General features: G+C 40.5%; 1 protein-coding gene and 2 pseudogenes across 3 annotated transcripts; all 3 read left to right on the forward strand.

Annotated features, from left to right (window-relative positions):
- The first annotated feature begins 6,340 nt into the window (after nt 1-6,340).
- On the forward strand, nt 6,341-6,926 carry LOC308414945 (annotated as a pseudogene). Its single transcript has one exon. The product of its transcript is annotated as an uncharacterized misc_RNA (transcript).
- A 442-nt stretch (nt 6,927-7,368) lies between these two features.
- LOC308414946 (prothymosin alpha-like) lies at nt 7,369-36,560 on the forward strand (the record flags this gene model as incomplete). Its single annotated transcript, XM_080910105.1, has 2 exons — nt 7,369-7,583; nt 36,203-36,560. 2 exons carry the CDS (start codon nt 7,369-7,371, stop codon nt 36,558-36,560), a joined length of 573 nt encoding a protein of 190 aa, XP_080766231.1.
- A 7,440-nt stretch (nt 36,561-44,000) lies between these two features.
- On the forward strand, nt 44,001-44,389 carry LOC308414947 (small ribosomal subunit protein uS8-like; annotated as a pseudogene). Its single transcript has one exon. The product of its transcript is annotated as a small ribosomal subunit protein uS8-like (transcript).
- The last annotated feature ends 27,700 nt before the right edge of the window (nt 44,390-72,089 follow it).

A 72,089-nucleotide genomic window follows, 5' to 3' on the forward strand; every position in this document is an offset into this window, starting at 1 on the left:
GGCTTGCACTCCCCCAGAAACAACTCACAGACTGTATGAAGTCCAAGAAATAAAGAAAACAAAAACAAAAAAAATATTTACAAAACAAGAAAACTTTAACTATTTCCATGTTACATTTTGTTTTACATGTACTTTAGCTCATTGTAACTATTAAGTTTTCAAGGCATAAAATCAAACCTTGAAAAAAATCAAGTACTGACTAAAAAATATGTTCATATAGTTTTATGTAAAAATTATGTTAAAATCTGAAAAAAAGTACTGACAAAAAATGTATAATTTTAAGCAAAAAAATGTTTAAAATCTGTACATTTATCTTTGTTTTGTAAAATAAAGTTGTTTTAAAAAAATAAAGAAAAAGAAAAATGCTAAAAAAAAAAAAAAGAAGATATTAGTTGAAAGATAATTAGCCGAGTTCTGTGAATACAATTAAGCTAGCATGACAAAGTGAATTTGAAAGCATTTCCCATTTTGTATTGTGTGAGTTTCTAAATTATTGGTATTTTTTATGCCTCAAATATGTGTGAGAATTCAATCAGAGATGCTGCCTGAGCAGGAAGTTTTCTCTGTGGGAAAGATTTTTAGAAATTACGTCAACTCTGTTAGATAATGTGCTACTCTGCACACACACACACACACACACACACACACACACACACCCTTCTTGCACTGCCAAGTCTTTACTCCTGCATTTCTAGACAATGAAAGGATCCATTTGCCTCCCTCATCTGCTTAACCCTCCTGCCTATTCAACTAGTGTCTGCTAGGCAGTGAACAACTTTTGAGTGGGTTCCCTTTTTGGAGTCTGTCTCTTAAGGCCAAAATACACAAACTTTCTTCCTTGCTCTCCAGAGACCAGGACCAGTATCATGCTAGTAGGCAAATCACAGTGCTAACCCTGTCACTGTTTTAGATAAGATCCAGGTTCCTGGTGGAAACTTCAGTATGCCAGTTTGACAATTGCGTTCTTTTCAGTCTGTTATCTATTGCCACCCACCTTCTGTTGTAAAGATAGTAGAGACTCTCCAGGGAAAATTGGACCCAGGGGGAGAAACTGGGTCATGAGAGGGGAAAAAAGAAACTTTTACTTTTGCAGGTGTCAACATCCAAAAGCATAGATTCATAGGAACACTAGCATGAGAAAGCCAAACCTTATAACAGGCCACAAGACTTGCAAGAAAGAAAACTTAGGATTTCTCAGGGTGTCCCCAAAACCTCTCCAACTACCTCAAACTTTTCTTTCACATAACTTCCCAGTACAAACACTAATTCATCTTCAATTCCAAACTAAGGGCCTCAAACTGCAGAGATTTCTACTCTTCATTGCCACAGCATAGGAGCCTGCACCTTCCAGGGCTGCTGGTGTGATTTCCTAGTAACAACAACCAGTGAGCCAGATAAAGCAGTTTCAAGTTTTAGTGCAAGCATTTTGGGGGGCTCAGTCTCAATTGCCATAGGTCAGCTGAGGTTTTACAAGGGCCTTGGAGACCCCCAAGGACGAAGTCCCACACACCTCTGCTGCCCTGGCCCTGCTGAGAGGCTCACAGGAAGGATGAAGCACCCAAACAAAGCCAGTAAGCTCTTACCTGCCTCCTCTGTAAATTAGAGACTACAGCTCCTGGCTTGACATGTGAAAAGGGATTAGGAAGATGGGAGGGAGAATGAGAAGATGAAAGCAAATGTGAAGGAAGACAGCTCAACACCACAAAGTGGCAAGGGAAATGCCTGATAACAGGGAAACCAGACATGGTTTAGAAGGCTTCCCATGCCTCCCTCTAGGTTTTCATCATCCTTTTGAGATCTCCTCTACTGTGCAGAAAGAACCACTACAAAAGGAAAAATGAATCTGCCTGTCAGCCTAGGTCAAACTTCTCCCACCCAGCTTCAAAGGGTGAGCAATGCAGCCTTTTGGAGGGCACATGCATTCTTCTCTCTCTCTCTCTCTCTCTCTCTCTCTCTCTCTCTCTCTCTCTCTCTCTCTCTCTCTCTGTCGCATGCATGCACACACACACATTCACACACTCCCAACTCTCCATCTATCTATCCATGCTTGGAACCAACTTCCCTTCTAGTTGTAGGGAGCATATGGTATTTAAGAACAAAGTTTAAAAAGGCCCAGGATTTGCCAGATGGCTCAGATTCCAGATCCGGACCTGCAGGTTTCTGGGTGAGATAAACTTACAGATAACCAAGGCAGTCCTGCTCCACCTTCCTCTACAACACCTGACAGTACCACCTACAAATTCATTCACAGAAGCTGACATGAGAATTCAGATATCAAGAGTTTGGTAACATCTTATATTATAATATATCTATATTTTAAACATATTTAACTTGTGTGTCCAATATGGCCTGAGGCAAGGTCTATATTGTCTCCTTTTGTAAAAATAAGTGATCAGGGCTGCGATTTTTTACGTACATGTAAATATCTTGTTTGTATAAAATCATCGAATGCTACTTTTTAGCATATATTTATACCACATTTTAAATTACTATCTTATTTGTGGGTATATGAGTGTTTGTGTGTGTGCAAGTCTGTACACACATACACACACACACACACACACACACACACACACACACAGGCCTGCATGCCTCTCAAAGGCCAGAAGAGGGCATGTAATCCCTCATGGAGCTAGAGTTGTAGGCAGCAGTGAGCTGCCTGATGTGGGTGCTAGATACCAAACTCTAGCCTGTGCAAGAACAGCAGGCACTGTTCACTACCAAGCTGTCTCTGCTGCTTTCTATTCATAAGTCTTACCCAAACAATCATTGCTACAATGGTCCAAGTTAATGATTTTTCTCATCCTTATTGCACTTGCTAAGACCAACACCGTGTGACTTGTAATACAATGCACTGTGGACATAGCATCACTGTCATGGTACTTTATCAATATTGTATAACTACATTCTACTCATGAGGAACTGTCAGACAAACTCAAATTGAGAAGCATTTGACAGAGTAATTGATACAAATTCTTCAAAAGTGACAGTATATGACAGACAAGGAGAAAATAAGTAGCTATTTTAAATTAACAGAAGACTGGAGGAGAAATGAGCAATCCTGCATTAGAAGGAGAAATTAATATAAAGGCTATTGTGACAGTTTAAATCTACAATGCCCTCCAGCACTCATCAGTGAAATGTTTCCCTTTGCTCATGGTGCTATTTTGAAGAAACTATGGAGCCTTTGGAATGTAGGGGCCCTGCTGGTAGAAGTTTGTAGTCTGGCCCTGGTGTATGTGAGGAGCCTCTGCAACATACAATTAAACAGAGTGGAGAGCCCAGAAGCAAACTCACAAGAATACTATCACTGATTTTTCAACAAGGATCAAAGAAACAAAGAGTCTCTTTGCTCTGCCAGATCATGACAAATACAGAGGCAGAAGCTCGCAGCCAACAATTAAACTGAGAATGGAGAATGGAGTCCTCAATGGAGGAGTTAAGAGAAAGAATTGAAGGAGGTGAAGAGGTTTGCAACCCTCTAAGAACAACAAAACGAACCAACTAGAGCTTCCAAGGACTAAAACACTATTTAAAGAGTACACATGGATGGACCCATGGCTCCAGCTGCATGTGTAGCAGAGGATGGCCTTGCTGGGCATCAGTGGGAAGAGAAGCCCTTGGTCCTGCCAAAGGCTCAATGACCCAGTGTAGGGGAATATCAGAGTGGAGAGGCAGGAGGGGGAGGGAGGTTGGGTGAACATCCTCATAGAAGCAGGGGGAGGGGGATGGGATAGGGGGGTATGGAAGGGAAACTGGGAAAGGGGATAACATTTTAAATGTAAATAAAAAATATCCAATGGAAAAAAAATGTTAAAGTCTCTTCAATAAGAGATGCAAGAAAAACTGGAGAAGTGCAGACAAAAGAATAAAAATGTATCATTTATTTTAACTGTAAATAATATTTTAACTTAAAATGATTCAAAAATATAAACAAACGCTACATATGATATAGTCTGTCTGCAGATCTAGTGTTCAGGAGGCTGAGGCAAGAAGATAGGGAATTTAAGGACTGACCAGGTTAAGCTATGAAAATTTGTCAAGTGGAGGGGAAGGGCAGAGGTAGCACATGACTTTAATCCCAGCACTCAGGAGACTGAGGCAGGAGAATCTCTGTGAGTTTGAGGCCAATCTGGTCTACAGAGCTAGCTCCAGGACAGCCAAAGCTACACAGAGAAACCCTGTCTCATAACAATACAAAACAAAACTAAAACTAAACTTAAGATGTAAAATAATTTTTAAAAGCCCTAGGGAAGAACATGTGGGGCCCTTCATACTTAACTTGGGGAGGACATACCAAAAGCTTAGACAGCAAAGGGGGAAAAGATGAGATTATATCAAACTGAAAAGTGTCTACACAGACAAGAGAGCAATCACCAAAATGAAACTTTAAACAACAGAATGGGAGGAAATATTTAAAACTATATATCTACTAAGGAACTAATTCAAAGTAGATAAGGAATTCATGACTCAATTGCAAAGTAAAAATGAGTAATCAAATTCAAAAGTGGCAAGGACCCTGAATAAATGTTTCCCCCAAGAAGACAAAACTAGCTAGCAAACGCATGAGAAAGTATTCAATGTCATCAAAGACAGGCAAACCAAAAACTCCAGGAGACATGTCCTTACATGGTAAGATGGCAGTTATCAAAAAGACAAGAAGTAGAAACTGTTGGTGAGAATGCCAAGAGAAAGATAGAATTTTGTTTTATTATTCTCTGTGTTTGTGCATGATATGTATGTGTGTACACATGTGCCATTGTGTGTGTATGTATGTATATATGTATGCGTGTGTAAACCAGAGGGCAACTATGTAGAATAGTCTCTCTCCTTTCACCTTTATATAGGTTCCAGGAATTGAATTAAAGTCCCTGGGCTTATGTACAAGTGCATTTACCCTCATGAGTCATTTTCAGGATTCAGAAAAAGAGACTCTTGTTATGCTCTCAAATTTCATTTATATATTTTCCTAGTAACAAAAAACATAAAATCTTAATGATGTTTGTCAGTGTAGCAAGATTATAGATTTAAACCTTCAGCTGAAGTCAATCTGATGTGTTTTAAAAGAGGTGGGGGGGTCGGTAAGCCAGGGATATGTTTGGTGGTGGCCCAGTATGGTGTGGGTGCAGGGGGAGCTGTTGTGGGTCATGCTGAGGCATCCCTTCCCCCTGAGGTACCAGCCACAGGATAGTATAGTATAGGATAAAGTGAGGTGAGGAGGGAAGCTGAGGTAGAAGAGACAAAGAAAGGGAGGAGGAGAGAGGGGGAGGGAGGAGTAGAGGATAGCCATGAGCACACAGAGTGGGGGAGGGGAATGGAGAGGGGGGAAGAGGATAAGGGAACAAGAGGAGAGGAGAAGAGAGCAGGAGAGTGAGGAGGGGGCAAGCAGTCCCTTTTATAATGAGTCAGGCATACCTGACTGTTGCCAGGTAACTGTAGGACAGAGCCCAGAAGGAATGCCAATACGGTTTATTGGTTTATTCGTGAAGGACCCATAAGCACGGCATGATAACATATCATTTTGGTAATGCTGAAAAGGAATTTTATACAATTACAAATCCAGTACTTATAACTGAGTTGTTAAATTAGTAAGTCTAGCCAGCTAATCAGTGTAATTCAATGACATTTTGATGTTGATATTTGGCTTCTTTAAGAATCTGTACATTGGGATAATATATCTATTTTTACCTCAAAACAATTTTATTCTAAGGTAGTATTCATATGTTGGAGATTTTAGAAGTTCTTAACATATGCCCTCATGAGTATCAAAAACCTACTAAATTAAAGAAGCCACACAATGCAATCTGTTATTTGGTCTTATTTCACAACACAAGCCACAGTCAGTATGTCAGGGCTTCTAATGATGCTATAATTTAAACAAGAACTTATAAAGTCTATACTCAATTAGCATTTCTAGAAACATGTAAGTGCTATAAACCCAAAATTGTTCTAACAAATAAACCCCCCTTTCTAAGGATGAATCATTGAAAATGTTTAACATTATAGTGTTAATATGTCATTTATTTAAATATCCACGTAAAGTAGATTGCTGGTCCACATTCTGCCGGCAGCTTTCAGATGAAGATATAGAACTATCAACTTGGACTGCACCATGCTTGCCTGGATACTGCCGTGCTCCTGCCTTGATGAACCTCTGAGCTGTATCAAAGGACAGACCGAGTGCTGAGGACTACTAGTTACTTCCAGAAATTGAAAAGTAGTTGTTTCACCTGAAAAAAAAAAAGGACTCAGAAAAACAATTTGGAAATGTAGGCAAACTGTCCAATTTGCCTGGACTTTCACTCTGATCCTGTTTTTCTCTCCTGTGCAGTAAAAAAAATGGATGGCAAAGAAAGAAGACTTAATAATGACCTGTCCCATTCTCTTGTGTGAGAAGAACACAAGAGACCTATCAAGTACGACAGAGTAATGAGAGAGCTGGGCGGGCATAAGCAACTCCAGGATTGGTCTCAGAGGACATGGCTCTGGCAGCCAAGACTGGTGACTCCTCCCTGGAACCCTCTTAATGATTTAAAGCATGTCTGCTGTGAGAAGCCTGGTTATAATTCAGTGGAAGATCTGAGAAGATTCACTCCCTCAGCCTGTGTCAAGTACAGCTCCCAATTCTTTTCAGTTTGCCACTGGGAAGTTAATGTGGAGAAAGGGAAGAAATGGGCTCCATGTATTTGTAAGGAGCCAGTCAGGAATGAGGAACATTTATTTACTCCATGAAAGAGAGGAATCAGAGTTGATTTTATCTCAGGAAGACACCATGGAAGTGAGGGAGGGATTTGCCTAGCCCTGACTATGGAAGAAACTATCTTGTGATGGGAAAAGCAAGGGCTTCACCAATGAGCACCTTTCCCTCTGCTTCTTGGAGCACATTCCAAGTTGCCAGTGGAAGAAAAAAGTCGTACCCCATTTGAACATCAGCCTTTGGGTAATTCATCAATTACTAGTTTTTAGAAGGCCTAGTTACCAGAGGAAGATTGGAGGACCAAGGTAAAGACATTGCACTAAGATTTGGTAGACTTCTGATGAACTCTATAAACTCTTGAGATCACTCTGGGAATAGCTATGTGGTGGGCAAATAGCTGTGTACTGTACATTTTTTACAATAAACATATTGTCAATGTTAATGGAAAAAAATAAAGTAGATTGCCAGGCATGGTGGCACACATCCAGCATTCAAATGTTGGAAACAGGAGAATCGTTATGTTCCAGACCAGCCCGAGCTACTCAACAAGACTGTATTAGTTACTTTTCTGATGCTGCGATAAAATGCCATGACCAAGACAATGGAAAGATGGAAGAGTTTACTTTGGTTTGCAGTTCCAGTGGAATAAGAGGCTATTATGACAGGGAAGCATGGCAGCAAGCTGTGGACATAAGGGCATGAGCAGGAATCCGAGAACTCACATCCTTACTGTAAGCACAAAGCAGAAAGAGCAAACTGGAAGTACACAAGGATTTGCAATAGCGAAGCCTGCTGCCCTCAGTGGCATCCTTCCTCCAGCTGGGATACACCACCTAACTGTTCCCAACCACTACACCCAACTGGAGACCGAGTATTCAAATACCTGGTACTGTGGTGAATGTTTCTTATTCAAACAGCTATAAAGGCCAAGTCTAATAATAATAATAATAATAATAATAATAATAATAATAATAATAATAATAATAATAATAATAATAATAATAACAATAATAATAATAATAATGGCAGATGTACCATATACTGCACTTAATCTTAGCCAAGAAGGGATAGAATGGCCACATGACTCAGTAATCCTTGGTGTTCTACTTTGCATTTCTGTTGCTATGATAAACACTTTAAGGTAACTTAAGGTAAAAGAGGGATTATGTGGCTTTCACTAGTAAATCACAGTCCATCACTGAGGAAAGCCAGTGCAGGAGTAAAGCAAGAACTAAATGAGAAACCATAGAGTGTTGCCTGGCCTGTCTCCTATTCAGCTTTGTTGTCTCCTGTTACAGCAGTTATAGCCATGGGGTATCTCTCTAGCTTTCCAATTGTACTGTCTTAGTAGCTGATATAGTGTAGCTCTTGAATGTCTCCTAAAGACCAATGTGTTAGAAGCTTGATCCCCAGATTGGCACTATTTGAAGGTGGAGCATGTCTTTGGGGTGCGGATATGTTGACCTCAGTCCCTTCTTTTCTTTTGCTTTCCAGACATGAAATCAGTGGTCCACTATGTGCTACTGTTGTAAGCCTAAAGAAGTGAGTCAAACATTCAGAATCTAAGAAGTAGGCCAAGCAATCAGGGGCAGGAGTATCTAAAATGAGAAGCCAAAGTCAGCTTTTTTTTTTAATAGAGTCATCACCTTGGGTATCTGTTATTGTAATAGGAAGCTGACAAAAACAATAGCAGAAAATAATGTTGGATATAATCGTGGGGGAGTCACACATCTGTTCTGCCACAGGGCCTCTGGGGAGGCAGGATGCAGGAAGGTGGATTGTGCTTTCCCTGCGCCATGGCCAGGGTATTGGGCTATAGGAAGCCTCAGGACACCACTCCAGGGGTGGAGAAGCACAGTCTGAGGGGCAGGACAGGCAGCTGGAACTAGCTCAGGGGGCATTTATTGTCCTGGCAGAAAGTGGATGAGTAAAACCATACCCCAACTTCTCAAGGTGGGCTTGAGAGTCAATATCTTTTGCAGGGAGGAGTGTCTGGGAAGAAAGGCTAATTGGCTAAGCCTCCAGGCCTTTAGCTTTCTCATTCTAATGGAGATCTCTAATGGAACCTACCTAACCATCACTTCCTCACCCGTGGAGGAGGGGCTTGGGGCGTTGCCCTACGTGACTAATGGCCAAAAATCTATGGAGGGTTGTGGCTAGTGATGGCAGCCTGGTTATTCAGGAATTTTAGGGAAGTGCCTACCATCCCTCAGGGTCACTGGGGCTTAACCTCTCTCGACCAGGACCAGGGTGCCTTTCATAGCCCACAGCCTCACAAAACAGCAGACTATAGCAGTTGCCAACAGAAAGGACAAAAGCACACAGCTCAATTTCTCTATTCACTTTGCTTCCATTTCCGGCAGGTAGAATGCCCTGGGTCATAGGTATAAAAACTCAAGAAAATAAGAACTAGTTTTCAAAAACAGCTTTGTTCATTTTACAGGCCAGGAATGCAAAACCACTGTGAGCTGCCCAAGTGGGTGCTAGAAACTGAACCCAGGTATTTTTATAAGGGTAGTAAGTGCTACTGGTAAAGCTATTTCTTTCTTATCATATGTGTTCTATTTCACTTTATACATCTGTGATAGTTTATATTACATGTCAACTTGACAGGACCTGAAACCACTTTAAAGGTAAGTATCTGAATATATTTGTGAGAAATAGTTGGACTGGATTAAGTGAGGTAGTAAAACCTACTGTAAATGTAGATGGCCCCATTTCCTGGGCTGGGATCCTGAACTGTACAGAGAGAGAGAGAGAGAGAGAGAGAGAGAGAGAGAGAGAGAGAGAGAGAGAGAGAGAGAGAGAGAGAGAGAGAAGTAAGCTGAGTACCTGTGGTGGTTTGAATATGCTAGTGCCCAGGGAGTGGCACTAGTAGAAAGAGTGGCCTTGTTGGAATAGGTGTATCACTGTGGCCATGGGCTTTAAGACCTTCATCCTAGCTTTCTGGAAGTCAGTCTTTTCCTAGAAGCCTTCAGATGAAGTAGAACTCTCAGCTCCTCCAGTTCCATGTCTCCCTGGACACTGCCATGCTCCCACCTTGATAATAACAGACTGAATCTCTGAACCTCTAAACCAGCCCCTTACAGGAGTTACGTTTTAGTCATGGTTTCTGTTAGAGCAGTAAAACCCTAACTAAGACCACACTGGAACTCGTTTCTGTGCTTCTTAACTGTAGTACATGTGCTCAGCCACCACCTGCCCCTGCCACCTGCCTTCCCACCAAGATGTTCTGTGTCCCATCAAACTGTAAATCAGAATAAATATTCCCTCCCTCCCTTCCTTCCTTCCTTCTTAAGTTGCTTTTTGCCAGGAATTGTTTCAAAGCATCAAGAGAAATAACTAAGACAACATTCAACTCATTATTCACAAAATCTATTATAATTATGGCTTATATAATACCACTGCTTTTTTGATTATTGAATGTTATAACAATATGCTTTTATCTTTATGGTCTTAGACTATTTTTATAAGCACTATATTCTATGTAGTGCCTGGTCCATGAAGTATTTGTGTTATCTAGCTTGTATTAAACTAGACTTTTCACAAAACTATCAAATATTCAGAGCCAAGAAAACAAATCTGTATCACTCATCTCTATGAGTACCTAGCAGTGGCTCTTCATGGCTCTTTTAAAATAATATATTTATTGTTTAAGAATTTCATACACGCATACAATGCATTTATATCATATCAATTTACTGTTCACTCACACAAAACTTTTCCTATACTCCACTCACTAAGTCCCCTTCTAAACTTCACATTCTCTCCTTTTGCTGACCCCCCACTGACTCCACTTAATGTTACCAATATATACATAGTAAATGCATGTCAAGCTTCTACTGAAGTATGTGTAACCTACCAGTGGCCACACCTCCAAGGAAGAAAGATTCTTCCTCCCCCACTAACCATGAACTGTCAATATCTCATCTGGGAGTGGAGCCTCATGCGTCCTGCCCCTCATGCTGGAATATTAACTGGCTTGATCTCTTGTGAGTCTTGTGCTGGTAACCATAGCTGCTGTGAGTACATGAGTATGGTGGCCATGTCATGTCCAGAAGACAACACTTCATGGAATTCTCCCCATTTTCCAACTCTTACATTCTTTCCCCTTCCTCTTGTGATGCTTTCGGAGAGAATCTGGGAGGTGAGAGGAATATAAATAACCCATTTAAGTCTGAGAACTCAGAGTCACTTATTCTAAACGTTTTGGCAAGTAATGAGTCACTGCATTAACTGCTGACCAAGGTTAAGAGTAACACAGATCTACATATATAAACAATCATTTAGAAGGTAGCTTGAGAACAGTACATTTAGCAATATACCAATTACAGGTTATTGATTAGGATCTATACTATTCTGGGATATAAAGTTTTTCTCAGGTTTACAGTACTAGGCATGGGTTCCTTCCTATGGAGCAAGCCTCAAATCCAAACAGAAAATGGTTGTGATCCTCATAACAATCATACCCCTATTGAAAAATAGACAGATCTCCCCTGGAAGATTAGTATTGTAGCATGCAGAGTCCAATGCTGAGTAAGACTACTGGTGACTCTTTTCCCCCAATGGCTTGTATTAGCACTTTCCAGAACCATGAAGGGTACCCAGCAAAGAGAAATTTTCTTTGTCAGATTGAGATTGATTCCTCTATGTACCACAACCAAAGTGCATAGCATCTGTACCAATAGGATCTTACAATCTTGTTGTTGTGGGGAACAAAGAGCCACAACACTAGCCTGTGTTGTTGCCAGGAGAAGTGAAGGTGGGCAGAATCTTTCCTGACCAATAAGTCAAGTCATAGGGAGGTATCTATGCCTAGTACTGATACTGTTGTTTAATAAAACATGTCTTCTGAGAGGAGCATTGCCCACTGATGTAATATATGTCCTTTAAAGCTTCTTTTTAAAAACTGTACTTTGTAATTAACTTACACATTACTGGGTTCCCATAGGCCTTTTTTATATATCTTTAATTTTTATTAACTTACCCTCTACTCCCTTCTACCTCCCTTACCCCATCAACACTTAAACCTTTAATCTCCAGTGTCTGCTCACTTCTTTCATGTCACATGTGTTCTATGCCCCCCAATTCAGTTCTTAATTGGGTTGCAATATGGTTCTTATGGCTATTTCACATCTTTCATTTTGGTTAACCAAACCCATCCTTGCTTGACATTACTGCCTCCATTATTCCCCTCACAAGACACAGGAATTCCTTTGTGATCTGATCTCATATATTTCTCTAGCCTCATCCCTCACTGCTTCTATTCTTATCTTCCTCATATTCCATTCTACAGGACACCAATCTAATCTGCTGTCTAAGATGCCATGCCTTCAATGCTTTCATGGCTTGTGATGCTTCAACTGTTTAAGACAGAGTCTCATCCTAAGAAATCTATATTTTATTAGAAATGCACAAACACCTTTATTTTGTGGGAAAAACCAAAAATACAAACATCTATCTTTTAATCACTGAAATGTATGTGTAAACATTTATATTAAGGAAAAACAAATTTAAAGGCAGTCTATCCAGTTAGGGCAGCATTAGCTGGAATACAGTTCTCCAAATGCATCTCTGGCTTCTCACTTTCATTCATAAGAAACCTGAAAGACACACTTATGACCCATGAGGGAACTCTTCATTTTTGTATGCAGTGGAAGCCTTTAGTGGCTCCATCTGAGCCCCACTTGACAAACCATCATGTAACCCTGTATTTACCCAACAGGAAAAGGGAAAACAGAACAAGAAGAGTCATGCTTTCTACTACAGTACAGGGTGGTCATGTTGACACACTCAGCACAACATGGTTGTCACAGGATGATGGAATTACAACTGACCTTTGTGTTTTTCCACACTGCTTTAATTTTTCAACAATGAACATGCATTATTAATATAGTCTGAAGATATAAAGTTGTTGTTATCTTTGGGGGGAATATTACCTTTAGGAAAAGGAGTTATAAAAACTAAGTTCACAGCTGGACATGTTGGTACTCTGTAAACTTAGCATTTGGAGAGTTAGGGAATACGGAGACTCTTCTCAGAACACCAATAAATAAGAAAACAACAAAAAATTAGAGTCTCATAGGTCCTGCCACCCACCAACATGTCGCTGGGTACTCAGAAAAGCTACAGGAGGGCTCTCCATCCTAAGTGGAAGGGTGAGTCAACTTCTGCCCACTGTCTACCTCAGGAGAGGTCACCCAGAACTCTCACTGCACAGGGAGTAGTACTGCCTAGGAGCACACACTTCTGCCCCAAGGCCAGAACCAGCACAGGTACATCAGGACTGGATTCTACCAATGGAACTCACAGCCTACCTAGACAAATGAATACCCAGGAAGAATCTCCCTCTGGAGACCATGGTCCTGCAAACCCACAATGGAGAGAAGCTCCAGCAAAAGACAACAATATCACCTATAACAACAGGGCAAGAGGCAAGCACAGGACTCTTAAACAAAAACCAAGACAACCTGGCAACATCAGAAAAAACAAGATTTATAATTAAAATCATAATTCATTATTATGATGGAGATCTTTGAGATGTGCATAAATAACACACTTAAAGAAGTACAGGAAAGCCAGGGGGACACATGCAAACAAGTTGAAGCCCTTAAAGAGAAAACACAAAAATCCTTTAAAGAGCTACAAGAAAGCACTAACAACCAGGTGAAGGAACTGAAAAAAGAAATAGAAATAATGCAGAAATCAGAAAAGAAGACAATGCTGAAGTTGAAAAACCTAGAAAAGACATCAGGAGCATCACCAACAGAATACAAGAGATGGAGAACAGAATCTCAGGAGCAGAAGATACCATAGAAATCATTGAAACAACAGTTAGAGAAAATGCAAAATTCAAAAAGATTCTAACCAAAAACACACAGGATATACAGGACACAATGAGAAGACCGAGCCTAAGGATAAAATGTATAAAAGAGAGCAAAGACTCTACTGAAAAGCCCGGTAAATATCTTCAACCAAATTATAGAGGAGAACTTCCCTAACCTAAAAAAAGAGATAACCATGAATATACAAGAAGCCTACAGAAACCCAAATAGACTGGAACAGAAGAGAAATTCTTCCTGACACCTAACAGTCAAAATCACAAATGCTCAAAACAAAGAACACTAAAAGCAGTAAGAGAAAAAGGACAGCTAACATATTAAGGCAGACTGATCAGAATTACACCAGACTTTCCAACAGAGACTATGAAAGCTGCAAGGTCCTGGATTAACATCATACAGACCCTAAGGGAACACAAGTTGCAGCCCAGGTTACTATATTCAGCAAAACTCTCAGTTACTATAGATGAAGAAACCAAGATATTCTAGGACAAAAACAAATTTATACAATATCTGTCTACAATCCCAGCCCTACAAAAATAGTAGATGAAAAACTCCACCAAAAAGAGAGAAATTTTACCCTAGGAAAATCTTGCAACAAACACCAAAGAAGAAAAGCACAAAAACAACTCTAACAACAAAAATAGCAGGGAACAACAACCACTATGCTTTCATATCCCTTAACATCAGTGGGCTCAATTCTCCAATAAAAAGACAAAGACTAGCAGACTTTATAAATAAACAGAATCCAGCTCATTGCTACATTCAGGAAACTCATCTCAGCAACAAAGACAGGCACTATCTCAGAGTCAAAGGTTAGGAAAAAACTTTCCAAGCAAATGGTCTCAAGAAACAAGCTAGACTAGCCATCCTAATATCAAAATAGACTTTCAACAAAAGTCATCAAAAACGACAAGAAGGACACTGTTTTACTGGTCAAAAAACAATCTATCAAGATGAACTCTCAATCTTGAACATCTATGCTCCAAATACAAGAGCACCCACATTCATAAAAGAAACTCTACTAAAGCTCAAAGAATATATTATACTACAAACAATAATAGTGGGAGACTTCAACAACCCACTTGCATCAATGGACAGATCATAGATGCAGAAACTGAACAGAGACACAGTGAAACTAACAGAAGTTATGAACCAAATAAATTTAAGAAATCTACATAATATTTTATCCTAAAACAAAAGAATATACATTCTTCTCATCACCACAAGGCACCTTCTCCAAAATTGACCATATAGTCAGACACAAAACAGGCCCCAACAGATACAAGAATATTGAAATAATCCCATGCATTCTATCAGATCACCATGGACTAAGGCTGGTCTTTAATAACAAAGACAACAAAAAGCCTACATACACCTGGGAGTAAAACAATGCTTTACTCAGTGGTAGCTTGGTCAAAGAAGAAATAAAGAAATCAAAGACTTTAGAATGTAACAAAAATGAAAGCACAACATATCCAAACTTATGGGATATAATAAAAACAATGATAAGAGGAAAACTCATAGCTCTGAGCACCTCCAAAAAGAAACTGGAGAGAGCATATACTGACAGCTTGACAACACACCTGAAAGCTTTAGAACAAAAAGAAGCAGATACACCCAAGAGAGAATAGATATCAGGAAGTAAGCAAACCCAGAGCTGAAATCAATCAAATAGAAAAAAAAGAACTATACAAAGAATCAACAAAACCAAGAGCTTGTCCTTTGAGAAAATCAACAAGATTGATAAACCCTTAGCCAGACTAACTAGAGGGCACAGAGAGAGTATCCAAATTGAAAAAAAATCAGAAATGAAAGGGGAGACATAACATAAATGATGAAATTCGGGAAATCATCATATCCTACTACAAAAGCCTATACTCAACAAAACTGGAAAATCTAGAGGAAATAGACAATTTTCTAGAGAGACATTAGGTACCAAAGTTAAATCAGTATCAGATAAACCACCTAAACAGCCCTATAACCCCTAAAAAAATAGAATCAGTCATCAAAGGCCTTCCAACAAAAAAAGCCAAGGACTAGATGGGTTTAGTACAGAATTCTATCAGACCTTCATAAAAGAACTAATACCAATACTCTCAAAATACTCCACAAAATAGAAAAAAGGGAATACTACCCAACTCATTCTTTGAAACCACAATTACGCTAATTCCTAAACACAAAGACCTTACAAAGAAAGAACTTTAGAACAATTTTCATCATGAACATTGATGCAAAAATACTCAATAAAATTCTTGCAACCTGAATCCAAGAACACATCAAAATGATCATTCACCATTCATCCCTGGGATGCAGAGATGGTTTAATATATAGAAATTCATCAATGTCATCCACTATATAAACAAACTCAAAGAAAAAAATCACATGATTGTCTCTCTAGATACTGAGAAAGCATTTGACAAAATTCAACACCCCTTCATGTTAAAAGTCTTGGAAAGATCAGGAATTCAAGGCTAATACTTAAACATAGTAAAAGCAATATACAGCAAACCAGTAGCCAACATCAAACTAAATGGTGAGAAACTTGAAGCAATACCAATAAAATCAGGGACTAGAAAAGACTGCCCATTCTCTCCCTCCCTATTCAATATAGTACTGGAAGTACTGAACAGAACAATTAGGGGAAAAAAAGGAATCAAAGGAATACAAGTCAGAAGAAGTCAAAGTATCACTATTTGCTGATGATATGATAGTATACTTAAGTGACCCCAAAAATTTCACCAGGGAACTTTTACAGCTGATAAACACCTTCAGCAAAGTGGCTGGATATAAATTTAACTCAATCAGTAGCCTTCGTCTACTCAAAGGACAAACAGGCCAAGAAAGAAATTAGAGAATCGACACCATTCACAATAGTCACAAAGAATATAAAATACCTTGGTGTGACCCTAACCAAACAAGTGAAGAATCTTTGACAAGAAATTCAACTCTCTGAAAAAAGAAATTGAAGAAGACCTCAGAAGATGAAAAGATCTACCATGCTCATGAATCAGAAGGATCAACATGGCCATCTTGCCCAAGGCAAATCTACAAATTCAATGCAATTCCCATCAAAATTCCAACTCAATTCTTCATATAGTTAGAGAAACCTGGTACACTGAAACTAATAGGACAGGAAGTTGGGAAGAGCTTAGAACACATAGGCACAGGGGAAATTTTCATGAACAGAATACTAATGGCTTATGCTCTAAGATCAAGAATTGACAAATGGCACCTTATAAAACTGCAAAGCTTCTGTAAGGCCAAGAACACTGTCAATAGGACAAAATGGCAACCAACATATTGGAAAAATATCTTTACCAATCCTACATCTAATATAGGGCTAGTATCCAATATATACAAGGAACTCAAGAAGTTAGACTCTAGAGAATCAAATGAACCTATTAAAAATGGGGTGGAGAGCTAAACAAAGAATTCTCAACTGAGGAATGTTGAATGGCTGAGAATCACCTAAAGAAATATTGAACATCCCTAGTAACCAGTGAAATGGAAATCAAAACAACCCTAAGATTCCACCTCACACCAGTCAGAATGTCTAAGACCAAAAACTCAGGTGACAGCAGATGCTGGCAAGGATGTCAAGAAATAGGAACACTCCTCCATTGTTGGTAGAGTTGTAAACTGGTACAACCACTCTGAAATCAGTCTTGTGGTTCTTCAGAAAATTGGACATAGTACTACCTGAGGACCCAGCTATACCACTCGTGGGCATATACCCAAAAGATGTCCCAACATATATATAACAAGGACACATGCTCCACCATGTTCATAGCAGCCTTGTTTGTAATAGCCAGAAGCTCGTAAGAACCCAGATGTCCTTCAACAGCAAACAGCAGAATGGATATAGAAAATTCCATATGGAATACTACTCAGCTATTAAAAACAATGAGTTCATGGAATTCTTAGGCAAATGGATGAGACTAGAAGCTATTATCCTGAGTGAGGTAACCCAGTCACAAAAGAATACTCATGGTATGTACTCAGTTATAAGCAGATACTAGCCCCCAAAGCTTGGAACACCCAAGAAAACATCCAAAACTTACTGAAGCTCAAAAAGAAGGAAGACCAGAATATGGATGCCTCAGTGCTTAGAAGGGAGAACAAAACACTCATGGGAGGAAATACAAGGTCAAATAGAGGAGCAGGGATTGAAGAAATGATCTACAGAGACTCCCTCACCTGGAGAACCACACCATATGCAGTCACCAAATCCAAGCACTATTGCTGATGCCAACAAGCGCTTACTGGCAGGTACCAGGTATGGATGTCTCCTCAGAGGCTTTGCCAGAGTCACATAGATACAGATGAGGATGCTTGCAGCTAAACATCAGACTGAATTGGGGACCCCAATAAAAGAGCGAGAGAAAGAACTGAAGGAGCTGAAAGGTTTGCAACCCCATTGGAAGAACATCATCATCAACCAGGCAAGACATTGAGGTGCAGAGGGTTATTGGGAGAGGGAGCACCTTCATGGATGCAAGTTTAGGGGGAGAAGGAAAGGGAGTGGGGAGAAAGAATATAACATTTGAAATGTAAATACAGAGACTGTCCAATAAAATTGAAAAAAATAGATGCTCATTAAGAGAGGCATGCCATTGGTCACACAGAAAATAGCATAGTTCTAACCAAGAAGAAGTATTGAAAACCCACATTTGACTCTCTTGCCCCATGCCCAAAGCAGCAACCAACCAGGATCAAGAATTGAAGCAACTGCAAGCTGAGGCAAACAAGGTCACTGTGCAAATGTGACAGTACACTTGAACAGACAAAGCAGCTTTCTTTTTTCCAACATGGATGACTTATTAAGAATACTTATTAAAAATACTCTATCTTCAATAGCCTTAGCTCAGGTAATAAAACTTTAAACTTTAACTTTTAGAACTTTGACATATATCTTTACTTGTAGAGCTATACAAAAATACTTCGAGTTATTTTCATTTTTAAACCTTTCTGATTTTTTTGTTAAAAACTAAGACACACACACACATACACACACACTTCCACAGGCCCACTCACTTATGACTGTAGTCATCACCGGCCTCTACCTGTGCAGTTTGTTCTATTGCGGTCTTCAGGGGTAGTAACATGCACAAAAGTACCAGCGCCGGAGCCTTGCCTTCCTCTAAATCCCTTATGAAGGATCAGCATGAAGCACATGGGACTTAGCGCCTTGACAGCAGTGCACTCTGCACAAATAATGTGAGTGAGCACATGAAGTGGTAGCTTGCTAGTGACAGTTGGGTGCACAACTGCCTGGGCTGTACTTTTATGCAGCACAGCACAGGTGGTCTGTTCTCACTAGCCTTTACTGTGACTCTGAGTTATTTGGAATATAGGAATCTTTCAGCTCCGCTGTAGACTTACAGACCCACCGACACGCACACCATTTATCTCAGCACCACATTAATAATGTGGCACACGGTAAGTGACAAAAGCAGCTGCTCATTAGAGCAGAAAAGCAACCCGCAGGTTCTATCATTCCTATAGGCCAGGAGGCTCTGCAAAGACAGAAGGACCCTCAGAGTTCTTTGCATTCGAGCGACTGGGGGACAGAGCGGGTCTGCCTTTAGTCTGAGGCAGCTGAGAAAAGGCAAGCTTCCAAATTAATCATTAGCAACAGAGTATGTGTAATCCTACGTGAGCACTACTCTGGTTTAAAGTGCTGGAGTCTAAAACAGTGTGCAGGGACAACAGCCCATCGCTGCCTGGCACGGGAAGACAACTAACACCAGTTCTGGATAGTGTTCTTTTGTGTTTGGCTTTTGAATCAGGGTCTCTCTATGTAGCTCTGGCTGTCCTGAAAGTATCTTTGTGACCAGGCTGGCCTTGAATTCACAGAGAGATCTGCCTGCCTCTGCCTCCTGAGTGCTGGAATAGAGATGTGTCCCTCCCACTACTGGCTTCATCTTTGTTTTTGAGACAAGGTGTATTGTTGCCCAGGCTGGCCTTAAACTCACTATGTGGCTGACGACAGTCTTAAACTCTTGATCCTCTTGCCTCTACCTTCCAAAGGCTGGGATTAAAGTATGCCCCTTCAGTTTAGGCCTGGATATCTCATGTAATTGTTTAAAATTATTTTGTTTTGTGAGAAATCTATAATATAATGGGGTAAAAAAATTTTAAGTATATTAAATTTTTCCATGGAGCACTACTATAGAGAAATGAAAGCAGCTGATAAAGAACCACAGAAGGAAATACCAATCAATTAAAGAGAGTGGCAGGACAGGCAGCTCCGAGCTTTCATCCCCTGACAGAAACATCAAAAAACAAGCACAGACTGTCAAAATTTATAAAAATTCAGGAATGTAGTCAAACATTTACAACAACTAAACAGATACTCAATCATAAAAGGAGAACTTCAAATCAGCAGGAGAGTATTATTTCACTTACTGCTTTTGTCCCAACCAAAAATTTGATGATCTTCATTCTAGAGAATCAACTGTTCATGTGCCTAGTGTCATACTCTGGCCCTGATTCCTGAAGAAGAAGAGCAAACTTTTGCATAGATTATTAAGTATGTGTGCTAAGTTGTCTGGGGCCTGTCTGAGTACTGACAGAAGATGGTCGCTGCTGCTTTGCCTAAGTTGCAACCTGGGTAGTGGGCACTCCTTTAAAAATAAAAAGCACTTCAGGTTGAAGATCTTTCCACCAACAGGGTGAAAGATTGGCATTGAAACAGAATAGACCACCTGTATCCAAGAACACAAGCTGGGAAAAGGTTCTTTGTGAAATGGAGACATTCAACAGCATCCTTACATCCAGGGAAATCTAGAAAACCAAGTGAAATCAGAGGGCAAGATGTGTGTGCAGAAAGTAACTGAGATCCCCAAGTTTAATCCAGCCCTATGCCTGTGCTGAGTGAAAACTGGGGGGTGTTGGTAGACAGCCAGAGCCCTGAGCCCATCTGCAAACAGAAATGCTTTGTTTCTTATTGGATCCTGGCATTTGAGGTAGACTTCTGTCAAAACATTAGTGTAACATGAACTAAGAAGCACAGGCTTCAATGAGCACACATGACAAGGAATCATCTTCATAGACACAGTTTGGTAGCATCAGTATGAAAGCACATTGCTATAACATTTAGTAATTGAAAAGGCAGTGGAACCTAGAGTAAAATGTCAACATTTCTGATGAAGTCTGACATCAGACTTACTAGAGAAGACTAAACAACTGTCATAAATATATTCAAAGAGCTAAGGAAAAACAGAAACCAAAGGAAGTGAAGAGATTGGCCGGGGTATTGTGGCATGCACCTGCACTCCCAGCACTTGAGAGACAGGGGCAGGAAAAAAATTTACACATGAACGACCTGAGAATGTCAACAAATAAGCATTGCCAAAAGAACCTGGGCCAGAGAGATAGCTCTGTCGGTAATGGAGCTTGCCACCCAAGCTTCATGATCTGGGTTCAATTCCAAGAACCCACATGGGAAGAGAGAACACACTCCTTAAAAAGTTATGCATGCACACACACACACACACACACACACACACACAGAAATTTTCTTAAAAGGAAACAAATCTTCAAATAAAAAAGCAGACATTAGGACATGGAAATTTTTTAATGACTCAGGGCAGTGATGTAGCTTAGTGGTAGGGTACGTGACTAATGTGAATGAGGTCCTGGTTTCACTCTTTAGTACCATCCACACAAGCAAAACCATAATAAAAGTATATGCAGATTGTAGAGACTTGTTTTTGCTGCAGAAACTACAAATAGAATGAAAGGGAAAAGATGGGAAGGAGTGTCTCCCTGTAAGCAAGTGCCTCTCAACCTTCCTGCTGCTATGGCCCTTCAACACTGTTCCTCATGTTATGGTGGCCCACAACCAAACGATTTTTATTGCTACTTTATAACTATAATTTTATTATGGTTATTAATCATAATGTAAATATCTGTGTTTTCTGTTGGTTTTAGGTGACCCCTGAAAAAAGAGTTGTTTGACACACCCCTAACAAGCACACAACGGGATTGTGACCCACAGGTTGAGAACCACTCCTGTAAATGATAGTCAACACAGCCAGAATTGCCATTCCAGAATCAGCCTTAAGTCAAAAACCATTCAAGGAACAGAGGTTACCACATATTGATGAACCGTCAACTCCTCAAGAATATTTAACAATTATAACTATTTATGGAACTTACAACCGCATCTTAAAATATATTAAAAGGAAATACTGACTGAATTTTTAAAAGAAATAGACTCAAATAATAAAATAAAATAATAATTGGAGGTTTTAAAAGTCTATCTTTCAGTAATAGATAAAATGACAAGACAGAAAGGGAACGAAGAGTTGGGAAATACACTGGTCTCTGTGTGTTAGCCAGGATCCTCAACAGCACAGAACACAAAAGCTAGAGAGACAGGGATAGAGGCTCACCATGGAAATTGGCTTAAGTGAGGTCATAAAACTCCATAATGTGACATCTTTGAGCTGTAGAAGCAGGAAATCTGAGACCGTGACTCTGCATCAGTCCAAAGGCCTGAATAAGTTTGATGGCCAAAGGTGTTTCTCCCACTCCAAGGCTTAGTCTCAGACTGAAAAACTAGGCACTCCAATGTGTGAACTCAGGAGAATGTAGGATCTCATCAGCTCAAAACGGAGGGAATTGACCCTTCTTACAACTTTTTGTTCTATTTAGGTCTTTAATGGATTAGATAATGCCCACCCACATTGGTGAGAGTGGAATGTTTTTACTCAGTGTACTGACTCAAATGCTGAGCCCTTCCAGAAATACTATCACCGACGTACTCAGAAATGTTTTACTAGCTATGTGAGCTTCCCTTAGCCCAGTCAATTTGACTCATAAAATTAACCGTCACACACCAACCATCTCTAACAGACATATATAGAGCACTCCACCCAATACGAGCACAACGCATATTCTTCTCAAGTGTACTTGGAACGTTCTCCAAGATGGACCAGATGTTAGACCATAAAACAAATCTTAATAAATTTCAAAAAGATTGAAATCTTATGGCATGTTTCTTTGTCCACAATTAAATAAAACTAAAATTGATAACAAAACTGAATTTTCTAAATTAAGTAAAATGCTCTTAAATAACCAACGGTCAAAGAAAAAATATTGGAAAATATTTATACAAATATTAAAAATAGAAGGCCATACTGAAACTTATGAGATGTAGTGAAGGCAGTGATCCATGAAAATTATATAATAATAATTGACAAAATTTAAGGATAAGAGGGTAGGACAGGTGGCTCAGCAGTTCAAAGCACACTGCTCCTGCAGAGGACCTGAGTTTGGTTCCCAGCATGTACACATTGGCTCGCGAATGCCTGTAACTCCAGTTCTAACGAATTCAACATTCACTTCTAGGCCCCAAAGTTACCTGAAGTATATAATTCCATACCCACACAGAGGGGGAAATAAAGGGGCTTATAATGAATATTAATACTGAAACATATACTTAGCATGCACAAGGCTGTGAATTCAATCTTTAGCAAAAATAAGAAAAAAGAGCAGAAAAAAAGGCAAGAAAAGGAACAGGAAAGACGAGAAGATAAAAGAAAAGAAAAGGAATGGACAAATGAGAGGCTGGAGAGACAGCTCAGCAGTTAAGAGTACTTGTTCCTGCAGAAGACCTAGTTTCAGTTCCTAGCACCCACAAGGAAGCTCATAACCGTCCATGATTCCAGTTCCAGGAGATCTGATGCCCTCTTCTGACACACCCAGGCAGACACCAGGCAAATACATGATATACATAAATACCTGTAGGCAAGGTACTTATATGTGAAGTACACAAAAATCTCAAAAAACAAAATAGATAACAAGTACACAATCCAACTTTATGCATTGTGAAATAAGAAAAACACACTAAATCTTAGCAAAAGGAAGGAAATGATAGATGCTGAACAGAGTAATCCATAAGTGTAGTCAAGGAAACCGAGTTTCTTTGGAAAAGCCAAGAAATTAGTTCAATCTCTAGACTAAAGAGAAAGGAAGGAAGGAAGGAAGGAAGGAAGGAAGGAAGGAAGGAAGGAAGGAGACATAACTAAAATCAGACATGTAGGTGGCGCCATGCAGTTCAATCACCATAAAAACAAAATAGTAAACAAAATAGTATAAATAATCATGTTCACAAATTAGATCATCTAGATAAAATCAAAAGGCTTAGAAATTATCAGAGATGGAAGTTAGAGACACCCAGCACAATCCTGAATCCCCCTGAGACTAAAACAACAAAACAAGTACCAGGCTGCAGGTGGAGGTGAGGTAAAGAAAAGCCACTCAAAACTTAGAGATCAGGTAAAATCTGGAAACAGCAGCTCTTAGATTTGTAAATAAATAAACAAAAATAACATTGGAACACCCTGAGTGCAGCAACATGGGTAGAAGGAACATGAAGAACCCCCAACAGAACCCTCAGAGGAAGAGAGTTTGGTACTCTGAAGAAAATGAAGTTTGAACAGGACATCTGTGGCCCACATAGCCAAACTCACAGTGGCTCCATGGACCTCCTAGCCTGCACACAGGTGCTGAGGCAATGAACTATCTTAAGATCAGTTCAGGCACCAAACCTTAAAACTGGGGACCTCAGAAGCCCTTGAGATTCACAGAAGCCCTCTCCACTCCACTAAGGAAGTGACTGACCGGGATCCGGGCAGGAAAATGGCTATGATTTGAACATGGATTCATGGAGTAGGAGGTGCAGACTACTGCGGGGGGGGGGGCAGTTAATCACAGTACAACCTCTAGAGAAATTTTAGACCAGCTGTGTGAGGGTAAGCAGCACAGCTCGGGCAGACAGGATCGCCCCGGTATCCCTGCCCCTCCCCCGCTCTGCCCCAGCATAGACTGCTTTGACTTGATCATTTGTCTATTCTCAGAGCCACAGGAACATTTAAGGAAAGTGGGCCACCGAGGACCATTTCTCACAGCTACCCACACTTGCACTGGCAGAGCTCCTCTCGTGCGAATGCATATACAATCGGAGAGTCCACGGACCTGGATAATGGGGGGGGTATGGGGGCAACTCTTGCACTTTCTAAATTGCTGGACCTGTGTACAGAGATTAATGGAGCGAGTTAAGCCAGCAGAGGACATTGTCTTAGCTTGCATGCCCTGGCAAGCACAGAAGGGCAGGGCCAGCCCCTATACAGCCCTTTCTGGTTCTACCTGTCAGGTCCTGAGAAAGAAAGGGCCTCATGACACCCACCACACACCTACTGATCTTCAAAATGAGAGGCCTGAGAAAAAAGTCCGCAGCACTCCCACCCACCAGTCTTCAGCAAGGATGGACTAAGAGTGACTGCACTTGCCTTGCTTTGTTTCCTGCTGTGGTTTCACAATGGCATACGAATTTCCTCCATTGTCTTGTTTCTCTCTTTCCCTTTCCCAATTCCCTCTTTTATTGCTCTATTGTTGATAATGCTTCTAGCCATAACTTTAAGTTCCTAGTCTGTGTCATGGTACCATTTTTCTTTTTCATCCTTACTGCTAGTGTAGGTGATATTCCAAACTGAGCATCGCTGCTCTTACTGTATTTAAATATCTGGCTTTGTTTATGCTGTTCTTGTTTGTTTGCTTGCTTGCTTGCTTCTGAGTTTTAGGATTAAAACCTCAAGAGAAGCCTATTGCCAAGACACACACACACACACACACACACACACACACACACACACATGATGTGAGAGAAACAGAGAGAGAAAGAAACAAAGACAGACAGACACAATCATTAAGAGAGGCTTATCCCAACAGATACACGAATCTCTATGGGGAAACACAAAAACTAGTTGGTTTTTTTTTTATTTATTTTTTTTTTAATTCAAGGCACTGTAACTACGATGACACACTTGGAATGAGGAAGCCTCGCGTAAGGACCTGCCTCCATCACATTGGCCTGTGGGGCATTTTCTTCATTACAAATTGATGTGGAAGTACTCAGCTCGCTGTAGGCAGTGCCAGAGAAGCAAGCAAGGAAACAGCATGTTTCTGCTTCACTTCTTGCCTAGAGTTCCTGCCTTTGCTTCCTTCAATGAAACCAATCGTTTCCCCACCCCACCTCCAGGTTGCCTTTGGTTGCTGTGTTTATCACCACAGCAGAAAGCAAACTAGAATAGGAGAAACACAAAAAAATATATATATATATTTTAAAGCAAGGCAATGTGACTTGTCCAAAAGATTAAACTCTTCAAAAATTAAATTCAAATCAATCAAAATGATAGTACTATTGCACAAATAATTTAAACATTTGATTCTAAATATTAACCTCAAAGAATGAACAAATATACAGATAAATAAAAACTCAATTCAAGATATAAAAAAATCAAAGATAAAAATTTAAGGGAGGGAATACAAATAAAACCCTTATAACTGAGAAGATAGATCATTAAATCAAATAAAAACCCAGTGAGCAACCTCATCTACAGACCAAAGCAAAATAGAAGATAGCGGAAATTGAAGCCAATATTAAAGAAATATTACATTGAAATAGTAATCTTTAAAAAATGACAGTCATGGCCAAAACATTCAAGAGCTTCAAGGCACAACAGAGCAAATCCACAAAACTATGGTACACACAAGCCAGTGAAGATGTAGACTAAAACCAACTCAATAAATTCTATTGCAAAAATTCCCCAAATCTAGAGAAAACAATTACCACAAAGTAAAGGAGGTATTTGGTCTACTAAATAAGGACTTGAGGTGGAGAACAGTGATGCAGAACTGGGCCATCCATGAGACCCGGGATCTAATCTCTGAACACTAAAAAACACTTTCGAGGCTTGGAAATATAACACCACATAAATATGTTGAGAAAGGAAACTCTCAATATCACAGTATAGTTAAAATGCTGAGAATTCAGAAAAAAAAGCTTAAAAATACTAAAAGTTGAGTGTTGGACATGGTACATCATGCCTTTAATCTCAGCACTTAGGAGGCAGAGGCAGGTGGATCTCGGTGAATTTTAGGCCAGCCTGGTCTACAGGGGGAGTTCCAAGACATCTGGGACTGTTACACAGGAAAAACTGTCTCAAGAAACTGATGTATGTATGTATGTATTGTCCTACAGATGCATACACACACACACATACATACAAGAAGGAAGTTCACAATTACTTAAGGAAGCAAACCCATCACTATGACAGCAAATTTCTCAATAGAAAGCCTGCAAGCAAGAAAAACAAAGAATGATATATTGCAAGTCCTGAAACAAGATGATGCCGACCTGAAAACTCATTCTTTAGACTTGAAGATTTGCCATGTTAGGCATAAAATATAGCAATCCGTGACCATAAATCAAGCAAGCACAAGACAATTTTTAACACCATGTATGATAGAGGTAGAAAGACACACACAAGCATGAGAATTTGTGGAAAAATAAATCTCAATAAAATAGAATAAAATGAAAATTTGAAAAGAATCAAAAACAATTAACTCAATAAACAAGCAAAATGTTAATATGAAGAGGGGAAAAATTAGTGCCCACATTTCACTAATAATCCTAAAATTGAATGATCTTAACTCTTCAATTGGAAGATACATATTGGCTAAATGGACTATAAACCTATGCTTAAGTGTCTGCTGACTGAAATAATTTCACCTCACTAGCATTGACATGCACAGCCTGAACATAAAATTATGTAAAAAGATGTTGTAAGGGAATGGAACCTGAAAGTAAACTTGAGTAGATACACCTGACAGTTCAAACTTCCACCCCAAATGTGTCAGAAGGGAGAGGGTCAGTATATATTAGTGAGGGAAGAAGCCATTGAAGATATAGAAAGATAACAAATAATAGTGCATTGACTTTTGATTCACTCAGCTTTATCAAACAAATTCTACAAATACGCAAACAGATCCAGATACAACCATACTGGGTGACTGTAATATCCCACTTTCATCAACAGATTTCATCCAAACAAAGGACATCAACAAAGTAACCTCAGAGTTAAACTACACCATAGAGCAAATAGGCTTAAATGACAACTACAGAATATTCTATCCACTCGCTATGAAGCACACATTCTTCATCTTAGGCCACGAAATTTCCTTCAAAATAGATCACATCATGGACTCTAAATTATCTTGATGAATATTTTTTCTTGTATCTTATCAGATCCTAATGGAATAAAACTAGAACTCAATTGCAAGAGAAACCATAAAAATGATGGAAGCATATGGACAAAAATACTTTTTGAGATTTGCTTGTTATTTGAGATAGGCTCTCCGCATGTGGCCTGACTGGCCTAGAACTTTCTGGGTAGACTAGAGTGACCTCAAATTCACATGGATCTGCTGGCCTCCCTGCCCCTGCCCGCCTCTGCCACACCCAGTTTAATAAAAATAACTTTGAATGATCTGTGGATCATTGAACAAATCAGTGGGCAAATGCAAATTTTCCTAGAATCTGGTGAAAATGGAAGCCCAGCTTCCCAGGTGCTCTCAGCAGTGAGGGCAATTGTGACAGGGGAGATGATATTGTAAGTGCTAAATTAAGTACCAGATGACAACCCAAAATTTAACCTAACAATACACTTTAAAGTCTTAGGAAAATGTGGCAAGTGCAAATCAAATAGAAGGAAACAAATAAGATAAAAACATAAGTTAATGAAATGAAAATTAAAATGAGCAATCTAAGGGGTCACTGGAACGAAGAGTTGGCCCTTTGAAAAATATCAACAAGAGTGGAAAACTCTTGATCTAACTTGATAAGCTCAAATTATAAAGATGCAAGTAACAAAGGTGATTTTTACAACAGAAACTAATAAAATTGAGAGGATAATTAGGTAATATGAAAACTTATGTTCCAATAAAATGAAAACACTAGAAGACATGGATACCACATCCTGGACTCAGTATAACTCATCAAAATTGGACCAAGCGGATAGTAACAACCAAAACAGACAAATAACAGGCAATGAGATTGAAGTGAAAAGTCTCTGAACAAACAGAAATCCACGGCCGAATGGGTTGCTGCTGAATTTTATGAAACCTTTATATAAGAACTAACACTAGTCCTGATTTCAAAACTTATCATAAGCTGCAGTAACCAAAACAGTTTGGAAATAGCATAAAGGAAGACTTATAGACCCACAGCCTTGTAAACTATGGATTGCCTCAAATAACAAGAAGAGAAGCAAAACCAAAAAATGGCAACAGTGAAACTTTTCTGAATGTAGCAGCAAATATTAATATGAAATCAACTATTCAGTAACTGTAAGGTGTTTCTGGCAGTGCTCACCCATGCTGTAATGCACAACTTTACTGCGTCCCTGGTCCTGCACACGCCATGATGCACATAATATCATGTCCTGCAAAACCAGCGAATGAGTTCTGAAACACCTCCTCTCAATTCAAAACTATTTATTGTATGTTATGAACTTCAGTGCCTTTACTGTAGACACAGTTTTCTTTTTTTTTAAATTGAACAACTTTATTTTAAAAAACAGATAAATGTACAAATTTTAAGCATTTTTTCATAAAAGTATACAAATACATTTTTGTCAGTACTTGGTTTTTTAAAGGGTTGATAGTGTGCATTAAGATCTTTTACTAGTTACAATGAGCATAAAGTGCATGTAAAACAAGATGTAACCTGGAATTAGTCAAAGTTTTCTTGGTGTGTAAAGATTAAGCATAATGGTTTTTCATTTTCCTTTTTTTTTTTTTTTTGGCCTTTGTTTTTTCTTGAACTTCATATAGTCTGTGAGTTGTTTCTGAGGTGTTCAGAGCTTTCTGGGGTTTTCTGACTGGGTTATCTCACTCAGGATGATATTCTCTAGATGCATCCATTTTCTTAAGAATTTGGTTAAGTCATTGTTTCTGGTGGCTGAGTAGTATTCCATTGTGTAAATGTACCACAATTTTTGTATCCATTCATCTACTGAAGGACATCTGGATTCTTTCCAGCTTCTGGCTATTATAAATAGGACTGCTATGAACATTGTGGTGCATGTGTCTTTGTTGTATGTTGGAGCGTCTCTGGGGTATATGCCCAGAAGTGGAATAACTGGGTCTCCAGGTAGTACTATGTCCAATTTTCAAAGAAGTATTTGGATAGAGCTGGGTGCTACGGTATACAGCTATAATCCAAGGTGTTCAGGAGGCTGACACAGAGGGGTCAAAATGAATAACTGGGAAAGCAGAGACTCCACTTTAAAGCAAAAAAAGTCCTAGACAGTGGCAGTATATGTTTTTAATCCCAGCACTTGGGAGGTCAAGAGCAGGTAAATCTCAGGTTCGAAGCCATCTGGCCTACAAGAGTGAGGACCAGAACAGCCAGAGCAACACAGAAAACCCCTGTATCAAAACAAAACAGAATAAAAAAGATTTATAAAATAAGAAAAGTTGGGGTCACTGCCATCAGGACTCAGAGTCGGCCCACAGACTGCTGAGCACCCAGAAGAAACTCAGAAGTGCTATCCCACCTGATCCCACAAAAACAGCCATGTCACCACCATCAGAACTCAGTGCCTGCCTGAAAAGAGCTGAACACCCAGGTGCAATCTCCCTCCTGAGCCGTCGGGCCTTCAGACCCACAGGAGAGACAAGCTCCGGTCAGAGACAAGATCACCTAACATCACAGATAACAAGATGGCAAGAAGCAAGCACAGGAACCTAAGCAATGGAGACCTAACAATGTGGCAACATCAGAACCCAGTTCTCCCACCACAGCAAGTAGTGGATTTCCCAACCCAGAAAAACAAGATATGGACTTAAAATTATACTTTATGACAATTATAGAGGTCCTCAAAAGCACATGAATAATTCCATTAAAGAATTACAGGAGAACACACATGAACAAGTACAAGTCCTTAAAGACAAAACACAAAAATCACTTAAAGAGGTACAGGAAAACACAAACAGGTAAAGGAATTGAAAATGAAAATAGAAACAATAAAGAAATCACAAAAGGAGACAACCCAGGAAATAAAAAACCCAGGAAAAAAATCAGGAGTCATAGATGCAAGCATCACCAACAGACTACAAGAGATGGAAGAGAAGATCTTGGGGGCAAAAGACAACATAGAAATTGACACAACAGTCAGAGAAAATGTAAAAATAAAAAAGCTCCTAACCCAAAACATCTAAGAAATCTAGGACACAATGAGAAGACCAAACCTAAGGATAATAGGTATAGAAGAGAGCAAAGTCACCCAACTAAAAGGTACAGTAAATATTATAGAAGAAAACATCCCTAACCTAAAGAAAGAAATGACCATGAAGAAGCCTATATAGATTGTGCCAGAAAAGAAACTCCTCCTGACACATAATAGTCAAAACACCAAATGTTCAAAACAAAGAAAGAATACTAAAGTCAGTAAGGGGGAAAGGACAGGTAACATATGAAGGCAGACTGATCAGAATTACACCCAAATTCCCAGCAAAGACTATGAAAAGCTAGAAGATCCCGGATGACAACATACGGACTAAAAGAACACAAATGCCAGCAAAACTCTCAATCACAATAGATGGAGAAACCAAGGTATTCCAGGACAAAACCAAATTAACACAATATCTGTCCAAAAATCCAGCCCTACAAAGGATAATAAATGGAAAAATTCAACACAAAAAGGGAAACCACACCCTAAGAAAAGCAAGAAAATAATCTTGCAAGTACACTGAAACAAGAAAAGCACACAAATATAATTCTACCTCTAACAACAAAAATAGTAACAAACGATCACTATGCCTTAATATCTCTTAACATCAATGGACTCAATTTCCCAACAAAAAGATATAGACTATCAGACTAGATATGTAAACAGGATCCAGCATTTTGCTGCATACAGGAAACTCATCTCAGGAACAAAGACAGGCACTACCTCAGAGTAAAAGGTTAGGTAAAAATTTTCCAAGCAAATGGTCCCAAGAAACAAGCTGGAGTAGCCATCATATTACCGAAAAAATAGATTTTCAATGAAAAGTTATCAAAAAAGATAAAGAGCACTACTATTCGCTCATCACAGGAAAAAATCTATGAAGAGGAACTCTCAATACTGAGCATCTAGGCTCTGAATATAAGGGCACCCACATTAATTAAAAAAGAACCTTACTAAAGCTAAAAGCACATATTGCACTACACATAATAGTAGTGGGAGCCTTCAACACCTCACTCTTATTATTGGACAGATTATAGAAGCAGAAACTACAGAAACACAGTGAAACTAGCAGAAGTTAAGATATTGTATTTAACAATATTTATAGAACAAATTTAACAACATTTATAGACCATTTCATCCTAAAACAAAAGAATATACCTTCTTATCAGCACTTCATGGTACTGTCTCCAAATTGCCTATATAGTCAGTCACAAAACAGGCCTCAACAGATAAGAACATTGAAATACTCCCATGATCCTATCAGATCACCATGGACTATAACAACTAAAACAACAAAAAGTCTACATACACATGGAAGCTGAACAATGATATACTCAATGATAACATGGTCAAGGATGAAATAAAGAAACTAAGGATTTTTTTAGAATTTAATGAAAATGAAAGGATAACATACCCAAACAGTAATAAGAAAAACTCATAGCTCTGATTGCCTCCAACAAGAAAGTGGAGAGAGCATACACTAACAGCTTGACAGCCCAGCTTAAAGCTCTAGAACAAAAAGAAACAGATACACCCAAGAGGATTAGACTGAGGAAATAAGCAAACTCAGAGCAGAAATCAGCCAAATAGAAACAAAAAGAACTACACAAAGAATCAACAAAACCAGGAGCTGGTCCTTTGAGAAAATCAACAAGATCGATAAACCCTTAGCCAGACTAGAGGGCACAGAGGAGTATCCAAAAATTAACAAAATCAGAAACGAATGGGGAGAGGATAGCAACAGAAACAGAGGAAATTCAAAATTTCATCAGATCCTACTACAAAAGTCTATACTCAACAAAATTGGAAAATCTAGGGGAAATGGGAAATTTTCTAGATAGATACCAGGTACCAAAGTTAAATCAGGAACAGATAAACCATCTAAACAACTCCATAATACCTAAAGAAATGAAAGTAGTCATCAAATCCTCCCAAACAAACAAAAAAGGCCAGGACCAGATGGGTTCAGTGCAGAATTCTATCAGACCTTCATAGAAGACCCAATACCAATACTCTCCAAACTATTCCACAAAATAGAAACAGAGGGAACACTACCCAACTCATTCTTCAAAGCCACATTTATGCTCATACCTAAACCACACAAAGACTCTACAAAGAAAGAAAGGGGGGAATGGAAGGTGGGGTTGGGAAGGGGATTACACTTGAAATGTAAATATAGAGAATACCCAATAAAAAAGAAAAGTTTTACATATCATATTTGTATTACTATGAAAATAAAAAGACAGCTTTCATAATAAAAAGGACATTTGAAATTATGAATTTGGTAAGTATTAATATGGCTGGAATTCATAAAGAATTTCCTTGTCTGTAGAAAATATTTTCCAGTTTTGAAAAAAAATCATTTTAAAATGTAATAGAAATTGCATAATTTAAAGTAGGCAAAGTATTTCCTATATATTTCTCCAAGAAGGCTCTTATATAGGCACTAAAGCACATGAAAAGATGCCCAACATCATGAGTCATAAGAGAAATGTAGATCAATGTACATTTGACATAAACACAGAATGAAACTGTTTAGGAAAGTAACAGGAAGGGAATTGAAGGGGTAGAGGAGAAGGTATGGTGAGTTTCGTGGTTTATATATGCTTGGCCCAGGGAGTGGCACTATTTAGAGGTGTGGCCCTGTTGGAATAGGTGTGTCACTTTTGTTGTGGACTTAGGACCCTCATCCTAGCTGCCTGGAAGCCAGTATTCTGCTAGCAGCCTTCAGATAAAGATGTAGAACTCTCAGCTCCTCCTGTACCATGCCTTCCTAAATGCTGCCATGTTCCTACCATTTAAATGAGCCCCAATTAAATGTCCTTTATAAGAGTTGCCATGGTCATAGTGTCTGTTCATAGCAGTAAAACCCTAAAACAGGGAGAAACAGAGTACTTTATATACTCAAGTGAAAATGTCCTTATGCATGCCAGGAAGATGACTCAGTAGATAAAGTACTTACCATAAAAGTGGGAGGACCAGAGTTTGAATCTCCAGAGCTCACATTTTTTAAAAAGCCTGGAGTTTATGACTGACTAACTACCTGCATACCTGTATGCCTGCCTGAAATCCCAGTGTTCTGGCGGTAGAGACAGTGATATCCCGGGGTGTGCTGGCTAGGTGGACTAGCTGAATCTTCAAGCTTTGGTTGCAGCAAGAGACCCTACCTCAGGAAATAAAATGGAAAGCAATCAAGGAAAACACTAGGCATCAACTTCAGTCTACTACATGTAGGTACACATGTATGTGCATTCCCACACATGTGAACATGTATGCATATTCACATGCTCACAAACCACAAGTAGACACAATGAAAAAGTCTTTGTGAGTCTTAGCACTGTGTATAATAAACATACTGACATAAAAGGAAAATTAGAAGAGTGAGATGGAGTCAAATGGAAAGTTTTAGAACTGAAAAAAGAATTAACCGAATTGGATATTTTATGTATTTACATTTCAAATGTTAGCCCCTTTCCCCCCACTCTCATTCCCCTCCCCCTCTCCTTGCTTCCATGAAGATGCTCCCACTCCTACCTCTTTGCCCTGGAATTCTATATTGGGGAAACGAGCCTTCACAGGACCAAAAGCTTGTCTTCCCATTCTGCTACATATGTGGGTCTCTCTCTGTGTACTCTTTGGTTGGTGGTTTAGTTAATAACGTTTTTAAAGATAACTTAATGCTAACTTGTATCTTTCAAAATATTGTTTGTGAAAACAAGCTTTATAACTTAAAACAGAAATGATACTTTCCACCTACAAGGGTAGCAGAAAGGTAGACAAACAGACAGAAAATATAAATTGATACATAATATTGCTCTATTTTTTGTTGTTGTACTTGTTGTTTCTAAGGCGGGGTTTCTCTGTACAGACCTTCCTGACCTGGAACTTACTCTGCAGAATGGGCTGATCTGAAACTCTGTGTTCCCGCTGCCTCTCCTGAGTGCTGGGATAAAAGGTATGTGCTATCCCCACCCAGCCTATTGCTCTATTTATGATGGCAAGAAAATCTAGCTTAGATGTGCTTCAACAGATGAATGGATAATTTAAAAAAAAAATGGAGCAAATACAAAATGGAGTACTATTCAGCTGTAAAGAAAACCAAAATCACGAAATCTGCAGGAACATAGGTGGACTTGGAAAGTACGATATTGGTACCAAAAAAAAACATAGAAAAATTCTCTTCTCCCTCCTATGTTGACCCTAATGTATACCCGTGCACGTAACCAAGTGCAAGTGTGGGTTTAGTAACAAAAGAGGGTAATAGCAGGTGATGAGGGCAGAATGTAGACAAAAGAACACAGGTCTAGAAATGTTACCAAGCTACTTGTTCTAGTTTCAACTCCTTCATAAGTTCGATTCCTTGTTCACTCATGGTGAATAAATGAATTAAGCTTTCTAGATACTGAAGTAGCAAGAATAATTAAAAACAACGTGATTAATAATGAAAACATAAAACCCTAAGTGAAGCTCCGTGGCTTCAGAATGTCCATTCTAACCATAAAGAAGTTCACATATAGAATTTGAGGCTGGGCAAGTATTTGAATGGATTCCTCAATGCTGATGTTTTCATTTGTGACTTAGTTACAACAAAATGATTTTATTTAAAATTTAAAAAGAGAGAAATTGGAAGTCTCATGGGTGATGGTGGGAATTTAAGACTTATAGTAAAAGGTGGAATCAGCCCAGTGTCTGTGGAGCTAAGGGAGAAGAATGTGGAGTAAGTCTGGAGCAAGAGCGATGTGGAGCAGTGTCCAAACACCGGAAAGTTCACCCTGAGATAGTCAGGAGTAGGATGGCTCCCCACACCTGCTGGGCTTGTATGTCCCAGCACATTTAACCCTGTGTCCCACTTTGTCCACAGGAGGTCAAGTAGCCCAGTAGCCAGGTTAAATTTCCTCTCTCCTCATAAGGTCCTGTCCACAGCACCAGGGATCCTTTCTTATGCAAATAAGGCATCCCCAGCATCCTGCATCCCGCCAGTGATGTACACTTACCCCTATACTTAACAGCATAAAGGCTCAAATAGCCTTTGTTCCACCTCTCACTCACTCCCCATCCCCATTAAATGAGCTTACTGAAGCTGCCTCCCTGCTATCACTGAGTCTATTTCCACTGAGTTCACCACTGCCTGGTCTCTTAGCTCCTGGCCATCCTGCCTGGCTTCTGCTCCTAGGATCCACTGGTTGTGATCATGCTGCTACTGGCAAGGAAGCCGAGCCAAAACAGCAAATGTCTATTATTAGATAGGTGTAATAGTATTTGACCATAAAATTCTGAGGATTTGCTGGGCATGGTGACCTATGCCTTTCATCCCAGCATTTAGGATTGGGTGGATTTCTGTAAGTTGGAGGATAGCCTGCTTTATACATAGTAAGTTCCAGACCACACTGGGCTATACAGTGAGACCCTGTTTGAAAACAACATCCCCCCTCTAGCTGCTCTGAAAAGCCATCTTTGCATTGCTCCACGCTCACTGCAGCCACTTCGCAGCCCACCACCTCCTCCCACGCGACGCGGACTCCAGCAGCTTTCTCGCCAGAGTCCTCGAACTCGAAACTCGACTAATCCCTTACTCGCAGGATTGCACCACCGGCGTGCCCCACCTTGTCAGACACGGCAGTGGACACCAGCTCCGAGATCACTACCAAGGACTTGAAGGAGAAGAAGGAAGTTGTGGAGGAGTTAGAGAATGGAAGAAATGCACCTGCCAATGGGAATGCCCAAACTGAGGAAAATGGGGAGCAGGAGGCTGACAATGAGGTAGACGAAGAAGAAGAAGATGGGGAGGAAGAGGAGGAGGAGGAAGGTGGTGATGATGAGGAAGAGGATGGAGATAAAGATGAGGAAGCCAAGGCTCCTGCGGGCAAGAGGGTAGCTGAGGATGATGAGGATGATGATGTTGGCACCAAGAAGCAGAATACTGATGAGAATGACTAGACAGCAAGAGGAAAAGCTAACCTTACGCACCATGACCTATTCACCCTCCTCTTCCCGTCTTAGAATATAAATGGGTTCACCTTAGAGTAGAGAAGCAGGCCCCGCCCACCCACAGAGGGCAGTGCCATCCACAGATAACATGCGCACTCCACCACCCCACCAAAGCCACAGGAATTGGCAACATGGAAGGAAAAAAGAACCAGAACATCCCAGGCCCTGATTTTTTTCTTAAAAATACTTTTAAAAAATTTGTTTGTATTTTTTATTTACATTTTATTTTGTTAGGGGTCAGCCATGTTTAATGATAACACGTGACCAAACCAATCTTCAGAGCGTTTTCTGTCCTACTTCAGACTTTACTTTTGGTGCGACCATGTTCATTATAATCTCAAAGGAGAAAAAAAAAAACTTGTTTAAAAAAAAAAACAAAAACAAAAAAAACAATCTTATTCTGAGCATTCCAATAAATGTTTTTGTGTATGTACCTAGCTGTACTATAAGTAGTTGGATTGTATGAAGTGGTTAAAAAGGCCAAAGATAAAGAGTTTTTGTTTTGTTTTGGTTTGGTTTGGTTTTTGTCTATGAAGTTGCTATTTTTGGCCTGCTTGATGTATGTGTGAAACAATGTCCAACAATAAACCAGAATTTGTTCTAAAAAAAAAAAAGAAAAGAAAAAACAACAACATATCTGAGGGAAAAGAGAAAGGAATCCAAAGCCTGGGTTGTGGTAAGCTCTAAACAGGGAAGTTTACCTGTTCCACTGGCACAGAAAGAGCTGAGGATATAATGCATCCAGATGAAAACTGAGTTTGAATGTACTAAAGGGAAAACTAAAGAACAGCTCCCATAGTTATTCTCACGTTTTCAGTTAAATCAGAGACAGAGTCAAGAGATGGTGGAAATAATAATAGAGGGATAAATAATAGAGAAAAGCTAATAGATAAGAGATGGCGGAAGTAGAGGATTAGGAGAAAAAGCAGGGTACACGCATGGCGGCACATGCCTGCAGTTCCAGCTGTGAGTGCATGGAATGAGACTCTCAATGGAAAGGAAGAGAAATTCAAGAATTAGATTGGCATGTTTGCCTATAATCCTACCTACTGTGGAGGGTAAGGCAGAGGGATCATGAGTTCAAGATCAGACAAGCAACATAGTAAGAACTTGTCTCAAAATAGGGGGAGGGGCCAACAAGAAGGAAAGAAATGGAGGAAGAAATTAAGAAATCCAAGAATGAGCTGCCTAGGGACATACAGATGGGTTGCTGGGCTGCCCATTTGATGACCTAGCTGAGAACAGGAAACCATAAATTTGTGTTGGCTCTAAACTTCCTAACTGTGATCACTTTATTTCCAACAGCCTGAGTAGTGGACAGAGAAGTGGTGGGAACTTGAACTCCCCCTGAGCTGTGGATCCATGGGGCAGAAACAGCAATAGAAATGAGAAGCTTGCCGAAATGGGGTTCCCAGCTTCAGTGTGGAGCCCTAAGGAGCTCTAAATGGAGTGCACAGAGGAAAATGGGAAGAGGCAGAAGCCAGTGGTATCATAAAAGGAAGCACATCCTCAAAACGTCAGAGGCTAAAGATACCTTGAGATCCCATAGTCTAAACCTTTGAAGGTAAAAGGACAAAAAGAATCTCAGAAAGAGAAAGAAACTTGCCCAGGTTCAGTGACTTACTCGGAACTAAACTTTGAGGCTTTAAATTCTGCCTAGTGCTTTTGTCTATTCAATAGCACTTGTCTACATTTTCTTCTTTTGTTTAAAAGCCATATATGTTTTATGTACATAATTTGGACAACTCCAAAAAGAAAAATTAATTTGAAACCTTAATCTGCCCACTAACTGAAAACATTTCAACATGTGTGGTAGTTTTAAAGACAACTTTACTCCTTTCCTTCCATAAGAGTCCCCAGGCTCCATCCACTGTTTGGCTGTGGGTCCCTGTATCTGTCTGAGTCAGCTGCTGGGTGGAGCCTCTCAGAGGACAACATGCTCCTGTCTGCAAGCATAACAGAGTATCATTAATATTGTCATGGATTGGTGCTTGTCCATGGGATGGGCCTCAATTTGGGCTGACTATTAGTTGGCCATTCCCTCAGTCTCTGTTCCATCTCTCTTCCTTGCATTTCTCATAGACAGGAGAAATTAGTATCTCTGTTGCTCCACTGGAAGGACTGCAGGTTTGAAGGGCGTTGGAACTCCACAGTAAGACCAAGAGTCAACTAACCTGGACCTGTGGGGTTCTCAAGAGTCTGAATAACCAAAGAACATACATAGGCTAGACCTAGGCCTTTCTGCTCATGTGTAGCAGATATGTAGGTTAGTCTTCATGTGGGTCCTGAACAACTGGAACAGGAAATATCCCAAAAGCTGCTGTCTGTATGTGGGATATGTTCTTCTATCTGGGCTGCCTTGCCTGGTCTCAGTGGGGGAGGAAGTGCCTAGACTCACCTTAAAATGCCAGGGTAAGAGGCCCCACGAGCGGGGCGGGGGGCACACACTCAGAGAAGGGGAGAGGCATGGGGGAAAGATTGTGGGAGGGGTGACTGGGAAGGAGCACCAAGCAAGCAAAGCGAATAAGAAAAAATAAAATTCAAATAAAAAAGCTTTACAAATTCTTTGCATTTACCCCCATCCAGAGGCAGGTCTCATTCTTAGCTCCTGGAACAGGATGAGCTGGTCTTCCCAACTGTGTTTGACAGAGAGGATGTGGGGAAAAGTGATGCAGTGCGACTCCCAGCATTAGGTCATAAAAGCAGCACCGCTTCCACCTGGCTCACTCTCTCAGGACACTTGTTCTTGGAACCCAGCTGTCATGCTATAAGGAACCCCAGGCCACATGGAGAGGCCACATGTAAGCATTCCAGCTAACTGTTCCAGCCAAGTTCCTCATTAGCAAGCAACATCAACTGCCAAACATGTGGATGAAGAAGCCATTGTGTGGCTCCAACTGTGTACAAGCTCAAGGAAGAACCATGTGACTTGTCACAGGCAACCCTGAGAGTGCTCAGAGTCATAAGTGACTGCTTGTGTTTTAGATCTCTAAGTTTGAGAATGGTTTGTGTAGCACAAAATGGCCTTGTGTGTTTGTGTGCATCTCTCAATTACAGTCTTGGAGTCGTGACGCATACTATTTCCATCTTCCATACTTTTACTCTACATTACTTGTTATTTTCTCATGTTATTAAAATGTATTTAATCGTGGCACAGTGGACCATGCTGGCAATCCCAGCACGTTGGAGGGAGCCAGACAATCACAAGTTTGAGGACAGGCTGAGCTACATACAAAAATACTCTCAAAACACATTGGTATTTTAAAATAATTAAAATGGGCACATGATAGTTATAGTCTATCATTAGATTTCACCTTTTCAATCGTAAATGATGCTTCTTGAATTGGCACTGTTCTACCACTGAACTATGGCACTAGCCCTACACTATTTTTTAAGTATGTAGAAGTTTAAGGTGTTGTAGGTTTTTCATTTCATTTTTTGAGGTATATTGCTATTTGAGTGGTCAAAACAATGCATATTACCTGACAATTCAAAGTTTTTAAAAGAAAAATAGATTTTCTATTCTCCCTCCTAAGCCACTCCTCTGCTAGAATCATTAAAATCTTAGTGATTCTTTTCATGTTTGCACATGTGTGTGCAAGATGCAAATAATCCCTTTGAGGCCCCTAATCTTATCCTGCTCAGAAAAACAGATTTTTCTCACTCTGATGGAACACTGAAAATTTCTTCAAAGAAAAATTATCTACAGAAGCCCATGATTCAGACAGTGTGGGTACAAAAGAGGGGGCGGTACCATACTGAAAATATGAGTATTAAATGACATTTTAGAGGCACATAGATCTATATAGAAGAAAGTATAGAAAGACTGTAAAAGCCAGAGATGGATGACTCCCATGAAATAGCATCTTCCAGACACAACGGGGCTGATGCACCTATGAACTCACAGTGACTGTGACAGCATGCGCAGGACCTGCACAAACTAAAGCCTGGTGAAATCCCAGCACTAAGAAGGGAAAGTAAGCATAAACTCCTACCCCTAGCCAAGAAGATATTTGCAACTGATACCTGCAGGCCAAGGAAAATCAGTTTAACAGTGTCAGTGTGTATATCAACCATACTTCAGGGCATGCCCCATGCTCAGAAGTTTTTGGCCAACACAAATCAGACTCCGTGGTGTGTGTGTGTGTGTGTGTGTGTGTGTGTGTGTGTGTGTGTGTGTGTGTGTGTGTGTAAGAGAAAGAACATAATCATGTAGCTCAGGATGGCTTCAACACCATGTTCATCCTTTCCTCAGCCTCCCAAGTACTATGATAAAAGGCATGTTCCACTATATTTGGCTTCTAGGGTTCTAAGACTTTAATAAATCAGGATGTTGTTCACACTTCCTAGAATTGTCCAAAATACAAACCCTGAATATTGACCATGGTGGTGCATGCCTGTAATCCCAGAACTAAAGAGTATTAAGTGAGAAAGATTGGGAACTCAAGCCTAACATGCTGGCATAGTGAGATCATATCTTTCATCCCCAAGAAAATCCATGTTATAAAGCAGTCATCGTCTAATAGGTTTAGAATCAGTGGCCTTGAGAGAGTACAGCAGTGTTGCTACATTTCCTTAGTTCACTTATTCTTTCACTCATTTTCTATATTTCTCTGTCTTCAAATCTCAAATGTATTTCCTATCTTCACTTTTTAATCAATGATATGGTCTCCTTTCGCACCAAGAAACCAAATACAGTCAAGAGTACTACAGACTATTGCTATTGCCCATGATTGCCCCCTAGAGGTGGAAGATAGGTGTCTATCGTTGAAGATACCCCACACTTCAGACAGATCCAAGATGGCCTTGAACTGACCTGAATGCACCAGAATGCACTGTGGTGTTTTAAATATGTTTGAATACAGAGTGGCACTATTAGGAAATGTGGCCTTGTTGGAGTAGGTGTGCCTTTGTTGAGGAAGTGTGTCACTGTGAGGGTGGGTTTTGAGACCCTCCTCCTAGCTGCCTGGAAGTCAGTCTTCTGTTTGCCTTCTGAATAAGATGTTGAACTCTCAGCTCCTCCAGCATCATGCCTGGCTGGATGCTGCCATGCTTCCTGTCATGATAATGGACTAGACCTCTGAACCTGTAGACCAGCCCCAATTAAATGTTGTCCTTAATGGGTTGCCTTGCTCAAGGTGTCTGTTCACAGCAATGAAAGCCTAATATAGGCACCATCCAAGCTTCCAAAGGATGGAAACAACCAACAGTCCTACTAGCTATGATGTCTATGAATCACAATGAGAAGTATCACACAATAACCCTAAGAATGCAGTAGTGGCTCACATAACTTGGTGGTAACCATTCATTCTCTAATTGAACTTATAGCCCATTCAATGAGAGGAAAATCATGCCTGATACTGAAAATGTGGCTAAATATCCAGAGCTAGTGAAGTCATGGGTCTTGAAGAACCTAAAACTACCACTTTACTAAACCAACACAATCTCTACAAGCCATAAACATTTGTCCTTATACCAACATATGAGTATAGTATTTACTTCCTCATCAAGGAAACTTCTATTTGCAACCAACAGACCATTACAGAAAACCACAACCAATCAAAATGCAATGTTGTGGAACCCAGTCCAAATGGATATGTCTACAAAACAAGCAGGCCCTGCACCTAAGGCTTGAGAAACATTTGGTAACAAAGGTGAGAAAAGATTGCAATAACAAGAGAATCAAGGAGTTTGCTGCAAGATTGCGTCTCACAGCAATGTAGCTTCTGAGCTATACTCATATGTTCTCACCAACATTACTGCCTAAACAAGAGATGAACAAGGTCAGCACTAATAGACATTCCCATAAATATGGGGAAAAAATCCGAAGGCCTCAACCCTACAAAAAGAACTAAGACAACTAAGGAATGCCAAGAGTGAGAGAAACAATCTTCTCCAGAGAACGTACCAATTAGTTATCTAATACCAAATAGTCAGCCCTGAAAACATACATATGAGTAACACACAGAATGAGCAAGTTATATTTAGGAGTGTGGAGGGAGGGGAGAGAGGAAGGGGGAGGGGGATCGGCATGGGTGGGGGGAGTGTCGTGGGAGAATGGTATATGGAAGAAAAGGGGAAGGGGGAAATGTATTATAATCTAAAAATAAAATAGCAAAGAGAAGGAACATGAAGTTGGATGGGTAGGAATATAGGAGAGGATCTTGGAGTTGGAGGAAAGAATATAATCAAAAAACATTTTAAAAACCATAATCACACTTCGAAAGAAAAAAAATGAGTCTTTAGTAAACTAAGTAACTCCTCCTATAGTACCCTCAACCATGCCAAACATTTTTTCCCCACGGGACAGGAAGGGGAAACAGCAGGATCTCCAATGAGTGCTGTGATTCTGTGTACCCTGGTGCCTCTGCAGCCCAGCTTCTGTACTGCTGGGAGTCAGGAATGGGTGTCCCTGAGCCAAGCTCTCCTCAGGGCATTCGCACACCAAGGGGGAAGGGGAAGGCATAGGAAGGAGAAAGCAGAGCCCAGGTCAGACAATACCAGTCTGATTCAAGGTGAGCTTTTAAATATGGAGGGGATGGAGGAGGAAGCCTTCTCTGGGAAAGGTGTGACTCCTTAAGACAAAGACCTTCTTCTATGGTGATTCTTAATGAAGAAACAATTCTTGCTTATCCATACTGGTTTATTAGATGATAGATGTGAATGCATATACTTAGGGTGAACTAGGGATTAAAGATCTTTTGTAGGAAGAAATGCCCAGGAAAGGAAGTTCATTGGCTCGACACTCAGGGCCTATCTAGACACCTCATTAGCACAGAGAACTCCTGGTGTCTGTTATGTGATCCAGTGCCCACCATCCTCTCGGTGGTGTGTGGTGGTTACAGAGCCGGTTCAAAAATAGGGAGCTGTTCAACTTCCACTGATCAAGTCTCAGATTCCCTGGGTCTGAGCAGTTCTTCTGTCTGGTATAATACCAGTGTTTGGAAAATGAAACTTGAGGATCAGAGTTTTGAAGTCAGCTTCAGCTATATACCGAGTTTAAGAACAGCCTAGGCTACATGCATCCCATCTTAGAAAAACAAAAGTCTCTAATTCACCTATGACATCTATGTCTTGAATTTTTAAGATGGTAGAAAATGGGGATCTAAATACACTTTCATACAAATTGGAAAGTGCCTCAGTATGATTTAACTTTTAAAAATCTTTAACTTTTAAGAATCTTTTTAAGAAGTCTAACTTTTAAAAGCCTTCATATTCTTCATAGTTTCCTGAAGATACAATTTACAACTTAGATGAAGGATTATGATTACACAACAGCAGCAACAACAAATACTTTAAAGCTTGAAAATTTAAAGTTTTCCTTTAGAAAAATTATACCGGCCCCTCCCACTCTTTCTGCCCTCTTCTGTCGCAGTCACTGTGGCGCGAATGAATGTTCTGGCAGATGCTCTCAAGAGCATCAACAACGCTGAGAAGAGAGGCAAATGGCAGGTCCTCATCAGGCCGTGTTCTAAAGTCATTGTCCGATTCTAACTGATGATGAAGCACGGATACATTGTTAATTTGAGATCATTGATGATCAGAGTTGGGAAGGTCGCTGTGAACCTCACAGGAGACTGAACAAGTGAGTTATAAGTCCCAGGTTTGATGTTCAACTCAAAGACCTAGAAAAATGGCAGAACAACCTGCTCCCATCACGGCAGTTTGGTTTCATTGTGCTGACAACCTCCGCTGGCATCATGGACCATGAAGAGGCAAGACGAAAACACACAGGAGGGAAAATCCTGGGATTCTTTTTTTTTAATGTAAAAGCATAAGTAAAAAGCCTCTGTGGACTAAGAAAAAATATTATACCAATTTTCATCCTCACAAAGAGTACATGAAGAGAAAATACATTTCCCACAGATTCAATAATACTTAATATTCCCATTTTCTCTGATTTTATAAGCCAACAATGTTAATTTTTTTCTTAATTACTTGGAGTTGTAGCAAGGGATGGGCTAACATCACTTACAAGAAGAATTCCAGTAATCTGGTCCAGTCCCTTGTACATCCTTTCCCGGACTGGAACATTCCCTTGTCCTAAAATCTGCCTTACCCACGTATTCCTGCATAATGTTCTACATACACAGTCCTGTGGGTCCAAGATCTGACTTTCCAAGTAGGTAATTGATAGGAGACCCGATTAATTAAAAGAACTTCATACTGTTTTTGGAATGATTTGATAATGGATTGCAATAGGAAATATTTATATCCTTGGTTCTTTTAATTCCCATTTGAGGAATATTAAACAAAAAGAAAAAAGAAAATCAGAATAATCAGGTTAAAACTGTAGGTAAAAAAACAAATAACTTAGATGGTACCAATAGAGAGCTGGTTAAGTAAACTAGTCTACATTTGAATGAAAGCAGATCATTTCTACAAAGTGTGTGTGTATGTATGTGTATGTATGTGTGAGTGTGTTTTATGTGTGTGTATAAAGACATCAAGGTTTTTTGCATATTCCAAAATAAAATACTTAGTTCTTATTTTATTAGGTAGGTATTTATTGAGCATCTACTAAATACCAGACAGAATTCTAGACACTGGGAAGAGAATTAGAAATGACTCATTGCCTTTCTCTTGTGGAGTTTAATACTAATAGCATATATACTATCATCTTATCTGCATGAAATTATAAATGTGCGGTTGTGTTTAAATAAAAGGAAGTATCTGAAAAGAAGTTCACTTTAAAGTTAGTGGTTATTTTCTGAGTGGTAAAATTTTAATATCTTGTTTTTTGTTATTAAAAATATTTGACTTTCATAATGTTTACAACCAGAAGATACAATAAATCCATATCCAATTTGTGAGGAAGACTCTAGGTCATCACCCTTCACTTCAGTCTCAGTCATTCTCCTGAAAATATCATGGACACCTTTGGCATCTCTTTTGAGGGGTAGTTAAGGGAAAACATTCCCAGATATTTCAGTACTTGTAGGTGGGGAGATGACCAATGTTATAAGAGTACTGATCACAATTTTCCAACGGGAAGTTGGGAGAGGCTAACTGTACATCTGTGTGAGAGAAGGAATGTTCCAAGTAACAAACAGACTGCAGACTTTCCCACCCTTCTTGGTCACAAAGCCTCACCTTCCAGAATTCAATAGGAGCGTGCTGTATAGCTTGCCAGGGGACCTCTAGCTGCCAAAAAGGTCATAGGGAGGAGAAAGGTTCTCCATCTGTAAATGTGTGTCCTTTTCTCCCCAACCCCAAATAGACTCATGGAGAGTTTGGCATTCCCCAGAGAGTGGGAGCAAGCCTCTCGCTGCTGACAATTCCCATTTGCATGCTTTCATTGCTGGGCTTTTATTGAATTGATCAAATTCCTTTATCCAGAACCATTCTCCTGCCCACCAGATTAGTATTGTATCGAAGATCTGGGCATCTCTCAGGCTTTTATCCAGCTTACTAGCTCCCAGAAACAGTGCAAGATTATTATTCTTAAGGATATGCTCCCTATCCTTCCCAGGGCTGATACTACATGAACTGCTGTCCTCAGACAAATTCTTAAAGTCAAGAGCTATGTGTGTGTGTGCATGTGCCCTTGTGAGTGGGAGAGGGTGTGGGAGAGGCAGACGGACAGAAAGAAGGACAGATGGAGAGGAAGAGAGGGAGAGGGAGAGACTCAATTTGAAGACTATAGCCAGCTTCCCAGTGGACCTGGCATAGGATCTAAGCTTGAAGAATGAGTTTGAGTTCAGCAGACAGAAATGACAGAAGGGATGGACCCAGAATAGGAGAAAAACATTAAAAAGGGCACAAACCCAAAGAAGCAAGTCAAGTGTTTAGCTAAGTGTCAGCAATCAGCCATACTAAAAAGAAAGGTACTGTATATATAACCTGGGCTCCAATACTCAGATGATTGATTATGTATAGAACTCCTAGAAGACGTGGGAAGTGACATTAGGGTGAGCATGCTGGTATACAGCTGTAATCTCAGCACCCAAAAAGATGAGTTTGAGGTTGCATGGGTATGAGGGGGTCTGAAGGAAGGACGAAAGTTAGGAGTGAGGAGACATTGTGATGGAAAAGTGATTGTCAGAGTCCATATAATGAAGGCACTTGGAGGACAGGTTAGGGATTTTTGAATTTAGTTAAGAATTATCAAGAGACCACACATAATCTGGTCTCCACCTTAGAAAGCCAGTGTTAAAGACACTTAGCATGGAACAGAATGAAGAATGAGTTAAGAGGCAACATCTCTGCCTAGGTAAGAAATTATGACAGCCTAGAGTAGGGTGGTGACAATAATTGTACAAAAATGGACAAAAGGTTCAAGAGTCCTCGACACAAAATGTGCACAGCTATGAAGATGAATGGGCACACCCTACCACAAAATGAAGAGTAAAAGAAATCCTTGGGCAGATCAGCAGTCAAAAGGCAGATGAAGAGTTCTGAAGTATAGTCAAGCATAGTGGCACACACCTTTAATCCCAGCACTTGGGAAGCAGAGGCATGCAGATCTCTGCGAGGTTCAGGCCAGCCTAGTCTACAGAGGGAATTTCAGTACGGACAGAGATACACAGAGAAACTCTTGTCTCAAAAAAATGAGAGGAGAGACAGAGACAGACAGAGGCAAATGTCCTAGAAGTTGGGATCCAAAGTCTAGGTGACTGGCCTTCTTTTTGATCTGCACACCAACAAAGCAGAATGCATTCCTGGCAGCTTTAACAGCAACATCATAAATTTGGCTCCGACTAACTCTGTTATCAAGTGTAACTCTCAAGTCTTAAGAAAAATGATCCACATAGAGCTCCCTGTCCTAGACTTTTGCTGTTGCAAAACCAACACCCATTTTCTTCCTATTTAATGTCATTTTGTTTATGTTGACTTGTTATTCCAGTCTATCCAGAAATCATTTTACATCTTCATTCTGTAGTTCACCATTAACTCTTTCTGCAGACCTCTGTTATTCACAATTTGACCCACTCATTGTCTATTCATGCCACTGATTGAAATGTGGATTAAAGTGTTCTAAAATATATATGTATATATGTAAAGAGTCTTAAAAGTTACCCTGAGAAATACAGACTGCAGCCTTCCCTGGTGCTCTCTGCTCCTCCCTGTTCCAGAGACAGCCACATCTTCTCATGCAGTGCCAGCCTTGTTCCTTAGACAAGATGGTGAAGGTCGGTGTGAACAGATTTGGCTGTATTGGGCGCCTGGTTACCAGTGTTTCCATCTCCTCTGCATCTGTCAAAGTGGAGATTGTTGCCATCAATGACCCCTTCATTGAACTCAACTACATGGTCTACATGTTCCAGTATGACTCTACCCATGGCAGATTCAATGGCACAGTCAAGGCTGAGAATGGAAAGCTGTCATCAATGGGAAACCCATCACCATCTTCTAGGAGCAAGATCCTGCTAACATCAAATGGGGTGATGCTGGTGCTGAGTATTTCATGGAGTCTACTGGTGTCTTCACCACCATGGAGAAGTCAGGGCCCATTTGAAAGATGGGGCCGAAAGGGTCAATTTCCACCCCTTCAGCTAATGTCCCCATGTTTGTGATGGGTGTGAACCATAAGAAATATGACAACTCACTCAAGATTGTCAACAATGCATAGTGCACCACAAACTGCTTAGCTCCCCTCCACCCCCCGGCTAAGGTCATTCATGACAACTTTGTCATACTGGAAGGACTCATGACCACAGTTCATGCCACTCAGAAAACTGTGGACGGCCCCTCTGGAAAGCTGTGGTGTGATGGACATGGGGCAGCTTAGAACATCATCCCTGCATCCATTGGTGCTGCCAAGGCTGTGAGCAAGGTCATCCCACAGCTGAATGAGAAGCTCACTGGCATGCCCTTTCCTGTTCCTACCCCAAGGTATCTGTTTGGGATCTCATATGCTACCTGGAGAAACTTGCCAAGTATGATGACTTCAAGGTGGTGGTGAAGCAGGCAGCTGAGGGCCCACTAAAGGGCATCCTGGGCTACACTAAGGACCAGGTTGTCTTCTGTGACTTTAACAGCAACTTCCACTCTTTCACCTTTGAGCCGGAGCTGGCATTGCTCTCAATGACAACTTTGTGAAGCTCAATTCCTGGTATGACAATGAATACAGTTACAGCAATAGGGTGGTGGACCTCATGGCCTACATGGCCTCTAAGAAGAAACCCTGGACCACCCACCTCCCAGCAATGACACTGAGAACGAGAGGCCCTCAGATGCTGAAGAGTCCCATATCTCAACTCAGTCCCCAACACTGAGCATCCCCCTCACAATTTTCATCCCAGACCCCCATAATAGGACGGGCCTAGGGAGCCCTCCCTACTCTCTTCAATACCATCAATAAAGTTCCAATGCACCCCCAAAAAAGTTACCCTGTAACCAAAGAGCAGTGGCCCCACTAGATATCCCATGCTAACAAATCAAAATCACAGTGCTAGAAATGGCTTTCCTCTTTTGGAGTTGATTAATGAGGTCTCATACATCCCCCTAAACATCACAGGTTATTGTCAATGTTCTGTGTTACCTTTCAGAAAATGACAGTTATACAAGTTTTGTCAAATATTGCTGAAGAAACCACATCAATCATGAAACATGGAGCTATCGTGTTGGTACTGGCCTGGAAACTTCATTCCTAATGCGTGGCTTACATAGTACTGAAATATAATTGTTCATGCTACCAGAGGAGAAAACAAATCACTGGTTTTACCCAGATATGAACCCTGAAAGCTATATGAATGACCAACATAGTAAGACATGGCGACTGTTGCAATAATGGCGAGAATGTTATGAAAATAACCAATCACTTTAGGATTAGATTTAAGGTCCATTGCTCAACTTGAGACCCATACTTGACTCCATTACTGGGGCCAAGAACCTCTAAGAGGTCGTAGCTGCTAGGGGAGAACCTAGTAGTATTGCTCTGCAAAATGGACATATTAAACAGACTACTGGTGGCTTATTGTTATGCCCATATATTAGTTCATCTCTCAACCCTCAGAGAAGCTTCTATATGCAGTAAATGAGGGTTAATACAGAGACCCAGAACTGAGCTGGGTGCAAAGAATAAGAAACTTCAGAATGCTCAACTATAAATGAGACAACAACTATAAATGAGAATGCACACTTCTGACCCAAGGCCAGACCCAACCCAGTTTCATCAGGACCGGTGGCCCAACCACAGTTTTCTGGGTGCTTGGAAGAGCTGCAGGAGGGCTCTGCATCCTAAGTGGAGGGGGGAGTCAACCTCTGCCCACTGTCTACCCCACGAGAGGCTGCCCAGAACTCACAGCACAGGTGGAAGGGCTGCCTGGGAATGCACACTTCTGGTCCAAGGCCAGACCTGGCCCAGCTGCATCAGGACTGGGTACTGCCATTGGAACTCACAGCCTACCCAGAGAGACAAACACCCAGGAACAATCTCCCTCGGGAGATCACAAACCCACAGACCCACAAGAGAGACAAGCTCCAGTAAGACAAAACAAGGTCACATACCATCATCTATAACAAGTTGGCAAGAGGCAAGCTCAAGACTCAAAAACCAAAACAACCTGAAAACATCAGAACCCAGTTCTCAAACACAAATAGTGAATATACCAACTCACCAGAAAAACAAGATTTAGACTTAAAATCATACTTCATAATGATAGACATCCTTGAGAAGTGAATAACACCCTTAAAGAAGTACAGGATAGCCAAGAGAACACTCAAACAAGTTGAAGCCCTTAAAGAGAAAACACACTGAAAACACACACACACACACACACACACACACACACACACACACACACACACACACACATCACTTAAAGAGCTATACGAAAGCACAAACAACCAGGTGAAAAAACTGAGGACAGAAATAGAAATAATGCAGAAATCACAAAAGAAGAAATCCCTGAAGTTGAAAAGCCTAGCAAAGACGTCAGGACTCATAGATGCAAGCATCACCAATATAATACAAGAGATGGAGGAGAGAATCTTAGGAGCAAAAGATACCATAAAATCATTGACACAATAGGCAGAGAAAAATGCAAAAATCAAAAAAAAAAAAAAAAAAAAACCAAAAAACCTAACCTAAAATATCCAGGAAATCCAGGACATAATGAGAAGACCAAATCCAAGAACAGGTGCAGAAGAGATCAAATACTCCAAACTGAAATGCCCAGAAAATATCTTCAACAAAATTTATATATAACTTCCCTAACCTAAAAAACAAGATGACCACTAACGTGTAATAAGCCTACAGAACCCCAAATAGACTGGACCAGAAGAGAAATTCTTCCTGACACATAATAGTCAAAACCACAAATGCTCAAAACAAAGAAAGAATACTAAAAGCAGTAAAAAAAAAAAAAAAAAAAAAAAAAAAAAAAAAAAGACAGGTAACATAAAAGCAGACCAATCAGAATTACACCAGACTTTCCAACAGAGACTATGAAAGCTAGAAGATAGATCCTGGACTGATATCACACAGACCCCTAAGAGAACACAAGTTGCAGCCCAGGTTACTATACCCAGAAAAACTCCCAATCACCATAGATGGAGAAATCAAGATATTCCAGGACAAAAACAAATTTACACAATATGAGTCCACCAATACAGTGCTGCAAGGGTAATATATGGAAACCTCCTCAATAAAGAGGAAAACATCGACCTAATTGCAACAAACCCCAAAAAAGAAAATCACAAACATAACTCTATCTCTAACAACAAAATATCAGGAAACAATCACTATTCCTTAATATCCATTAATATCAATGGACTCAAATATTTAATAAAAAAAGACTGTTGGAATGGATGCATAGACAGGATCCAGCATTTTTCTGCATTCAGGAAACTCATGTCAGCAACAAAGACAGGCATTACCTCAGAGTAAAAGGTTGGAAAAACAAGTTCCTAGCAAATGGTCCCACAAAACAAGCTGGAGTAGCCATCCTAATATCGAATAAAATAGATTTTCAACCAAAAGTCATCAAAAAAATGGACACTTTTTACTCAAAAAGAAAAATCAAGGTGAACTCTCAATACTGAAAATCTAGGCTCCAAATACAAGGGCACCCACATTCATAAGAGAAACTCTACTAAAGCTCATAACATACCACACAAATAGTGGGAGATAAATACCCCACTCTCATCAATGGACAGACTACATATGCAGAATCTGAACAAAGACATTATGAACTTAACAGAAGTTATAAACCAAATAGATTTAATAGACATCTATAAAAATATTTCATCCTAAAACAGAAGAATATACATTCCTCTCACCACCTCATGGCACTATCTCCAAAATTGACCATATAGTCAGTCACAAAGCAGGACTAAACAGATACAAGAAGATCTAAATATTCATTCTATCTGATCATCATAGTCTAAAGCTGGTCTTGAATAACAAAAATAACAAAAAGCCCGCAGACACATGGAAGCTAAACAATGCTCTACTCAATGATAGTTTGACCAAGAAAGAAATAAAGAAATCCAAGACTTTAAAGAATTTAATGAAAATGAAGGGACAACATACCCAAAATTATGGGATACAATGAAAGCAGTGCTAAGAGGAAAACTCATAGGGCTGAGTGTCTCCAAAAAGAAACTAGAGAGCATACATTAGCATCTTGACAGCACAGCTGAAAGCTCCAGGACAAAAAGAAGCAGATGCACCAAAGAGGAGTATAGGGCAGGAAATAAACTCAGAGCTGAAATCAAAACTTTTTTTCTCTTACAACTTTATCTTATAAAAAAGAGGGGTACATATAGATTTTTAAAGTCATTTTGGCATAACACTATATGAAGATTTTTTGTCTGTACTTAATTCTTTTAGAAGGTTGATAGCATGCATTGAAATCCCACTAGTTAGCATAAGCATAAAGTACATGTAGGACAGAATGTAACATGGAAATAGTTTTTTTGGCAAGTATAAAGTAAGCATAATGATCTTGGAATACCAAAAATTGTCACAAGGCTATATTCTTAGATCTTGGATTACTAATGATTTAAGGTCCAGGTATACCACCCTGAGAGGGTGCTAAACATTTATTTTTTTCCTAAGAAGGACTGAGGCTTTAAATTTTGGCCCTTTTCTTTGAGCTTCATATGGCCTGTGAGTGGTTTCTGGGGTGTTTAGAGCTTTCTGGGGTTAGTATACAATTATCAGTGACTGCATATTATGTCTGTTCTTTTGTGACTGGGTTACCTCACTCAGGATGATATTCTCTAGATGCATCCATTTTCTTAATAATTTGGTTAAGTCATTGTTTCTGATAGCTGAGTAGTACTCCATGGTGTAAATATACCACAATTTTTGTATCCATTCATCTTCTTAAGGACATCTGGGTTCTTTCCAGCTTCTGGCTATCATAAATAGGGCTGCTATTAACATTGTGGTGTCTGTGCCCTTATTGTATGTTGAAGCATCTTTGAGGTATATGCCCAGAAGTGGAATAACTGGGTATTTAGGTAGGACTGTGTCCAATTTTCTGAGGAACCACCAGACTAATTTCCAGAGTGGTTGTACCAGTTTACAACCCCACCAACAGTGGAGAAGTATTCATCTTTTTCAGCATCCTCACCAGCATCTGCTGTCATCTGAGTTTTTGATCTTAGCCATTCTGACCTTAGAACACATAAGCACAGGGGAAATTTTCCTGAACAGAACACCAATGGCTTTTGTTCTAAGGTCAAAGATCAAGAAATGGGACTTAATGAGATTGCAAATTTTCTGTAAGGCAAAGGATACTGTCAAGAAAACAAAACGGCAGCCAACAGATTGGGAAATTATCTTTACCAACCCCACATCTGATAGAGGTCTAATATCCAATGTATGCAAAGGACTCAGGAAGTTAGATGCCATAGAATCAAACAATCCTATTAAAAAATGGGATCTCATGAAATTGCAAAGCTTCTGCAAGGCTAAGGACACTGTCAAGAAAACAAAATGGCAGCCAACAGACTGGGAAAGCATCTTTGCCAATCCTACATCTGATAAGAGATCTAATATCCAATATATACAAAGAACTCTAAGAAGCTAGACTTCAGAGAATCAAGCAATCCTATTTTAAAAAATGGGTACAGAGATGAAGAATTCTCAACTGAGGAATACCAAATGGCCAAGAAGCACCTAAAGAAATGCTCAACATCCCTAGTCATCAGGGAAATGAAAATCAAAACAAGCCTGAGATACCACCTCATACTAGTCAGAATGGCTAAGATCAAAAACTCAGATGACAGCAGATGCTGCTGAGAATGCGGAGAAAGAATAACACTCCTCTATTTTTGGTGGGATTGTAAGCTGGTACAACCACTCTGGAAATCTGTCTGGTGGTTCCTCAGAAAATTGGATATGATATAGTACTACCTGAAGACCCAGCTATTCCACTTCTGGGAATATACTTTAAAGGTGCTCCAACATATAATAAGGACACATGCTCCACCATGTTCATGGCAGCCTTATTTACAATAGCCAGAAGCTGGTAAGAACCCAGATGTCCTTCAACAGAGGAATGGATAGAGAAAGTGTGGTACATTTACACAATAAAGTACTACTCAGCTATTACAAATAATGACTTTACAAAATTTCTAGGCATATTGATGGAAGTAGAGAATATCATTCAGAGTGAGGTAACCCAGTCACAAGAGACCACACATGATATGCAGTCACTGATTATTGGATACTAGCCTCAGGAAGATCTGAATAGCCAAGAAACAACTCACAGACCTCATGAAGCTCGAAAAGGCCAAAATGTGGAAGCCTCATTCCTTCTTAGAAAAAAAAAAAGAAAAAGTGTATTCATCATATATGATTATGTGACAAATTTTTGTGAGTTATAATATTTTATAAAATAAATTTTTAAAAGGACAGCATGCACAAAACCTATACAGGCTTGGGTCAAACAAAATCCCAGCATGGAGAGGAAGAGTGAACCCAATGTCCAACTCCTAACTAAATATTAGCAGGTGATAGATGGAGTCAGTTTTCTTTAGAGGTGAGGAGTCTCATTGTTTCACTGACCTTTATTGGAGGGCACACATTCTGGAGTATATTGGCAGCACAAACTGTACTCTCAACGGGGAGGAGGGGGAGGACAAAGACAAGAACAACAAGAATAAGAACAAGAAGAACAAAAACAAGATAGAACAAGAAGAGGAAGAACAAGAACAGGGAGAGGAGGAGACACTAAGTTGGATCTATAGAGAAGCAGAGATGGATCTGAGAGGAGTGGGAGTAAACAGTAAATAGGGTACAAATTGACTGTATAAAATTCTCAAGGAATAAAGTGATAAAAATATGAATCAAGACCCTAGGCATGATGTCATATGCCTGTAGTGTCAGCATTTGAAAGACTGAGGCAGAGAGATCAATAGTTCTAGGACAGATAAAGCTACAGGGCAAGGCCTTTCCTCAAAGCAAAAAGACAAAAGTGCCAACTGGAAAAGGACCAATACAGTAATGTGATAAGAGATTGCCTTCAGGCTGATACAAAGTTCAAATTATCTATCTTTTGGATCAAGTTATGAATCTTGTAATGTGGTACTAAACATCTCTGGTCTCTGTCCATAAAGGTAGTGTAGGAAAAGAAAATCAGCATGCACCTTGGCTAAAGTATTCCCCTTGTCCTTAAGTCCAGTAATAACACCTGAGGAAGAGTGTGGTTCCCTTTGGTGGACAACCCCCAGTGACTGATCCCCTTCTGTAATTCACAAGCCATCAAACCTGTTAACCAGGTCTAATTTTCCTTCACATTCATTATTTTTAACATTACTTGTGTGAGTGTTTTGTCTGTATATGTGTATGTGCACTATATTCAAGCCTGGTGCCCATGAAGACAGAAGAGGGCATCAAACCCCTCTGGAACATAGCAGTTAGTCACCATGTTGGTTCTGGGAACTGAACCTGGGTCCTCTGCAAGAACAAGTCATCTTGACCACTGAGCCAAGTCTCTAATCCGAATTGCTAATCAAGTCTAAACATTGCTGAGCATAGCCATCGGCTTTTTCAGTCAGCACTTCCTAGAATCTGACTCCTGCTTCTTGGTGCCTCTCCTCAAAGAACATTTAAAGAAATGCTAACAATAGTACCTGCATTTTTTTTAACACCATAGTATGAAGTGTGCCTCTTATAAATAGAAGGAGAGGCCACTAGCAATTTGGAATGGGGTGGAAGGTCATGTCATGTGTTTTGCACAATGTCTAGAACTAATATTGTCAACCCCAGGAAAAGACTCCAAAGCTTAGGGAAGCTGCTTACAATCCTACTAATGTTTCCAGAGTGAGTAAGCCCAGATCACCATAAAAGATAATATATACTGCTTTTGCTTTTTACTCCCTATTTTCCAATCAGCCTAGAATACCTTAATCTCACTCCCCACAACTACCTCCCCCATATGCACTGTATAAGACATCCTCTAATTTCTAATTTTTATTATTATTGTTCATTTGCTTATTTCAAGACACTCTCACTATGGAGTTCTGGCTATCCTGTGACCGTGCCCATGCTGCCAGTGTCTGAGAATTGGGTGTAGGTCTGCAAGATTAAAAGAAAACATGTACACAGGTCATTTGTTCAAGGAGAAGCCCACGAGCTTTACTGAGCGGGTTCTTAAGGACTGAGCAAGAAACAATGGAAAGTACCAGGTGCATCTCAGAGGTAACAAGGTTGCTCAAGTGGAAAGCCCCTAGTCAGGAACCAAGAAGCAACAACTGCATTATGGAAAGTTCCAGCCCCAAAACAGAGGGCCGAGAGCAGCTGCTAAGGGTATAAACAGGTTTGTGCCACAGCAGGTGAAAAAGATCAGTGGGGAAGAAAGGGCAGCCCAAGGTTATAGAGTCCAACAACTCCCCCTCTTTTAATTTTTTAAGTAGCGCCTATCTTAGGATCAATCTGGGGATCCAATACTTTTACCCATCTCTGGATACCTCGCCAGTCCTCAGGGCACCTGTTTTAGGTGAGTATAGTTCCAGAAGTTTGCCCATCTTTGGCCAACTACTAGTCAGAGAGACTGTGCCAGATTTGGGTGGAGGGATTCTCTCTGGCCAAAGAAAGCAAAAACTTGCTTAGTAACAGCCTAAGACTGGATCTGTTGGCACCCAAGACGACACAGCAGAAAAAAAGCCCAAGGGTTGCTGCTCCAAGACCAAGCAATCCCAAAATAATGGATCCTGACAATTAGGTGACTACCAAACTTAAGACCTTCTAAGAGATTGTCTCCAAACAAGTATGGTTGACCTTTTGAATGGCAACCACTGATTTGATTGGTATAATTTAACAAAGGTATAGTTCCAATGTCCATCAAGAAAAGCATTCAAATAACTGTTTTGCTACTATTGGAAACCTTAACAGGGGTAACACATACAGAATGATAAGTTGTAGAACAAGAGATAACATGAGTTTCCCCAGATAAAATCTATCTGCTCCTGAAGGGCAGTTTGCTATTTGAGATAAAGGATACCCAACTGTATTTGAAAGTTAATATTCTGCACAGTCAATGCTGAAGCAACCTCCCCAGACAATTTGTCCAGTTTCAGCAATAGCTGCAGATTGAGAGATGACTACACAAGTCACTGCTATGACAGTAGCAGTGATGCCAAAGTCTGTTGTGTCTATAGACCACAATAAGAAAGTGACCATCCTCCAGGGACATAGGGATCACACTCCAGGAACTCAATCTGTGCAAAATCCTCCTGCTCCCAACAGTTGTGTCAGCAGACAATTCCTAGAACAACTGAGAATCTCCTCCCCAGATGGTGCCTCTGTCTCGTTCCATACCAAGAAGAGTGTGTGCCAACACGCATGGTAAAGACAGCATGGTAAAATTCCTACTCTCCTTAACTGAATAAAAGTGTACAGACTCCTCAAACAACTTATTCCAAGAAGCAGTACTATTACAGGCCATGCCTTGCTTAAGCAGAAATGGAACAGCATATAAACAAGTATAAGGCCCACACTAGAACACACCAGTAAAGGCAGGGACACCCTCAAATTGCATAGGATTTCTGTAATGGAATGGAGGGCTCTCCATAGTGGAATTCTTAAGTTCTTATGACCCTTAAGAAGCCAAGGCTGCTGCACAATGCAATTTCCCCAAATTAAACTATCTAGAAGTTGAAAGTCCAAGCCAACACCTATGGGCCAGCCTGGGAATCATGTAACTTATTTCTGTCAAAATTAATGGGATATGAAATTTCTTTTATTACTGAGAACCAAGCAGGAAGAAAAGACAAACCGTCTAGCACAGTTCTGTTAAATACCTTAGAAAACAGACTATCCTAAAGATAAAAAGTAAGATTGAGAGATTATCACTCAATCTCTATATGAACTGCAGTTTTTACCTGTTGTATGGTTAGTTGTGGTGATTGCTGGCCAAACTGAGCTATGTACTCCAGCTGGCATCAGGATAGGGGAGTTCTTCACAAAGCTCCAATAGGTCTCTACATGGACTTATCCACAGACACAGGACACACACAACACTCAGGAACCCAAACAGGGGCTTCAGGATTCTTGAGGAAGATACAAACAGATCTTCTCACTCTAATATGGGGTCGGGCCCTTTCCAAGATCCTGAGGCCAAGTCTTTCCATTTAGCTGGGCCATTTTTTGGCCTGTCCCTTTTCCAGTGCCTATTAGTCACTGATAAACCATGCTTATCCACAATTTAAAATTTTAAAAATATAAAGAATAGTAAATAATTTAGTAGGAGGGGCTGTATACTCCCCCTCTGATTTTTTCAAGCTGATTTGTAATGCTCAAATGAGCACGTTCCACAATATCCTGTTCTTGAGGATTGTAAGGAATCCCCGTTTTGTGCAGAATTTTAAAATGTGCACAAAACTGTTGAAAGGACCCACTAGTGTACGCTGGCCCATTGTCAGTCTTTATTTGTTTAGGGACTTCCATAAAGGCAAAGGCTTGTAAGCAGTGACTTTTAACAATTTTGACATCTTTTTCACCACTGTGAACAGAGGCAAAAAGTAATCCTAATTGTCTACAGACACATGAACAAATTTTAAGATTCCCCAGAAAGATACATGAGTAACATCCATTTGCTAAATACCATTGGGCATAAGTCCACTGGGATTTGTCTATACTTGGTGGCAAAGTCAGAGGTGCACAGGTGGGACATTGTGTAACTATGCTAGTAGCTTGCTCCTTAGTACATTCTGTATGAAATCTCAAAGGACTGTGAGGCAGTATGAAATTTTCTATGTAACTGAAGAACCTGATCATAAGAGGCACAGGCTGCAGCTCTGAGCTGTGGCTGTGTACATAAATAGGAGCCTCGCGCTGCCACAGCAGCGCTTGGACTTGTAGGAGACACAAGCAGAAGAGACAAGAACAATATATGAAGCAGTTTTCAAGGGCGCTACAATATTGGAAACTGATATGATCTGTATAGTTATTGCAAGGCTCCTCAGGAAACAAAGAATGCTAAAAGAAAGGCCTTAAGTTCCGCTAGCTGAACTGAGGCTGATCCAATATCCCATTTTTCTATTTGGCCCTCAGAAAGTACTACAGCATATCCCTTAGAACTTGTCATAAAGACCAGCCTAGCTTTATGTAGAGATTTAGCTTTCACTACAGAGGGGGAAAAAAAATCACAGGATGTAACTTTAAAAAAACTGACACATTATATTCTCAGGGTAATGATTATCAAATTGACTAGTGGTAGGCCGAGAGAAAAAAATGGACCAATCAAAGTTTCTAAAATTATACACCTGTTCTCTATTATAGGGCAGGATGATAGAGTTAGGCTCAACATCAAAGATTTGGAGGCTCATCTTTTGAGCTTTAAACAACTGCACAACAGCCTGATAGTAGGCTATTACTACCTTGGCTGGAGAAACCTGAGTACACCCAGAGCAAGGGCCATTTTGCCAAACAGTTCAGTGGGACAATGTGAGGAGGCAAAAATAACTAAGAAAAAGGGTCGATTGTAATCAAATAATTGGGATGAGCTTCCTTACAGTACTAGTTTGCATTTTCAAAGGCTGTTTTTCTTTTCACTACGGTCAGAGCAGTATGCACATCCCCAAAGAGCTTTCCTGCCAATTGTAGTAACCTGTCTGTACAATCCTGAGAAGGCACAGAGGGCCCTTGAATAATGTTAGGTAGCAGATCTCCTGCAGCCTTGTTAGGAAGAGCCTTCCAAGCTGTAATAGCCGCTGTAGTGATTTGAGCAAACACGGTGGGATCATAATTTGTAGACGTAAAGGGGCATATTGGCTTGTACCAGTTAACATGTCCAGATTTCTATTAGCCTGTCCAGCTTGGGCGTTAAGCCTGGCAGTGGCAAGGCACTGGCCCTGGTATTCTCCTCTCCACAGAGAACCGTGCGGCAAAGTTGTTGCCAATCTCTGGGTGTCAGGTTAGAAGTATTAGAAGATTCAAACATGGCCATAATGAAAGGCGCCAGAGCCCCATAAGAGGCAGCTGCTTCCTTCAGGGCCTTCAGCTCTTTAAGCGAATGAGCAATGTGCTGCCTGACCATTTGATTTGGATTACTCGGATTAGGCACTTCCATTACAGAATAAAACTTTTTATTTTTAACTGGTCTGAAAATCACTCCCTTAGGGGAGGAGTCAGATTCTATGACACCCCAGTCTCCATCGGCTGAGAAATCCTCATGGGGGGGGGCAGTGTCGGGGGGGGGGTTGAGGGGAGAGGTGCAGAGGATTCTAGAGGAGGAAGAGAATCCTGTTCACACTGTCTGCCCCGAGCTTTCTAACATTTTAGCTTTTCCTTCAACTCCTCTATTTCCTTTTCCAAGGTTACCGCCTCATCTGAATCGGACTCACTAGAGCCCAAGTCCGGATCACTGCCTTTTTTACTGATGGGACTTCCGAGTATGTTCATCCTGTGCTGCTCCAAAGGTTCTCTCAATCTCCACCATTTGTTCTTTCACCTTTGCATTTCTACTAATTAAAGCATCTCTTACCCGTAGTTCCCCATAACTGAGACAAATTTTAGTAGCGCTACTTACTTTCGTTTTGTCTCTCCACCGTCTGACCCCAATACATTCTGTCACCTCACCCGCCGGTCTTTTTAGAAGGATTCCATCAGATTGTCCTCTCTTTCTCGATATCCGTGGGATCTCCAAAAGACAGCGCCCGTGCTGTCAGTGTCTGAGAATTGAGCGTAGGTCTGCAGGATTGAAAGGAAACATGTACACAGGTTGTTCGTTCAAGGAGAAGCCCACGAGCTTTACTGAGCTGGTTCTTAAGGACTGAGCGACAAACGGTGGAAAGTACCAGGTGCGTCTCAGGTCACGAGGTTGCTCAGGTGGAAAGACCCTAGTCAGGAACCAAGAAGCAAAAGCTGTGATGGGGCCGAGTGCAGCTGCCAAGGGCGTAAACCGGTTCGAGCCACAGCAGGTGAAAAGGCTCAACAGGTGAGAAAGGGCGGCCCGAGGTTATAGGGTCCAACAATCCTGGACCATCCTCTGTAGCCCAGGCTGGCCTCACATAGACCACAGTTTTCCACATACCACTGCCTCCGGAGCCCTGGGATTACAAGTGTGCACCACCACATCCAACTGCTAATTTCTAATTCTGATGACATCTGTCAGTTATCTGGATGTCCCCAGTATCTTAGTTCCCATATCCTTTGTGGTCTTTCCCAGCCACCAGGGGCTTACAGCTCTAGATTATATGTTTAGAACCATAAAAACAATGCTAATCCAAAAGCAGATATCTATTACTAGCACCCCACTATCTGAGACCCTGAGTCACCTCAAGAAAAAAAGAAGATTTGGGTCTTTAACCAGAACCACAACCTGACAGCTCTGATAACACTTTGCTCTTTATATCTTTGGTTTTAGTGTCAAGATGCTTCAAGCAATGAGCCTCTCTCTCACTGTTTCACATGGCAAGACCTCAATCACGCATTTCATCCCCCACCCTTATCACCACCACCACCATCACTAAAATCAATTAGCATACCTGCAAGAAAGATGACCTTGCAGCAAAAGTCCTATTAATAGTGGACTCACCTGATGGCAGAAACTCCGGGCTATCCTTGTATTGGAAGGTTGGTGCAGAAGAAGGTAATCATGGCATTCTGAACTCAGTACATAGTGCTGTGGAAAACTAGAAGCAAATAATTTAAAAATAAGAAGATAAGGAAAGATATTGCCCAAAAAGAAGTGAAAATTACCATACAGAAGGAGAGACAAGGGGTTCAAAGCTATGAAAATGGACAAAGATGACTTGATGCATAGCTCAGCTCCTACTTTTTAGTTAAACCTTTCTTAAAATCAGTGGCTACATTTAGTTTGAGGTTTTTTATTTGGGTATTTGGGTTTAATTTGTTTTTTTTTCTCTAGTTTTTGTTTTTGAGAAAAGGCACCTGTGATCCTGGCCTTCAGAAATCAGAGGCAGAAAATTCACAAGGTTCACATAGTGTAAACTACATACATACTGAACTACATAGTGTGACCGCCCCAAAATATATGTCTGGTGGGAATGGAAAGCAGAAAAAAAGAGGATGGAAAGACGAGCGTGATGAGAAGATATGGCAGACATGTATGAAACTGTCAAAGAATAGATTAATAAAAATAAATAAATAAAAGTTGGACATGGTAGCACAGGCCTGTAATCCCAGCACTCAGGAGATAGAAGCCTGGAGTCAGGAAATCAAGATCATCATTTGCTACATAGCAAATTCAAGGCCAATACAACCTATTATAAAACTCTGCCTCACAAACTCAATACTAATATTAACAGCAATAATATCATATTATTAATATTAATAAAGTCTACCCAATTACTGTGCAAGAGACGTACTTTTGTTCCACTTAATAGATGATGAAGCCAAGACTCAGGTAATTGATAGAACTCATCCAAGATCTCATCTCTAGCAAGTGTTGTAAGTAGAATTTGGGATGGACAGCCGGATGCTGAAGACTGCTGTATTCTTCCATATACCAAAGTATCCACCATAATGTTGAAAGTTAGTAAATCAGGCAAAATGGTCATCTCAAAGTCCCTTTGTGCTACTGGATTACATTTGCGGCCTGTCATCACATGAACTCTTACAGCCAAACACAGACTGTTCCCCTGCCAACCTGTGGTCTCTATAGGGTAGTAGAGGCTGTTGCAGCTTCAGGCTCCAGACAATCCTTGTTGCTACGGTAAAGGACATTATTTCAAGGACAACAGACAAAAGCTACCACTGGAAGCAAAGAAGAGAAATACATTTTTTTTTGTTCAGATTTGTTTGGTTTATTTCTGTTTGGAGTTTTTTGAGGCAGGGTTCCCCTATGTAACCCAGACTTGTCTCAGCCTCCTCTTGGCTGAGGATCACAGGTGTGTACTGAAACCAGGAACAGGTAACCCTTTATAGAAGCATTACTGAGGTTGGCTAAGATGGCTTCTACTCACTTCAAACCTGTGCTGATTGAGAGGGAAATGAAGCTAGTGCTCCCTGGATACTTAATATCATAAATGTGTTGTGTGACCTTGGACACGTCACTGTCCACTTTTCAATTTTGCTTTTTACCATTTATAAGTGAACCAAAAGTCTTAAGTAATGTAACACTGATAGCTGGATTGTCATCTATAAACTGACTTTAGAAATGATGGTCAGCGTCACAGACGTGTGCAGATGCACATGCGCACACACACACACACACACACCTAGAGGGTTTTAAACAAACTCTGTCACTTGTGTAAGCACTAGACACTTACAGAGCACATTTTTAAGGGCCAAATTTAGTGCTTTCTCTCTGCTCGCCAAAGCTAAGCCATGTGATCATTTTTCTTGTAATCTACATCCACTCACAAGAAGAATGTTGTTTTTCATGATGTCACCCAAATTCTATTTGTTAAAGTCAGTGAGGCTGGAAGCTGGGCCTGAGGAGCCTGCTTAATTGCATTATTGCAGTATATTAAGTTATCTCGGGAACTCAAATCTGCCTGTGATGAGAAGAAAATCTGCCAGTGTTTGGGTTTTATCCACCAGCAAGGAGGGTGGTCTCAGCGTTTGCTGAGCAATGAGGTAGATATTTTTCTCAAGTGTTCGAATTCCTCCTTTTCAGCTTCCAAGACTATTTTTTCACTGACCTCCCTCCTAGCCAAAGCTTGGCTTCACCTGGCTCTGGATCTTCCCAGCTGATGGGTCCCAGCTCCTCCAGGTTCCCCAGCTGCCTCGCAACTCTAGAATCTTACTCCATACCCTCTGAAAGACAAGTGAAAAATTTAAAAATGTTGAGTGCCACAGGAAGAAGCTAACTTCCCACATATTGCTGTTTTTCAGGCCCCTTAGCATGGGAGAGAGCAAACAGCATTTGCAGCAGTTAAGACAATCAGTTGGATTAGGAAACCTGGCTTCTCCAGCTTCTACATCTAAGTTGCCTTCAGCTGGCCCTTTATACTACAAGGCTTTCAAAATGCATCTTTGAAAACAGGGATGAGGTTGTAGTGTAGCTCAGTGGTAAAGCCCTGGCTTAGCATACATAAGGCCCAGGGTTCCATAACAAGCAATGTGTGTGCTCATGCACATACGTGAAAGTGTGCTCGAGTGCGCATGCACACACAGACACACACAGAGAGAGAGAGAGACACACACACACATGTGATTGCACCTGAGACATCTTTAACATCATTCTCAATTTAAGAATAATTGTTGTTGTTGTTGTTGTTGTTGTCTTGGTGTATTTAAATGATTCTTCTCTACACTTGGGCATGTTCTGGCAACACATTTCCAGGCACATTGGTCTCAGGAATTTGTCCCACAACAGGTAACTCAAGGGCACACTGCAAATGACTGTTGTAGTAACCATTTACTGCAGTATTAACACACTACCTCATAACCTAGTGGCAGAAACTGGGTATGCCTGCATTTAGAACTTAGGCAAAACAACTGAGTTCCAGGTCAGTCTGGGCAAGACATGGTCTCAAAGAAAGGAAAAATTAGTGGCAGAAAACAACCAGTCAACAATGTTCACAGGCACTTGGGAAATGGGAAAGAAGTTGGTCTGCACTGCCTTGGGTCAACTCAAGTGACTATAGGAATTCATTAGCTCTACTGGAGCTAGATGGATGTCCTCACTCTCATGTGTAGGACAGTAAACACTGACTGTCAGCAGGTCTCTCTCTCCCTCAGTGTGGCATCCCCCTCCTCAGAGTGGCCAACCTCATGTATTTCGTATGTGGCACACAGAAGCAAGAGGACAGCCCCAAGGCACAAGGGGTTTTCAAGCTTCTGTTTGTGTCACATTTGCTAATGTTTCAGTGGCCAAAGCAAGTTACTGAGCCAAGAGTTGAGGAGGGAGGGAACCATTAAAGCAGGCAGATCCTAGGAGGCATGACTCATTAGAGACAATTACTTTAACGATCTACCACAGCTGTTTTTCAGAATTTAGCCAGACACATCCAATGGCTGGCACAATTGTCTGTTTATTTTCTCATCCTGTCTGGGTTACTCATGAAATGTATTCAAATGCCTTCCAAACACAATGACTGGAGGAAATCCCAAGAGGGAAAAGGCCACAAGGATAAAGTTAGGTCTATCTTTAGCCTGATTATGCCACGAAATGCCAACATAAATGAAAGGGAGATTCCTTGCTAAGTGAAAGAAGCTAGTCTGCAAATGCTGCCCTGTGTAATTCTCATCACATGACATTCCAGAAAAGACAAAACTATACAGTAAAAAGGTATCTGTTGCCAGGAATCTTGGGACAGGAGACAAGGATGTGTAGAGTATCTTTACAACAGTGAAACTATTCTCTATAGTGCTGTGATGATAGACATTCGACCTCCGACTCACCAGCTAAACCATGACTACAGAAGAAACCCAACAAATGTCACTGAAGTAGAAGAATCACCCAGCCCAGAACTGCTCAGTCAGACCAATAGCATAAGAAACAATAAATTAATAGTTCAGTCCATCAAGTTTTGCTGTGGGTTTTCCAAACAACAATAAATCACTGAAGCAGGAAGTAGTCCTTTAAAGGGGTAATAATAACATAGCACATATTTCTTTCCACAAAAGTGCATTCTGGGAGTTACGAACCCACGTGGTTGATTTGTGTGTGGTGTGCTAGCTCATACATTATTTGGATCTTATTCTTTGTGTCATCCATCTTGCAGATTATAAGATTTTAATAAACACGTAAAATCTGCATTAAAATCATACAAACATTTAAATTAAATCCTTGATAAGAGTCTGAGGGTGGAACAGGAGCCATATATCTGGAATGGTAACAAGGGGATGTGCTGTGGCATAACCAAAGAAGTGGTACTTGGAAAGTCCCTGTCTCCTGGGTTTCAGATTCTTTGTTGCATGGCTAGCCCACCCATTTGCCATCATTTTTTGAGATTCTCAAGTAGATCAGCACATTTGGCCTCAGGGTGGTAAGATTTTGTCTTAGAGCTTCTGCTTTAAGGGGAAACGGTTGGGTCTTAGACACTTAGGAAAGTTTGGGCTTCTGTTCATTCTGGTGCCAAACCAGTGGAATTCAAATCTCACACAATCTGGGTTTCATGGAGGTTAACCTGATAAGAGTCATCCTTCATTGCTCTATTGAGGGTCTTAAAATGTTTCCTGTTTCAAACAGCTACATTACTTGATTAAAACACTGTTATTTTTTAAAAGAGGGTAATAAGAAGAAGAATCTCATTAAAATCTACACAATAATTGGCAGTACTTGAAAAATATAGGCTGTGTACCTTTTATCCAAAATACTTGGGACCAGCAGTGTTTTAAGGTTTTGTTGTTGTTGTTGTTGTTTGTCTGTATTGATTTTATATAGTAAGGTGTTTTGATATGTAATTTCCATACTGGCAGATAATGTTCATTTATCACAGTCACTGCCTGTAGTATACTTTCTTGTCCTCCCCATTTTTTGAGACAAGATCTCAGTCTATAACCCAGGCTAGACTTTTATTCCCTGTGTAACTCAGGCTGGCCTCTGACTGCTAATCTTTCTTGATCAGCTTCCAGCACCCTAGAATCACAACCATCTTCCTCCCTCAAACTCAGAAACCTCTCCCTCTCCCCCTTCCTCCTTCCCTTCCAGTCTTCATCCTTCTTTCTCCCTCTTCTCTTCCTTTTGCCTTCCTCCTTCCTTGTGATTTCATTGAGTCTAATGAAAAAAGCTGAGAAATTTTTCTATTTAAATTGTAAGCAACTTTAGTTAGCTAGTTAGTTATTGCAGTGCTGAATTTAGAGCCAGAGCCTGAGAATGCCCGGAAATTGCTTGGTCATTGAGCTATAAACTCAACCCCTCAACTTTATTGGCAACCTTAATTCTACCTGCAGCATTAATTCCCCTTTGTCATGTCCCCTAGAGATTAGAATGTGAGCATCTCTGGGGATTCGGCAATATGTACTCTTCCTACATAAGCTTTAAGTGCTAGAACTTTAAGTGTTAGGAAACCAAGAGGGTGAAAGTACTATTCATTGATGATGGTGGATAAAATGAAAAGAAGTCATTTGTTTGGAAGACAACAAGGTATGACCAAATGGCAGTGGTCCCAGAGTTGATGGTGTTGAGGGGCTGGATCCCAGGAGACAAGGCATACATTCAAGACATGGCTTTGGGTAACAGTTTACCTGGTCATGAAGTCTGAAAGTCCTTTAGCAACTAATCTCTTTGAGGAGATCTGTTAAGGTAAAGAACAACACAAGGATGAGAAACTCCAGAAGGGTGAGTCTGCATCCTCTCTTCTCTGGGCTCAAAAGGACTCGTTCTTTGGAGAATTGAAAGGATCAAGAAAGGGCCTAAAGAGGGTGCAAAAAACTCCAAAGGGGACCATTTAGACGGTCCCCTCAACCACATCTGTGGCCCAGATGTTCTGTGTAACCAGAGCACATGCCCACCCCAAAAGAGCCTGCAGTATATGCTCCATGAGGTCTGTGGTCAACGTAAGAGTGTGGAGGAACCCATCCACATGGCAAACCAAGTTTGTTATTTATGTCACATCAAAGCCAAGGCCTCAACGAATTACTGCCCTCTGAGGTCATTTAATTATGATTAAGTGAACTAAGAACTAGTGTAAATGGCATTTTATACTCCAGTGAATTAAGGTATGAGATGTAGCTGAAGTGAATAAGATTTATGGCCCAAACTCATGCAACTTTACAGTAATTTCATGACACTTTTACTATGAGGCAAGCGATGCCAGTTCTTGAAATAATTAAAAGTACATACCAGCTCCAAGGCTGGGCTTCAGACATTTCTGGGAAGCCGGGAGACAGAATGAGGAGCAGGTTTCTTTGTGACTATTTTCCTCTGGACAGCAGCAGCTGTTTCTTTTACCTGTAGCAAACATCTCAATTAGAGTGGGAGGCCTGACCCTGAGCAAGTCAGGCTGACCCTAGAAGGTCAGGCCACACCACACATCTCCAAGATCCAGGTTCCTCCCCAAATGAGTCAGTCCCTCACCCAAATGAAAAATGCTTCTTAGATAATAGTTTAGCAAATCCCTAGGTTCATATATCATTGCTCTGTGCATCCCTTGATACCCTTCAGATTGCCTTAGTTTACATTACCATCCCTAGAAGGCAAGGAGTGGGTCACAAGGGACTGGCAGAGTGGATGAGGTGTCACCCAGAATGTAACCCACTTACTTTATGGCCCTTGCTCTCCATTGTCAGTCACATTCAGCTTTCTGGGATGAATGTGCCAATTAGCATCTTCCGGACTTCTTCTTTTGTGCTTTACCGTACCATTCACTCACTTAGGTGAGTCTCAAGAGGTCCCAGAGGCACCCAAAGAAAGAAATAATCACACTGTGTTGTGCTTCCTTTCCAAATTACAACCCTTTGACTTTGAAAATGAGTCTGTCATCAAAATCATTGTGTGTGAGAGAGAAACAAAGTGAGCATATGTGTATGTGTTCAAGTATACTTGCTAGTACACATATCTGGGCCTGAGTATATTCATGTGTGTGCAGGTGCATCTGAATATGCAGGTGCATTTGTGTAGAGAGGTCAGAGTTAAACCATGGTGTTTTTTCCTCAGGAACCATCCATCTTGGTTCTGGAGATGGGGGCTCTCATTAGAACTCAACAATTGGATATAAGTCTTCCTGAGTTTTCTAAAGGACATTTTAACTCGAGTCACTTTCTGGCCAAAGCCTTTCTGTGGATCCCTTCCCAATCAGTGCTCCCTCAAGAGGTAACAAGTGTTTCCTGACATTGATCCACTCAGCTCTGGAGCTGAGACCTGGGACAGAGAAAAAGCAATCTTTCTCCTTGTGAAAAAAAAAAATTGGAATTAGGCCTTGCAAAATTTGGATGCCTCTTTAATCTATTTAGCTCTTAAATAAACCTATCCTTTTCTCCTCTTTTTCTGTATGTGCACACATATTGTGTCAGTGCCAACAGAGGTCAGAAGATGGCTCCAGTTCTCCAGCATGACACTCACTCTTAACCTTTGAGCCAGCATGGAGGAATCTTCATTTTTTAAAGAAGAAACTTGTGAAACTCAAATAGAGATGGTCTATGTACCATGTTGAGGTAAATGGAACCCAGTCTAAGTATTTTGGAGCACATTCTCTGAATGTTCTAGTCTGTGTTTACTATTTCTTCCCTAATCCTGGGAGTGTTGTCCATAATTATATAAGTCTGTAAGTTCTTATTTATCCTCTAGGCCTAGACTTAATATCTCCTTTCCTCTGGAAGAGCTTCCCTGACTCCCAGGGCCAGGTAAATTGTTGCTCCTAGATTCTCCCAAATCCAGCTGGTGCTCCCATGAGCACAGAGGTGTGTGTTAGTCCTGTTCATGACTTTATCTAACATGCTTTCTCGCGTAACTTAGTTAAAGATAGCTATTCAGTAAACACTGGAAACAATGTCTTATCTTGAACTCAAGTCCCAAAGCAAAACTAACTGAAGTTGGCCTTTCAGATTTGGGTGTGATAACCTGTCAGCCACCAAACAAATGAGTCACCAACTTCTGACAGAGCCATAACCCAATTTTTCCCTGTTTCCCAGGTCCTAGTTTACATGTGCACTTCTGAGCTTTCCTTCAAAGCTGCCACTGCTGCTGAGAGTTATGCCCTCTGAGGTTGGCACTCCTGTCACTGCTAAGGTCTTAGAGATACAACAAATGACCTTCTCTGTCATTCTTCATGGTTTTCTATTCACCAATGTGATAACTTAGATTAATGGGCTCTAGAAGCACCAGAGACAAGCCTCTGGGCAACACCCCTGAGGGGATGTCTAGGTTAGGATAGCCTCCTGGGGCAGGCCTATGAAAGTTTACCTTAACTAGATTACCCAAGGGGGCAGGAACCCACCCTAATTAGAGGCAGCACTCCATGGCCTTGAGTCCCAGACTACAGTCCCAGCTGGGCACATACATTTGTTGCTCTCTTCTTTACTGTGGACACAATTTCACCAGCTACTTTTAGCTCCTGCCATCTTGCCTTCTCCAGCATAATGCACCTTCAAACTGTGAGCCAAATGATGTCTTTCTTTCCTTAAGGCGTTGTTGTCAGGGTATTTTACTACAGCCATTGAAGAGTAGCAAGCACAACCAACCTCTTAACAATGGCTTTCACTGCCATGCACACCTGAGACACACTTTCATTTTTCTTTCTCTCTTTGTTTCTGACAGTATAAGGACAACATTTCACTATCACCCAAATCACAAGATTGTGACACAATCCTCCATCCCTTTCCCCTCTCTACTGCAAGGGTACCAATTTTAGGACAACCTGGCTTGCCCAGGACATTTCTACCTTTTCTTTTTTTTTTTTTTTTTAGTACAGAATAGAGTTTTTTCAGGGTATGGGGAAGTTAAGAGGGCAGTAGAGTCAGACAGAGAGAAAGAGGAGAGAGGAGTAGAGATGTAGAGGTGTAGAGGCCGGCCATGAGCACGTGGAGAAATAGGGGGAAGGAAAGGGGGAGAGTAGAGGAAAGGGGGAGAGAGAAAGAGAGCAAGAGCCCAATAGGGCAAGAGGGAGCAAGAGGGCAAGAGAGAGAGGAGGGGGCAAGCAGCCCCTTTTATAGTGTCAGGTTACTGGGGTGGAGCATACCTGGCTATTGCCAGGTAACTGTGGGGTAGGGTATACCTGGTAACTGAGGGATGGAGTTTACAGAGTCTTAACATTCCCCCATTTTGGTTTAATTAAAAGAAAAGAAAAGTTAGAGGCAATGGTGGAGCAGGAATAGGGTCATTGTGATCTCTGACTGCTTCGCGCTTGTTTGGGGGTGACATTTCTAAAGAGTCTAGAAAAGTGGGAGTGAAGATGTTTGTCTAGTCTTAGAGTTGGCTGTTTCCTTGTTGTCCAGGGTCTGTGAAACCGTCTGAGGATGTCAGAAGAAACGGGTTCAATAGAAGCATCTGTGTCTGTGAGAAAAGGCTGAAACACTTGTAGGTTGCTTCTCTGGAGCTGTTCTAGATGTAATGAGCGCCTGAACTTGACAAGATGCAGGAACACACATGTGTGTACATTATGGGTAGAGATTAAATACATTTGGAAGAAAGAAAATTCTTGTAGGAGTGGTCCTAATGCTGCCATTTCTCTCCTTTTCTTATAATAAAAAGAAAAAAAGGGGGGAGGGGAAGGCCGATGGTGAAAGGAGAATAGGGGTTCCAAGAGTCTCTTCAGCTACTTCCTGCTGTCTTGAGATGTCGTCAGTTTTGGAGTGTAGCTGGCTTTCACCATCGGGATCCATCTGGCAAATGTTTATATCAGGCTCCTCCATGGACAGTGGCTGGTAATCCTTTAACAGGAACTGATTAATAGTTTGGTTAGAAATTTTTTGTATCTGTCCTCGAGGGAATGTAGAAACAAGATAGATAAGGTAGGGAATGAATAGTAACACCAGAAAGATGACTAGGAAAGGTGTTAAAAGGGGAATATCCACTTCCATATAGGGTTTTCGAAGGTCCAAGAACTGGAATTCTCATAGTCCCTGGAATTCTGTATGTCTGACTGTAGCTCCTGGATTTTATCTCTCACTATCCAGAATTCATTGATGTAGAAATTGCATTCTTCTTGGAGGAACAGGCAAAGGCCACCTTCTTTAGCTATCAGGATGTTCAGTCTCTGTCGGTTTTGAAGAACCACAGCTGCCAAGGATTTGATGTTTTTGGACAGTGATCCATGATCTTAGTATAGGTATCTGACAAGATCAATATGGACAGCCCCCATATTTGTCTGGCCAAAGAGAAAATAAGTATAGAGATTATAATATTTATGTCCATCCATGGAGCAGTTTTCTGATCCTATTTGGAAAGACTGTTATCTGTGGGGTTTGGAACAAATAGTCAAATGATGAGATGGGAGGGGTCAGGATGGGGGACCTCTTTTTATTTACCAGACCATTGGCAATATGTTGAGTTTTAGAGATTTGTAACATTTCTACCTTTTCATATTGATAGTACATCTTGGTCTTCAGCAAACAAAATGCTTGACCACCCTAAGTCTCTATTTGAAGCTATATCTGGTTGTCCTTCCCCTCACATACTCATCAGTGGGGCCAATTGTGGGGCCTTCATTTGAGATTCCAAAACAAATGCACTGGGAATTTTTACACTATTATGCCTTGAGTACTTCTGGAAGGTGCCCTTGCTT

The sequence above is a fragment of the Micromys minutus genome (genome assembly GCF_963924665.1).
Source record: "Micromys minutus genome assembly, chromosome: X".
Lineage (NCBI taxonomy): Eukaryota > Metazoa > Chordata > Mammalia > Rodentia > Muridae > Micromys > Micromys minutus.